At 44.9% G+C, this 72,089-nt stretch overlaps 2 protein-coding genes and 1 long non-coding RNA gene across 3 annotated transcripts; 1 reads left to right on the forward strand and 2 right to left on the reverse strand.

Moving 5' to 3' along the window:
• Positions 1-3,672: 3,672 nt before the first annotated feature.
• LOC309392711 (uncharacterized protein F54H12.2-like) lies at positions 3,673-4,983 on the reverse strand (the record flags this gene model as incomplete). The annotated part of the gene is made up of 1 exon (XM_081954139.1): positions 3,673-4,983. The coding sequence occupies one exon, from the start codon at positions 4,981-4,983 to the stop codon at positions 3,673-3,675; it is 1,311 nt and encodes a 436-aa protein (XP_081810265.1).
• Positions 4,984-5,519: 536 nt separating this feature from the next.
• LOC309392712 (uncharacterized protein F54H12.2-like) lies at positions 5,520-6,830 on the forward strand (the record flags this gene model as incomplete). The annotated part of the gene is made up of 1 exon (XM_081954140.1): positions 5,520-6,830. The coding sequence occupies one exon, from the start codon at positions 5,520-5,522 to the stop codon at positions 6,828-6,830; it is 1,311 nt and encodes a 436-aa protein (XP_081810266.1).
• Positions 6,831-42,673: 35,843 nt separating this feature from the next.
• Positions 42,674-46,174, reverse strand: LOC309393681. The gene is made up of 3 exons (XR_014175633.1): positions 45,959-46,174; positions 44,428-44,629; positions 42,674-42,925 (listed from the first exon to the last, which is right to left on the reverse strand). It is a non-coding gene; the product is annotated as an uncharacterized lncRNA (long non-coding RNA).
• Positions 46,175-72,089: the final 25,915 nt, after the last annotated feature.

Below are 72,089 nucleotides of genomic sequence, written 5' to 3' on the forward strand. Positions count from 1 at the left end.
ACAAACCAAAACCTGGTGAACAAATCTTATACTACGATTTCACCAGTTTGTACCCTTTTGTGAATAAGACCAAGGAGTATCCAGTTGGGCACCCTCAAATCATCTATCAAAACTTTGGGGACATAAAGCAATATTTTGGGCTAGTCAAAGTCAAAGTGTACCCGCCAAGGAATCTCTATTTCCCAGTCCTATCTCACAAATCAGGGGGCAAATTAATGTTTAGTTTGTGTGCAACCTGCACAGAAAAGCTGCAAACATCCCCCTGTAAACACAGTGATGAGGAAAGAGCTCTGACGGGGACATGGTGTACTGTTGAATTGAATGTAGCCTTAGAAAAAGGTTACAGAATTGTTGAAATTTATGAGGTCTGGCATTTTGAAAGAACTTCAAATGAGCTATTTTCAGGATATATGAACATGCATCTTAGACAGAAACAGGAGGCCAGTGGTTACCCTGAATGGTGCAAAACAGATCAGGATAAAGAGCAATATATTCAGGATTACGAAAAGATGGAAGGTGTCCATTTACGACGTGACCACATTGAAGTAAATCCTGCTAAAAGACAGATTGCCAAACTCTTTTTAAATTCGCTGTGGGGCAAGTTTGGCCAGAGCACCAACCACCTGACCACATCAGTGGTGACAAACCCTGAGGAATTATTCAAATATCTTTTTGTACCCTATTATGATGTTTCCTCATGTGAGTTTGTGGATACAGAGACAGCCGTCGTGACGTGGAAAACAGCCAAGAACCACCCCACCAAATCCTCATGCACTAATGTATTCATTGCCAGCTTTACGACCGCCTATGCACGGCTGGAATTATACAGACTACTGGAGGGGCTGGGTGATAGGTGTCTCTACCATGACACCGACTCAGTCATCTTTGTAAGTAGAGAGGGGGCGTGGACACCCCATTTGGGTGATTATTTAGGACAACTGACAAGCGAAATTCCACCAAACACTACGATAACAGAGTTTGTTGCGGCCGGCCCCAAAACATATGCTTATGCTTTGTCCAACGGTGAAGCGGTGGTAAAGGTGAAGGGAATCACACTAAATTGTGGTAATAGCAGTAAAGTTAACTTTGACAGTTTGAAAGATTTGGTAGACGCTTATTGTCTGTCTGATGCAGAGAGAAAAAAAGAGATCAGGGTAGAACAGTTGGGGATTGTCAGGATTAAGAAACAGTGGACCCTAGAAACAAGGGTCCTCCGAAAAACTCTAAAAGTAGTGTATAATAAAAGGTTATTAAAGAGTGAGGATTACTGTACACTGCCTTACGGTTATTAAGGATTATGGAAAACATTGCACAATTTGTACACCCTTTTTCCTGTATTATAAGTGGACCGTCCAATTCTGGCAAATCTTTTTTTATCAAACAAATGTTAGAACATGGCGATGCGGTATTGTCTCAAAGTCCTCAAAATATTGTATGGTTTTATAGCTGTTGGCAACCTCTGTACAAAGATCTGCTTAATAAATTCCCTTATATTAAGTTTATGGAAGGTCTACCGTCTTCTTTTGAAGATGATGTCTTGTTTCCGCCAAATCAAATAACTCTAGCTGTGATAGATGATCTCATGGCATCTGCCGGTGACAGTGACCAAATAGAGAAGGCTTTTACACAGTACGTTCATCACAGAAACCTGAGCATTATTCTCATACTACAAAACCTGTTTTTTCAAGGTAAGAAAATGAGGACAATAGCTCTGAATTCCAAATATTTGGTATTATTCAAAAGCCCCCGTGATCAGATGCAAATTGTCACACTGGCCAGGCAGATGTACCCCACTAACACAAAGTATTTTTTAGAAGTATTCCAAGATGCCACTCACAAACCACATGGGTACCTATTAGTAGATTTGTCAGCCACCACTCCAGAATCCTATAGGCTAAGAACAGGTCTCTTTCCCCCTGATTGGCCTACTGTTTACACAATGAAAAAGAAGAGTAAAAAGTTGTAGCTCGGTTACCTTAGTGCTAGTTCATTTAAGATGTCAGAGAGGTTACGTAGAAATTGGGGGCTTTTAAAAGTCTTAGTAAAGGCCGTACCAAGACAGAGAAAAGCCATCTTATGCAATGCTAATAATGACCTGGTGGGGTCAATAGCAGAAATAGCACTGAATACCCTAAAAGGAAATCTTCCTCTGAAACCTTCACAATTCCGGTCTCTAAAGAGTAAGAAGGGTGTCATTAAAAAGTTGAGTGATAGAAAGGTTTCACTCAAAAAGAAGAAGCAGATCATACTTCAGTCGGGTGGTTTTATAGGGCCCTTACTAGGGGCGGCTATTCCTCTGTTGACTAGCCTGTTAGCAGGCTAAACCATGGACCATGCCGAGAAAATGTATCTGGTGTCGCGTCATCAGATGGAGCAGCTACAGGGCAGGACGCCTACTATGGGGACTACAGCCACTAACCGGTTGGATGATGAGATGCGCAACATCCTTCAGAGGCCTGATTTGAGTGAGGATGACAAGATTAAGCTCTACAATTCTGTACTGCAGAGGTATCTAAGACTGACCAGGCAAAATGAGTCTGAAAAGGACAAACTGAATCTCATTTATCCACCGGGACACCCTCAGCCACTTCCAACATTACCAGAACAGCCGCCACATCCAACTCCACAGGGCACAGCTATGGATGATATCCTAAGTGGTGTGAGCGCTCGTTATAGGAAAAATGCAGAACTTCTGCTGAACAAAATGAAGCAACACCAGGACGTCTCAACCTGGGATGATCGCGGTACCTTTTTATACAAAGGTGTACCTGTTCCCGGTACTAATATTTTAGACTTGGTGAAAGGCGCCTCGCAACGCCGAGCCCCTACTGAGAAGAGGAAACCTAAAGGATGGGATGATTTTATGAATGCTATGGCTGAGGTGAATGTTCCAACTTCTGTGTTGGGGTCTACTGCTGTTAAAGAGCAAATAGAAAAGTTGAAAGATACTCTGGTTGTTAAGGATGAAACTGCTGCTAGCCCCGACTCTGTTATGACAGCACCTTTTGGGGCTCAGAAGCCTATGTTTACAGGCACCCCCACTAGCCCTTGGACAATAAAACCTAGAAGTCAGCTCAAGTTTGGTGACTGGCTCAATTTTTAAAATGAATAAAAACACTGATACACGTAAAAACGTTTAAGTCTTTTTCTTTATTTTACAGTAAGGCATGCATGCCTGCATGCACTGATGACGGTTACAGATTCCAAGCCCCCTCCCAACCTTTATAGTTTTTACAAACAGCTTTACCATTTGATCATTTTTAATATCAGCATTGGAGTACATCTTTAAAATATTTTCATAGGTCACTCCTTTAATACGGTTCAGTAGAAAAAACGCACAGTGTTGTCCGCAGGTCACAGCACTGGGGTGTTGCAATTGCCGTTGGTGAAATGTGTACTTCTCAGCTTGCTGCTCTAAAAACATCACTATGGAGCCAGGAAAGTCATGGCTATCCGGAGGTCTTCCATAAGAATCAAAAAATTCACCATATCCGGGAGATGGGAAGTAGAGGGCCAGCCAGTGTTCGCCAGGAAATGTGTGAGGATGGGTGTTTACGATTAATCCAAAAGGTCTTTTGGAGATTTGTCTCTGGGGTAACAGGTCACAAGGGTAGACCCCTAGAAAGGTAGTATTTCCAGAGAACAAGTGGAGGAGCTGCTGTGTATCCATACTCACATATAATCAAAAAGTACATTCCTTGTGTGACTTATTTCAATAAGATTTTCAAAGATTGCATAGAGTATCATGTTAACGGTGTTGGGGAGGGGCTGTGCAAATCTAATTTCGGCTCTGAGGTTACCGTTCCTGATCAATGAATAGTGCTCAGAGCATCCCTGATCAGGACTCAGGTCAAAACAATACAAAGTATACCCTCGGTTAAACTCTTCCCGGCTGATTAACATCGGTCTGTCTTTCATGCCTTTGCCTGTTGCTTGAACCATCTGCATGTACTCTCTCACAAAAAGACCATGCTCATAATCGGGCTGAAGAGGCTTTGCGGGGATCTGTTCGCCATCACAATGCAGGGCGCAAAAACTGACATTGCAGTGTTGAAAATTGAATGGATTTCTTTCATAATCCCCACTAAAAGCTGCATTGTCCACAAACCCAATCACTAATTGTTTAGGTAGTTGGCCCAGAAATAGATTTTCCTGATTACACACAAGACTACCTGCGGGAATGCTGTAAACCTTCATCCCCACTCGATCAATGGGGTATTTGGCATTGGAGGTGAGCAAAGCTTCTGCATGGCCAAGACGCACTCCCGGGGCTACTTTTACACGTTTTACAAAGAGAGAAGCAGCCAGGAGTTGCACTTTGTAATTCTCATTGCCATCCTTCATCACACAAAATTCATTTCTGCTTCTTGTGAGTTTGACTTTCACATCTACGCCATTAATTAGCAGTCTGTCTTGAAAAAACAGATCACTATGCAGAGGCCCAAGCAGGTCCCATTTACGACTACCGGCCGTGTGTCTGGCTCTCGCTTTGAAACCAGAGTTCCCAGCCGCTGTCAGTAGAGTACTCTCCATGAGGTCCGAATCATCTTTGTAAAAACCCCCAGAAGTAAATTGGGTGCCCAACGCATCACCACCAAAGTTGAGAATCAGTTCAATTATGGCCCTATACGAATAGCAATGATGGCTCTGTGTAATGAGCCGATCTCCCAATGTAACATCCAGCTGGTTAAACAGCGATGCTATGGGGTAGTTGGCCAGGGCCACCCTTGCCCCATCATCAATATCCGACCCGTCAGCTTTTACAATCTTGCAACTCACATACAGTAGGGTGTTGTTTAAATCGGTGTAATGCTCACCATGCCCTGTGATGAAAAATTCCAGGGGGGCGTTGGGCGTTAGCGCTGATAAAGGAGGGATCTCGATATAGGTACTGTTTTCAATACTGGTCTGTGTAGGCGCCAGTTGAAAAAGATCCAGTTCAGATTTAACACATTCCTCTGAAGCAGAATGAATAAATGCCATAATGTATTAGAATATGTCTTCCTTGTCACAGGGTTTCCTCTTCTGTGCACGTTTCCTCTTGGTATGACGGGGCTTTTTCACAAGTCTTCTCTTTTTAAACGGAATAGGCGGGCCCAATGCGTAATTCTTCCTGGCTATGACCAGCCCTGATCCATCCTGCCCGTTCTCAACAACACGGGATACAAGATGGCCCGCAACATCTCTAGCGATGTTTTTGGCAGCAGATTTCACATGCGGCTTTATGATTTCTAATCCCCGCCTCAAAAAAGGCATTGAGGCGGGGATTAGAAATCATAAAGCCGCATGTGAAATCTGCTGCCAAAAACATCGCTAGAGATGTTGCGGGCCATCTTGTATCCCGTGTTGTTGAGAACGGGCAGGATGGATCAGGGCTGGTCATAGCCAGGAAGAATTACGCATTGGGCCCGCCTATTCCGTTTAAAAAGAGAAGACTTGTGAAAAAGCCCCGTCATACCAAGAGGAAACGTGCACAGAAGAGGAAACCCTGTGACAAGGAAGACATATTCTAATACATTATGGCATTTATTCATTCTGCTTCAGAGGAATGTGTTAAATCTGAACTGGATCTTTTTCAACTGGCGCCTACACAGACCAGTATTGAAAACAGTACCTATATCGAGATCCCTCCTTTATCAGCGCTAACGCCCAACGCCCCCCTGGAATTTTTCATCACAGGGCATGGTGAGCATTACACCGATTTAAACAACACCCTACTGTATGTGAGTTGCAAGATTGTAAAAGCTGACGGGTCGGATATTGATGATGGGGCAAGGGTGGCCCTGGCCAACTACCCCATAGCATCGCTGTTTAACCAGCTGGATGTTACATTGGGAGATCGGCTCATTACACAGAGCCATCATTGCTATTCGTATAGGGCCATAATTGAACTGATTCTCAACTTTGGTGGTGATGCGTTGGGCACCCAATTTACTTCTGGGGGTTTTTACAAAGATGATTCGGACCTCATGGAGAGTACTCTACTGACAGCGGCTGGGAACTCTGGTTTCAAAGCGAGAGCCAGACACACGGCCGGTAGTCGTAAATGGGACCTGCTTGGGCCTCTGCATAGTGATCTGTTTTTTCAAGACAGACTGCTAATTAATGGCGTAGATGTGAAAGTCAAACTCACAAGAAGCAGAAATGAATTTTGTGTGATGAAGGATGGCAATGAGAATTACAAAGTGCAACTCCTGGCTGCTTCTCTCTTTGTAAAACGTGTAAAAGTAGCCCCGGGAGTGCGTCTTGGCCATGCAGAAGCTTTGCTCACCTCCAATGCCAAATACCCCATTGATCGAGTGGGGATGAAGGTTTACAGCATTCCCGCAGGTAGTCTTGTGTGTAATCAGGAAAATCTATTTCTGGGCCAACTACCTAAACAATTAGTGATTGGGTTTGTGGACAATGCAGCTTTTAGTGGGGATTATGAAAGAAATCCATTCAATTTTCAACACTGCAATGTCAGTTTTTGCGCCCTGCATTGTGATGGCGAACAGATCCCCGCAAAGCCTCTTCAGCCCGATTATGAGCATGGTCTTTTTGTGAGAGAGTACATGCAGATGGTTCAAGCAACAGGCAAAGGCATGAAAGACAGACCGATGTTAATCAGCCGGGAAGAGTTTAACCGAGGGTATACTTTGTATTGTTTTGACCTGAGTCCTGATCAGGGATGCTCTGAGCACTATTCATTGATCAGGAACGGTAACCTCAGAGCCGAAATTAGATTTGCACAGCCCCTCCCCAACACCGTTAACATGATACTCTATGCAATCTTTGAAAATCTTATTGAAATAAGTCACACAAGGAATGTACTTTTTGATTATATGTGAGTATGGATACACAGCAGCTCCTCCACTTGTTCTCTGGAAATACTACCTTTCTAGGGGTCTACCCTTGTGACCTGTTACCCCAGAGACAAATCTCCAAAAGACCTTTTGGATTAATCGTAAACACCCATCCTCACACATTTCCTGGCGAACACTGGCTGGCCCTCTACTTCCCATCTCCCGGATATGGTGAATTTTTTGATTCTTATGGAAGACCTCCGGATAGCCATGACTTTCCTGGCTCCATAGTGATGTTTTTAGAGCAGCAAGCTGAGAAGTACACATTTCACCAACGGCAATTGCAACACCCCAGTGCTGTGACCTGCGGACAACACTGTGCGTTTTTTCTACTGAACCGTATTAAAGGAGTGACCTATGAAAATATTTTAAAGATGTACTCCAATGCTGATATTAAAAATGATCAAATGGTAAAGCTGTTTGTAAAAACTATAAAGGTTGGGAGGGGGCTTGGAATCTGTAACCGTCATCAGTGCATGCAGGCATGCATGCCTTACTGTAAAATAAAGAAAAAGACTTAAACGTTTTTACGTGTATCAGTGTTTTTATTCATTTTAAAAATTGAGCCAGTCACCAAACTTGAGCTGACTTCTAGGTTTTATTGTCCAAGGGCTAGTGGGAGTGCCTGTAAACATAGGCTTCTGAGCCCCAAAAGGTGCTGTCATAACAGAGTCGGGGCTAGCAGCAGTTTCATCCTTAACAACCAGAGTATCTTTCAACTTTTCTATTTGCTCTTTAACAGCAGTAGACCCCAACACAGAAGTTGGAACATTCACCTCAGCCATAGCATTCATAAAATCATCCCATCCTTTAGGTTTCCGCTTCTCAGTAGGGGCTCGGCGTTGCGAGGCGCCTTTCACCAAGTCTAAAATATTAGTACCGGGAACAGGTACACCTTTGTATAAAAAGGTACCGCGATCATCCCAGGTTGAGACGTTCTGGTGTTGCTTCATTTTGTTCAGCAGCAGTTCTGCATTTTTCCTATAACGAGCGCTCACACCGCTTAGGATATCATCCATAGCTGTGCCCTGTGGAGTTGGATGTGGCGGCTGTTCTGGTAATGTTGGAAGTGGCTGAGGGTGTCCCGGTGGATAAATGAGATTCAGTTTGTCCTTTTCAGACTCATTTTGCCTGGTCAGTCTTAGATACCTCTGCAGTACAGAATTGTAGAGCTTAATCTTGTCATCCTCACTCAAATCAGGCCTCTGAAGGATGTTGCGCATCTCATCATCCAACCGGTTAGTGGCTGTAGTCCCCATAGTAGGCGTCCTGCCCTGTAGCTGCTCCATCTGATGACGCGACACCAGATACATTTTCTCGGCATGGTCCATGGTTTAGCCTGCTAACAGGCTAGTCAACAGAGGAATAGCCGCCCCTAGTAAGGGCCCTATAAAACCACCCGACTGAAGTATGATCTGCTTCTTCTTTTTGAGTGAAACCTTTCTATCACTCAACTTTTTAATGACACCCTTCTTACTCTTTAGAGACCGGAATTGTGAAGGTTTCAGAGGAAGATTTCCTTTTAGGGTATTCAGTGCTATTTCTGCTATTGACCCCACCAGGTCATTATTAGCATTGCATAAGATGGCTTTTCTCTGTCTTGGTCCGGCCTTTACTAAGATTTTTAAAAGCCCCCAATTTCTACGTAACCTCTCTGACATCTTAAATGAACTAGCACTAAGGTAACCGAGCTACAACTTTTTACTCTTCTTTTTCATTGTGTAAACAGTAGGCCAATCAGGGGGAAAGAGACCTGTTCTTAGCCTATAGGATTCTGGAGTGGTGGCTGACAAATCTACTAATAGGTACCCATGTGGTTTGTGAGTGGCATCTTGGAATACTTCTAAAAAATACTTTGTGTTAGTGGGGTACATCTGCCTGGCCAGTGTGACAATTTGCATCTGATCACGGGGGCTTTTGAATAATACCAAATATTTGGAATTCAGAGCTATTGTCCTCATTTTCTTACCTTGAAAAAACAGGTTTTGTAGTATGAGAATAATGCTCAGGTTTCTGTGATGAACGTACTGTGTAAAAGCCTTCTCTATTTGGTCACTGTCACCGGCAGATGCCATGAGATCATCTATCACAGCTAGAGTTATTTGATTTGGCGGAAACAAGACATCATCTTCAAAAGAAGACGGTAGACCTTCCATAAACTTAATATAAGGGAATTTATTAAGCAGATCTTTGTACAGAGGTTGCCAACAGCTATAAAACCATACAATATTTTGAGGACTTTGAGACAATACCGCATCGCCATGTTCTAACATTTGTTTGATAAAAAAAGATTTGCCAGAATTGGACGGTCCACTTATAATACAGGAAAAAGGGTGTACAAATTGTACAATGTTTTCCATAATCCTTAATAACCGTAAGGCAGTGTACAGTAATCCTCACTCTTTAATAACCTTTTATTATACACTACTTTTAGAGTTTTTCGGAGGACCCTTGTTTCTAGGGTCCACTGTTTCTTAATCCTGACAATCCCCAACTGTTCTACCCTGATCTCTTTTTTTCTCTCTGCATCAGACAGACAATAAGCGTCTACCAAATCTTTCAAACTGTCAAAGTTAACTTTACTGCTATTTCCACAATTTAGTGTGATTCCCTTCACCTTTACCACCGCTTCACCGTTGGACAAAGCATAAGCATATGTTTTGGGGCCGGCCGCAACAAACTCTGTTATCGTAGTGTTTGGTGGAATTTCGCTTGTCAGTTGTCCTAAATAATCACCCAAAGGGGGTGTCCACGCCCCCTCTCTACTTACAAAGATGACTGAATCGGTGTCATGGTACAGACACCTATCACCCAGCCCCTCCAGTAGTCTGTATAATTCCAGCCGTGCATAGGCGGTCGTAAAGCTGGCAATGAATACATTAGTGCATGAGGATTTGGTGGGGTGGTTCTTGGCTGTTTTCCACGTCACGACGGCTGTCTCTGTATCCACAAACTCACATGAGGAAACATCATAATAGGGTACAAAAAGATATTTGAATAATTCCTCAGGGTTTGTCACCACTGATGTGGTCAGGTGGTTGGTGCTCTGGCCAAACTTGCCCCACAGCGAATTTAAAAAGAGTTTGGCAATCTGTCTTTTAGCAGGATTTACTTCAATGTGGTCACGTCGTAAACGGACACCTTCCATCTTTTCGTAATCCTGAATATATTGCTCTTTATCCTGATCTGTTTTGCACCATTCAGGGTAACCACTGGCCTCCTGTTTCTGTCTAAGATGCATGTTCATATATCCTGAAAATAGCTCATTTGAAGTTCTTTCAAAATGCCAGACCTCATAAATTTCAACAATTCTGTAACCTTTTTCTAGAGCTTTCATTAAACTGTATCTCTGTGTTTAACATCTGACAAGATTAAACAGTAGGGTCAGCAAAAGAAAAAAAAACGTAATGCACCTTTCATGTGTTTTGTAAAGCACATTTTATTATAAATTTCATAGCTTTAACAGTTTCTTGTAATTAATTTCTGTTACATTCTGGCATATGATCCTCTTCAGAGCCAATGGCAATTCAGCTTCAATCTTTGACATTAATGACAGCGGGTTATGACTCTTCTCGATACACTGTATGAATGTCTTGAGATCACCAAGTGTATCCCGGGTGAAATATAATTTATTCACTTTGTCAGTAATACTGATGATGATCCAGAGAACATGCGGCATAGAAAGCCGAATACATAATTTATTAATAAGTTCTGTTTCACTGTTTCCATCCACAGCATCTTCTGATTTTAAACATCCCATTAAACAATGATGTATTATTTTAATAACACATGCTTTCAGAACTTGTGGCATGCTGACATTTTGAGGCTCCACTGTTTCTAAAACAGGAAATAAGATAGAATTAGATTGGGTTGTTTCAACTAAGCAAAATAGTGTTTTCTTAATTTTTATATTGCCTTACCATTTGATATTTTGCAGAACCTGCAATAACAAGGCTTTATAAGTTCATTCTCTTCAATGAATCCAGGTCTTTTTCTTATTCTACGCCCACGCTTGGGAGGTTTGGGGTTCAAATTTATATCAAACAAATCTCCATCTGAGGTTGCCATCTTCAAGAGACTGCTGAAATTAAGGCAAACTACCCAGATCTTGTAATGACAAGCGAGCCTTGCGCATGCCTGGAATCATGGGAGCTATGACATGCCCAGGCATGTCCCTGCATGGCTCTTGCGCATGCCCAGAATCACAGGGGAGTGGGCTGGGTGGGTGGGTGGGTAAGGCATGCCCGGACATGTCCCACACATGTCTCTTGCGCATGCCCAGAATCACAGGGGGTCAGGTTGGCGGGTGGGTGTGACATGCCAGGGCATTTCCCAGGCATGCCTGAACAAGACTTATCCCCTGCATGCAACCTGGTGAGTTTCCTCTTGTGAACATTTTAATTCCTGTTAATATTCCTTGTCTTTTCCTGTAGGTGGGCTTCAAAACGGTTACATGAGTATTTGAGTGTGCAATTGGCAAAATATGTGTCTTTAGATTTTACAAAGGTAAAAACCAGCTGCAGGGTTTAAAAAGGGCTGTGTTTTTTCCCCCAGGCTTCAAGGAAATGTTTTTAAACCCACCTAGAAATAAATACCTTTTAGAAAAAAAAGTGGGTTAAATGCAGACCCCTGTCTCCACAAAAATTAAAACCAACATTGCCTAGAAATAAATACCTTCTAGGGAAAAAATGTGGCTTTAAATGCAGCCCTTAGGAGAATGATTACAAATAAAAAACATTTTTTTATTTCACAACCCCCCCTCCCCCTTGAATGTCCATAGAATTAATCTAGGGTTAAACTAATCATGTACACAGAATCTTGCCATCTTTCCTGATGGGGTAAGTTTCAACACGTCTTATCTGAAAAAATAGGGCTAGGATATTGCACAATGCCTTATCTGTTAGGGCTACTCATCATGATGGGCTTAGGCCAATATACAAATAGCCGGCTAGGGCTATGACCTTTGTGAACCCTGTACCACGGGGGGTCAATTATACACATCCCAGCCGGGGAGGAGGGCTATGCACGCCACATCCGGAGGGTGGGGGCTGTGCACGTCACTTCCGCTTAGGGGCATGATCTGGTGACGTAATCAGCACGTGGGTTTGTTTACTTTGATGACGTCACTGATCAAAAGTACTGATAATTTTCATTAAAAAAAGGTATGAACTATATCTACTGAGGGGAAAGTCTGGATCCTCACAAGTTTTAAAGCATATCAAATAAACAAGCGCAGACTTCTCAAATACATCCATAGTATTTGGAGCTTTGGTTATCTGATAAAAGAAAGGCCAAGGGATGATGCCTTTAAACCCTATTTCTTTGTGGAAGTAAAGTTTCAAGATCATTATTTTCATTGTTCTCTTTCAAATAATGTCTTTTCTATCAAAGGTCGCAGAAGATGCACCCAGAAAGCCCCACTGGAGACCCAGTGGAAAAGGGACAGAGGAAGGATCCAAAATCACTACCAACATTACAGTCTCATGAAGACTCTGGCCCAGGCCTTGAATCCTGCTTATTCTTCCAGATCGAGGAGGGGAAGGAAGGAGGATGAAAAGATCTTGGGGTCTCCAAGGCTGCAGCCATGGCAGGTATGGGGGTCCCGATATGGATCCATTAATCTTAGATCCTTTGGAGAAGGAATCCAGAGGAGAAGGAGGGGAACCATCTCAACAGATCTGGCCAATTTAATTACTCAGGGAATTAATGGTTCCAAAGAGTAGATACCATGGCATTTGTATATTTAGCACTGCTAATTGGAAAATGCTGTATTCTTTTTAAAATAAATTCCTGTATTTGTGGGTTTGTGATTAGCCTGGTGGAATTCCACCTTCCTTCCGTCCCCATTGCAGGTGGGTCTGTGTGCAGCTGGACAGGCAGCTAAGCCCCCCTATTCTCCTCCAATGAAAGGGAGCCTGGCGTGGATCTGGATGTTTATTGGGAGAAGAGGGCAGGTGAAACTGAGGAGATGCAAAGAGTGGAAATCAAATAGAAAGACGAGATAGGCAGCATTAACTAACAGCCAGCAAAGGAGCAGCTGGAACCTCTCCACCGATGCTCCGTGTGAGGGAGGGAGGCCGTCTCTGGATGACCAGGGATCTCGGTCATAACGGCTGCTTCCGTCTTCTCCAAAGGGTGACAGAAAATGGAGTCTGGCTTCAGACCTTATAGTGAGGCTTATCTGCCCCCCGCCACTAGGTGGGGCTAGAGCAACAATAGCACAACAGTTACCGTATTTTTCAGGATATAAGACGTACCTTTTTCCCTCAAAAAAGAGGCTGAAAATCTGGGTGTGTCTTATACATCACATTTTTTGCCTCCCGAAGCCCCGCCCCCTTCACCAAAATGGCCATGCATATCCTTATGGAGGCTTTCAGAGAGCTCCTGGGGGCTGGGGAGAGCAGTAATGAGCAAAAAATGGACCATTCCCCCCCCCACAACCCCCAGTAGCACTCTATAAGCCTCCTTAAGGCTATGCATGCAATTTTTTTTGACAAACAACGGACTTGTTTTTGAGAAAAAACGGCCATTTTTTGATCATTCCCCCCACCCCCAGGAGCACTCTGCAAGCCCCCCCAAGGCTATTCATGACTTTTTAAAGGGGGGGGGGCGTTTTCACAAAAACGGGCTGTTTTGGGGAGGTTTGCAGAGTGTAAAAACTTTTTTTTTCCCACTCGGAAAGCTCTTTAACTGGTTGATGAGAATTACATTGATCAAGTGCTTTGCCAGCAAAAACAAAGTCTTAGGTGCTGCTGATTGTCAGTGATTTCCTTCTCCATCACAAGGATAAATACACCTGGAAACATCTACCTACCTACCTACTCTTTCTCTCTTTCTCCATCCCTCCCTACTGTAGTTCTCTATCTCTTTTTATTTCTCTCTCTCTATCCCTCTACCTACTTACCCTCTCTCTCTATCCCTACCTACCTACTGTATTTCTCTATCTCTTTTTATTTCTCTCTCTCTATCCCTACCTACCTGCTGTATTCCTCTATCTCTATATCTCTCTCTATTTCTCTCTCTCTATCCCTACCTACCTACTGTATTCCTCTATCTCTATATCTCTCTTTTTCTCTCTCTCTCTATCCCTTTATCTACCTCCCTACCTCCCTACTCTCTCTCTCTCCCCCCCTACCTTCCTACTGTATTTCTCTCTCTTTCTCTCCCTCTACCTACCTACCTACTTTTTTTAAAAAAAATGCCAATTCAAAACCTTGATGTGTCTTATACTCTGGTGCATTTTATACTCCAAAAAATATGGTACATTTTGTGGCATGACAACCTTTATAAATTAGGAGGAGACCCTGAGACCATCTAGCCCAACCCCCTCCTCTCTGCAGGAATCCCAGTTCAAGCTTTTCTGACTTATGGCTGCTCAGTCTTTGCTCTCAGACGATCCATGAAGAGGAGACTGAACTTATCTGCTTTATTAGCTCAGCTCTAAAACAGCTCATCCTTTTATCATATTTTTTTTCTCTCATTCAGTTAAAATCTCCCCTCTTGTAACTGAATTCACTTTTTCCATGTCTGACACTCTGGAATAAGAGTGAGTGGATCTTACACTCGTGTGTAACAGGAGTCAGTTATTGGAAGAGGGTTGTATCCAGTGGTGGATTCAAATCTTTTTACTACTGGTTCTGTGGGCATGGCTTGGTGGTCTTGTGACTGGGTGGGTGTGGCTTGGTGGTCATGTAACTGGGTGGGCGTGGCTTGGTGGTCATGTGATTGGGTGGGTGTGGCCAACTTGACATCACTCACGTCAAGGGGTACCTTGCCTGGCCTCTCCTTGCGTCAGCAAGATACAATTTCCCTGTCTATTTATTTACTACTAATGAACATCCAAAATACACAATTTACTCCTATGTATATATGCCATATGTGTACATACATATTACAAGGTATAGTCTGTGTATAGGCACACAAAAAGATACATTATCTACTTTATACAGTATGTGTATGTACACACACACACACACACACACAGAGGTCTTCTAAAACTATACACATTCAACCTCACTTATTGCGTTTGGAAAAACACACCCAGAGTCCACCTTCTGGCACACATTTAATTCTCACTTCTGCACATTTGAACATTACACAGGCCTTCAGATGTTCTTCCCTAGTCTGCACATGACTGTTAGAGCCAGGAGATGTCATGGATTGAGTAAAATGTGGCAAAGCTCACTTAACAACGTTCTTGCTTAGCAACCAAAATGTTGTGCTCAATTGTCATATGTCAGGGACTGTCTCTGCCTTCCTCTGCCTGGCAGCCTTATCCTAGTAAACTCCTTCCCTTTTCTGGCAATTTTCCTCTCTGTTTGAGGCACAAAAATAATCCAGAGAATATAAGGTCTCCAGTTGGAGCAGGGGGTTGGACTAGATGGCTTCCATGGTTACTTCTGACCCTGCTACAGGAGGGGTTGCACTAGAAAATGACCTCTAAGATCCTGTTAGATAGGGTAATGAAGGCACAAAAGGCAAGTAATGACAACAGCTCTTTATTAGGTCAAGTACAGGCATCGACTGACTAGGGTCTGGCAGCTCTCCTTTTTAAGGGGAAGCTGCCCAGCTCTTCAGCCAATCAGGGTCTCTCTGTTCTGCCTGAAAGGAGAGGACCTGAGTGGAGACTGCGATTGTCCTTGTCAACAACTAGAAAGGGGGAGTATCTAACACCCCTCCCCCCTAGGATGGGACATCCTAGTGAGTGACGTAGTCGCGCAGGTAGGCGGGCCTCTGGGTCGACCTGCTGGACCTGCGCAGTTCAGATGGTTGTGTGTCCTCACGCTGGATGGTCGGACCCGCTCCTTCTCCGGACTCGTCGGACGGGGACTCCTGGAACCTTTCGGAGGTCTCGGCTGGTACCGTTGTTCGAGGACTTGCCTGTGCCCCATCGGCGTCGGCTAAGTCCCCGAGTCCTTCTGCCGCAGTCTGTGGGGGGTGCGGCTCGACCTGCGTTGGTGCCGGTGACGTTGGCCGGCTCTGGGAGTTTCCTACCCGTCCCCGGAGTTGGTCGATGTGCCGCCTCCAGTGTAGTCCGTCCTCGAGCCTGACGGAGTAGGATCTTGGCCCCGATATCCCGATGACGGTCGCGGGCATCCACAGGGTTCCCCCTGTGTAATTGTGGGCATAGACTGGGTCTATGGTGGATGGTGAATGCCCGGATCTTTCCCGTTGAGTCAGGCGGTGTGTCGGAGGAGTAGTTGGGGTGCAGCCGGTCTAAATAGGATCTGAATCGGCGCCCCATGAGTAGCTCCGCTGGACTTCTGCCGGTGGTGGCGCTCGGCGTGATGTGTTGGACCAGGAGGTAGTGGTCTATACGGGTTCTCCAGTCGCCCGGGCCCATTCTGCTTAGGGCCTCCTTGGTAGATCTTACCATCCGTTCTGCCTGGCTGTTGGACGCCGGGTGGAATTGGGCGACAAGGGCATGCCGGATTCCCTGCGTTGCTAAGAATTCTTCGAAAGACTTGGCCGTGAACTGTGGCCCGTTATCTGACACCAGCACGTCCGGGAATCCGTGGGTCGCGAATAGTCCCCGGAGCGTCCTGATAACCGAGTCTGTGGTGGTGGATGTCATCAGGACTACCTCCAGCCACTTCGAGAATGCATCCACAACGATGAGGAAGGTTTGCCCATGCATTGGCCCTGTGAAGTCTATGTGGACCCTGGACCATGGTGCTTGGGGTCGCTCCCATTCTTTTGGGAGTGCTTCTGGGGGAGCCGGTCTGGACTCTTGGCATGGTGTGCATGTGGCCACCCACTCTTGAATGTTCCTGTCCATGTTGGGCCACCACACATAGCTCCGGGCCAACTCCTTCATCCTTACTATCCCGGGTGACCCTTGTGGAGGGCCTCTAGCACGGCCACTCGTAGCTGTTTCGGAATGACCACTCGGTCCCCCCACAACAAACACCCCCGGATGGCGGATAGTTCGTCTCGTTTTGTGGCGAATGGGTTGAGCTCTGCCCCAAACGGCCCCTTGGGCCACCCCCTCCACACCCAGTTCAAAATTTGTTTGATGGTTGGGTCTTTCTCGGAGTGGTGTGCGACGTCCCTGGAGGAGATGGGACCCGAGTCTAGGCAGTCGATTAGGAGTACGACGGTCTCGGGTGTTGGATCGGCGAGCAGCTCCGGTAGGGGGGCATCGGCTCAGTGCGTCTGCGTGCCCCAGTGTGACGCCCGGATGGTGGATGAGTTGGTAGGATTACGCGGCCAGGAAGATCGACCATCGGGTCATGCGGGGGGAGAGAGACACCGGTGTTGGGCAGTCTCCAGCTAGCAGTCCCAGCAGCGGTTTGTGGTCTGTTACCAAGTCGAAATCCCTGCCGTACAGATATTCGTGGAATCGCTTGACCCCCACCACGGCAGCCAGGGCTTCCTGGTCCAGCTGGCTGTAGTTCCGTTCGGCGGCGGACAGCGTCCTCGAATAGAATGCGATTGGGGATTCCGTGCCATTCGGCATCCAGTGGCTCAGGACAGCGCCAACTCCAAACGGGGAGGCGTCGCAGGTCAGTACCAACGGCAGGGTTTGACTGTACTGGACCAGGAAAGAGTCTGCTGATAAAAGTCCCTTCACGGTGGCGAACGCCTTGGCTTCAGCTTTCCCCCATGACCACTCCGCGTTCTTCGATAGCAGGCGGTGCAGCGGTTCAGCAACCGTCACTTTCTGCTTGAGGAACACGCTGTAAAAGTTAAGGAGCCCAAGGAACGCCTGGAGTTCAGCCTGATTCCGGGGAGTGGGGGCTTCCCTAATGGCCCTGATTTTCTGGTTGGTCGGGTGAATCCCGGAGCCGTCAATCATGTATCCTAGAAATTCCACCCTGGGTACATTTATTTTGCACTTCTCTTTTTTGAGCCGGAGGCCCTTTTTCCGGATTCTGTCTAACACAGCGCGAACTCTTTCTATGAGTTGCACTTCGTTTGCGGCGGAGACCAGGACGTCATCGAAATAGGGACGACTCCCGGTATTCCTTGCAAAAGGCGTTCCATAATACTTTGGAATAACCCAGGGGCAATACTAACGCCGAATTGCAGGTGGTTGCACTTGAACGCCCCCCTGTGTGTTACTATGGTCTGGGCTTCTGCAGTAGCGCTATCTACTGGCAGCTGCTGGTACGCCTACGCCAAATCCAATTTTGCGAAAACCTTCCCTGGGCCGAGCAAATGCAGTAAGTGTTGGACTACGGGTACGGGGTACGCACTTTGTTGCAACCTCTTGTTGATTGTGCATTTGTAATCGGCGCAAAATCTGATTGACCCGTCAGGCTTGACCGGAGTCACTATTGGCGTTTCCCACCGGGCGTGATCGACGGGTTCGAGAATCCCCTGGCTCACCAGTTTGTCTATTTCTTTATCGATTTTAGGTCGGAGCGCAAAGGGCACTCTCCTGGGTTTGAGCCAAATTGGGGCCACGTTCGGGTCTAGGCTAAACGATATGGGGTCCCCCTTGTACTCACCCAGGCCGGAGGCAAAAACGTCTTGGAACTCCTTAAATATAGTTTCCGCGGCGCTCCCCGTGGCAGCAGTGGTTGCTTGATCTGCTTCTTCTAGGGCGTTGACTTCGGCCACGACCATTCCTAGAGCCTGGAACCAGTCCAGTCCGAAAAGGCTCTGGAGGTTGTCCCGCACCACGATTGCCTGAAGTTTCTTCGTGATCCGTTTGTAGCGTACCATGAACGTGCCTTGTCCCACGAGGGGAACCAGGTTTCCTTGAAAGTCACGGAGACGGACGTCGGGGCTCCTGAGTTCCCCTTTTGCATCGTGGGGACCGTCCGTTTCAGCACTGCCCATGAAATGATGGTGAGAGCTGACCCGGTGTCGATCTCCATCTCGCAGGGGGCGCCCTTCGATGAAAACGGTGACCTTGAGCTTCCTTGGGCGGCTGATCCGCATGTGCCGAACAGGGACCGTGACGCTTGGAATCGAGTGATGCCCCTGGTGTTTCTGGTCGGATGCGGTGAGGTTGGCCACGTTGTCGTCAACCTCTGCCCTGCGGAGCTGCCTCTGGCTGGGTCGCTGCCTCCGATTCGGCCCTCTCTCTGTTCTCTCGGCCCAACCGCTGGCTGCAGGGAGTTCGCTGCGGCATACTCTGGCTATATGCCCCTTCCGTTCGCATCGCTGGCATGTCGCGTCCCGGAACCGGCAGGTTGCTCTTGCGTGATCGCCTCCACAGCTGGCACAGGGCAGGCCAGGCGATTTGAGTTTTTGCGCCGGCACTGCGCGGCTACTGCGCATGTGGTGGCTGACCTCCTCGTCGCTCTCTTGTTCTACGGTTTCGCGGTGGACGCGTGTGCTCCTGGGGGCCTCGGAGGGTGCGGAGAGGCGTTGGAGAGTCTCAATGGACTTCTGCGCGGACTTGGTCACCCGTGCCTTGTCGAGGGCGATCTGGAGGGAGAGGCTGCTCCTCGCCAGAAGTCTTGCCTGCAGACCCCGGTCTCGGACCCCCATTATGATCCAGTCCAAAAGCGCATCGTCCAGATCTTGGAACTCGCAATGAGTTGCGGCTTTCCGGAGTTCGGTGATGTACTCGTTTATGGACTCGCCCTCCAACTGGTTCCTCTGGTGAAAATGATAGCGCCGTACGTACTTGGACGGTTTCGGGGCGTAGTGAGTCTTCAATGCCTGCTATAAGGCGGACCAGGAGACGGCTGGTAGCGGCGTCGGTTCCGAGAGGTTCTTGGCGGTATCGAGAACTGCGGGGCCGCAGTATCCCAGGAACAGATTCTTCTTCCGGAGATCCAAGGCGCCGCCGAGATCGTTCGCCTCCAAGAAAATGTCGAACCACAGCATATAGGCGTCCCAGTCATCTGTGGCTGGGTTGAACGGAGGTGGTTGGGCATAGGTGGCCATTCTGACTCTCTTTGCTTTATAATAAAATTTTATTGGTTTTTCAAAATTTATAGGGAAAAGGGTAAATGGACAGGTATACAAATTTTGGCAGTTGCAAAGTGTGTGAGGCCCCCCTCCCTCCATACCCATAGCGTACATTTATATATAATGCATTAGTATATAATTGATTATAATCAGCATATTAGTTCTATTATTAAATTCAATCAAATTAAACATTACAATATAAAATCCAAATATAATTCCATTTTCACTTTCGGTCAGTTTATAATAATATGATTTTCATATTTATTTCTGTGATCTGAGTCTTCTTGCTATTGCCCCATCTCCCTCCACTGGCAGAGCTCTGGCCCCTCCCGTGTCCTGCGTGTCCGTTGTAGTGTCTGGTGGTTTCTCTAGAAGTGTTTTATTTTTTTCCATAAAGGCCTGCGCCTCTATGGGTGAATTAATTCTGATTCTTGTCTCCTCCCAGAATATCAGCATACCTTCAGGCATCAACCATCTAAACCACACCCCTTTCTGGTATAATTTATTCGCTAATTGCGAATAATTTTTTCTTTTTTCTCTAATCTTCTTAGGGATCTGCTTCAGAATGGTTATCTCCATATCATGATATGTCAATGCTTGCCCCCTTTGTACACCCAGAATTTCATCTCTTGTGGTTTTTCTAAGAAATTTAATGTGAACCTCCCTGGGTACATTGTGTGTTCTAGCATAAGCTGAGTTCACTCTATAAACCAGATCTATATCCCACCCCATCTGTTGTTTTTCTTTGTGTGTATAGTCAGCCAGAATGTTTGTCATAATGTCCCTTATATTTTCCCCATTCTGACTCTCTCTCTGGGTTCACAAATGGCTAGTATGCCTCCCTGTGCTCCAGGCGGAATCCCTGTCTTGTGACCAAGCTCTTTGTAGTGAGTTTCGCTCTTTTGTCAGCCTAATTGCCTTCCATCCCACCTTCGTCGCCAGTGTTAGATAGGGTAATGAAGGCACAAAAGGCAAGTGATGACAACAGCTCTTTATTAGGTCAAGTACAGGCATCGACTGACTAGGGTCTGGCAGCTCTCCTTTTTAAGGGGAAGCTGCGCAGCTCTTCAGCCAATCAGGGTCTCTCTGTTCTGCCTGAAAGGAGAGGACCTGAGTGGAGACTGCGATTGTCCTTGTCAACAACTAGAAAGGGGGTGTATCTAACACCTCCCTTCCAGCCCTTTCAAACATTGTTGTGCTGTTTGAAAGAGTCTTCTGAAGCCATGGTTTGTGTCCTTCCTCCCTCTCATTTTCTCTTTCCCTCCCTCCCTCCCTCCCTCCCTCCATGTATCCCTCCCTCCCTCCATGTATCTCTCCCCGTTTCCTCTGGATCTCCCTCCCTCTTCCTCAAGTTTTTCTTTCCTCCCATCCATTCTCTCCCCCTCTCCTCATAGCGAGGCGGCACTGCTTTGCCTCAGAGTTTTCTGGGCTCTGGAAGGGGTAGCGGAGGGGGCGGGTTGGGTTCCCCAGAACTTCTTTGGGAGAAGCGTCATTCTGAACTCCACGCTGGGGGGCCTGTGTGTGGGGTGTCCACTGAGGGGCTTTTAGCCAGAGGCACCTCTGGCCAGGGGGGAAATTGGAGTGGCTCGGGTGAGCCAGGGGGGACGATTGAAATCTGTTGGCTGAGTTGGTCAATCCCCCCCCCTGGTTGGACCTGGCCAAACTTTCCTCCCTCCCTCCGGTCACCGCGGAGCTGCTGCAGCCTCTCCCCCAACACGCTGCCCAGTTATGGCCCCAGCCTGATCTTCCCTGCAGTATTCAGGTGGGGGGGGGGTCCTCTGTTTGGGGGTAGAATTTGGTTCCAGAAACGCAAAGGGGTGGGCAGCCTTGGAGGGCCTGTTCACACTTCCCCTTTTCCTCTCAGCCCTGCAAAACCAGAAATCTCCCCCCTCCAAGCAGCAACTGAGACTGTGCAGGGGGGAGGGGGGGCAGGAGAAGAAGATCTGAAAGTTCCCAATTCTGCAGCAAGAGGAGTTTCTGCAATGGGGAGGGGGAGGGGGAGGTTGTAGCCCCATCTTCCAAAAGCCTTTAGCCATAATTGCCATCAGAGCAGATGTTAGGGAGGGGATCAAGGAGGAAAGAGGTCCCCTAACTCTCCCTCAGACCCCAAGGAAGGAAGGAAGGAAGAAAGGAAGGAAGGAAGGAAGGAAGGAAGGAAGGAAGGAAGGGGAAGGGAAGGGAAGGGGAGGGGAAGGGGGAGGGAAAGGAAAGGAAAGGAAATGGGAAAGAAGGAAAGGAGGAAAAACGCAGGGAATGGGAAGGAAAGGAAAAAGGAAAAGAGAAAGGAAAGGAAAGAGGGAAAACGTGAAGAATGGCTGCTGGTGGAGTGGTCGGGATCAGCCGGAGGTGGACATTCGGGAGCAGGCCAAGATGAGCAGGAGGCCACAGCAAAGACAGGCAAACAGGCTGGGCTGCGTGGCCACGTGGTCGAGGCAAAGGAGCCAAACAGAAGCTGCAGCTATGACTCTAAGGCACCAGCCAAGGCCTGCGAGGCAAGTAGTGGTGGGGAGAGACGTGGCCAGGCAGAATTTTTACTATCGGTTCACTCGAACCGGGCCTGACCGTCTGAATCCCACCACTGGCTGTATCCCCCCTTCCCCAACCAAGAGATTGTTTCAGTTGGGAAGGGGGCTCCCAGACTCCTCTTGATCTTCAGCTCTTCTCCTTGTTGTCTTTCCTCAAGGCTAAGAGCAGCTCCTTTCAACTCTTCCTTGGCTTCATTGTCCTTCCCTGAAGTTCACGTAGATTTTGTGCAAATTCTCTTCCACATGTGATCCCTGAAAGGGGACCTGGTCCTTGAGTTGGGGTCTCCCCAAACCAGAACTGAGAGTGAATGTGTGGCTGGCTGCCACACGGCGACCTCGTCTGCTTTGAGTGTGGACCCTTGCAAAGGTGAGCCGGAGCTAGGCATCGAAACCCCTGCAGAGGTGAGCCTGACTGAGCTCGGCTATGGGACCCCAGCTGTGGTGCGCCTAGGTTAGGCGGGTCTGATACTGCCAAGGAAGAACGGACTCCATGATGTGTTGCAACGCATCAACCAGCTCAGCGAGATCAAAAGACCCCGGCTGGCCGATTGAGACGGTATTTATTAAAATCATACAAAAGGTTTCTGTCTTACAGCGTGTTATTACATGATTGGTTAAAACATTTGTTACTGGGCAGGCTTTGTTCACTTGTCACGTATACGTGTTACCGGGCAAGCTTGTTCACATGTTACAAAAAGATGTTACAGAAGACTGTTGCATAGAAATGTTGCAAAGCGAAGAATGTTGCATAGAAATGTTGCGAAACAAAACCTTGAGCAAGCTTAGCAGAAATGTGATGCAGCTAGCAACTTTTAAACATGATCGCTACATCTCCTCTGTTTTAACTTTTTTAAAGCTGAAAACATGGAGCTTTTACGTCCATGGAGGTGAGTGCTATTTCAGGTTGCGTGTTGCCCTCCGACCCCAGGCTTCCTGTGTCCGCACCTACCATTCTTTCAGCGTCATCTTCTGAATCATTATCCGGGGAGAAATGTAGCAAGGGTTGCTTACTTTCATCTGTTGGTATCAACATATACGCATTATTCTCAAGCATCATATTAATTTGTGCAGTAGTTTTTGCTTCAGCAATGGCATTCAAACTACGCTTAATCATGAATACAAAAATAGGCAATAAGCAAGGTAATAATATACATCCCATAGCAATCATTGCAACAAATATAAAAACGGCTTTTAAACCTGGGAATTTGGGTAAAATACCATCGAACATACCTCCAAAATCAAATCCATTCCATGTTTGCACAGGAACATGGGCAATTTTCATCATTTTGTCAGTAATTTCCTTAATTACTTTACCACTTTCATCAATTTCAATACAACAATTAGTTAAATTGAATTTTCCACATACTCCTCCTTCTTTGGCAAGCAGGTAGTCTAGTGCAAGTCTATTTTGCATTATGTATGTTCTAGATTTTACACTTTCTTTGGCTAATTGTGTCAGGCCTTTGACAGTCTCATTTGTTATTATTTCTACTACAGCCTGTAAACGAATAAGTCGGTTTAATAAGTAGATGGGTGTGCGATATCCATACATACCATCTTCGGCCCATGTGGCAGGGCCGTATACTTGTATGATACGTTCAGCTGGCCATTCATCATTTCCCCATGTGCCTTGGTTCCCTCCCACGACAACTTTACCTATTGAGGAAACAACGTCCTCGCGCTTTCTGCGGTGGTTCCCTATTTCGTCGTAAACGGGGACCCCTAAGACTTGTCGTGTGTTTAGTGGGAGGAGAAAAAACCCAGGTCTAATAATGCCCAAGACACATGTTCCGCACCAATTAGCTGGGAGGTGTCCATAGGCCATTTTTCCACATATCCAATACAGCCCATCGGGTGCTAACCATGTGAGTGATTGATTGTTTGGGTTTGTCAAAAACTTTTTCATGTTTGTGACTTTAAACAAAGCAGTTTCGTCTTGTCCAGCTGAGCTATTTTTTCCTGACCACCATATCCCATTTTCCCATTTCCCAGTACAAATTAAGTTCCCTACTTTTGTACATTTGGAACCAACAGGTCTGGAGAAGCAAACATTTCCCACAAGATTTGTTGTAAGAGTCCAGTCCCCATCTTTCCCTTTTGTGTATGACAAATTACCTAGCTTGTCCATCTCCAATATTTTAGAATAATTCAGTTCTTGGGCTTCCCAGGGCCATTTTTCCCCCATGTTGGTTCCCCCACATACAAAACAATTAGTAACATTCAATGTGTTAGCAATGTCCTCTGCTAGTTGGACAAAAGTGTTAGTAACATGTTGTGGTATTTCGGGGATATTCAATTTCTCAATTTCCTGATAAAATGACCAAAAAAGTCCTTTAGTTGTTCGCAATTGCTTAGTTTGCTTGGTTACTGTCCAGCGTAACGCAATGTGTGGGTCTCTACCACTTGCTTCTATGGCCAAGCCATATTCTACTTCCCATGTTTTGGTAGGTGTGCAGGTTATGGTAATTGGGTTGCACGAATTTCTTGGACATTTGCTGTTGGCTATGCCCGTTTCCAACTTGCATTTATGGTTTCCACCAGGTGGATCCCCAGACCACATGCTGACACAGGACCAATATGGGCAAAAGCTGTAAGTGTCCCGTTCGGAGCAAGTCCCTTTGTTATTGTAGCACATGTATTTTCGTTCGAGCATGAGACTCCTTTCCCATTGTAATGTCCCACAAGTTGATTTCCAACAGTTGCGATTGATTGCTAAACAAGCGTCAAAACTGAGGCGAACTTGCGTGTTGAGGGATTTAAACTCAGTTTTGTTGAGTAATTCTTGTCTACCGCATTCAATGGTGTAAATGGACATCACATATGTAGTAACGGTTTTTGCTTCTTTTGGGTTGTAACATTGAATCTTGTTGTTAAGGGTACACATGTGATAAACAGTATTATTAACTCTACAAGTTGATGGATTAGTAATTTGACAATGTTCAGGTTTGATGGTATGATATATCAATGTCTTAGAGACCTTGCCATTGTGTATTGTGGTGGTGATGCAATCACTACAACTGTGATTGTTAGACGTAAGTGGTGCAGCACGCCGAATTCGTGAGGAATGAGTGGATTGTTTCTGGAACAACAATAAAGTCAATCTGGCAGAAGTGGCAAGTCCTTTAACTATCTTGGTAATTTCACACTGATATAGTCCCAAATCTACTGCCTTAGGGTTTTTGACAGTCAATTGAGTAGTACGGAAATGAAATGTTTGTAAATAATGTTCTGAATCTTCAGGAAGCCATGTGTTGTTAAAAAACCATCGCCAATACAGTGGCACTTGTATTCCTGGATGCACAGAAGGCATTCGATAATTTAAATTGGCAATACATGAAACAACAAATTAAAAATATGAATCTAGGAAATAAATTTGAAAAATTAATAGAAACAATGTACTCCACCCAAAAGGCAAGCATACTATTGAATGGGGAGAATACAGAGTCTTTTGAAATAACGAAAGGAGTGAGACAAGGCTGCCCACTATCACCTCTGCTTTTTATTCTGACACTAGAAAGCCTTCTGACACGAATTAGAAAAAACCAGGAAATAAGAGGAACCAAAACTAAAAAGGAAGAATACAAAATACAGGCCTTTGCAGATGACTTAGTATTTATCATAGAAGATCCATTAGAAACAGGGAACAGGTTAATGCAAGAACTAGAAAAATATGGAGATGTGGCAGGACTAAAAATTAATAGAGAAAAGACTAAAATAATAACCAAAAATCTGAAAGAAAAACAGAACAAAGAATTAGAAAAAACAATAGGACTCCAGGTAGTAAAGAAAGTCAAATATTTAGGAATATGGCTAACTGCAAAGTGCTCAACCATAAAAGAAAATAATTACACAAAATTAGTGCAACAAATAAAAAAAGACCTAGAATTATGGGGGAAATTACAACTATCGCTATTAGGGAAAATAGCAACTATAAAAATGAACATACTACCAAGAGTCCTATATCTATTTCAAACGATCCCCATAAAACTAGAGAAAACTTTTTTTACTGAATTGAATAAAATAATACTAAAATTTATCTGGCAAGGGAAAAAAGCTAGGATAAAACTGAAAGCATTACAGGACGATAGAAGCAGAGGTGGTATGGGACTACCTGACTGGGAACTCTACTACAATGCAGCAGCACTAATTTGGATTAAAGATTGGATAAATCTAAAAAACAAAAGAATATTAGCAATAGAAGGCCACGACCTACAAACAGGATGGCACTTTTTCTTATGGGAAGAGAATAAAAAGAAGCAAAAATATTTCCATAGACATTACATTAGAGAAGCATTAATTCAAGTCTGGAATAAAATTAAAGCAAAACACTATATGAAAATACCGGCATGGCTTTCCACCATGGAAGCCATGATACACCCCAACACGCTAGATTTATCAAAAATGGTTAGATATAGTGAAATATTAGATAACCAGGGGAATTTGAAAACGAACCAAGAATTAAAAGAGAATAATATCAATATAGATTGGTGGCCATACCTCCAATTACAATCAAGATATAAAAAAGATATAAAAGAATATGGAATATATACGGAATTGCAACAAATAGACAAAATCTTAACTGGCCCAGAAAACAAATTTATAACGAAAATGTATAAATATTTGTTAGAAATAAACTTAGAAGAAGAAATAGTTAAAGGATGTATGATAGCATGGGCCAAAAATTTTGGTTATAACATAGATCTAGCGGATTGGGAAAAAATTTGGAATATAAATTAAAAATTAACGAGATCAGCGACACTGAAAGATAATATATATAAAATGTTTTATCGTTGGCACCTACCACCAACAAGATTAGCAAAAATGTACCCAACACTGAAATCGATATGCTGGAAATGTAAAAAAGAAGAAGGGACCTACTACCACATGTGGTGGACATGCCCGGAATCGCAAAAATACTGGAAAAGAATCTGGAAGTGGGCACAAGAAATTACGGGGGAACAAGTAAAGTATAAACCCGAAACCCTTTTATTAGGAATAATTAAAGGGAACTATACAAAAAAAATTAAATATTTGCTAACACATATATTAACTATAGCTAGAATTGCCTTCGCCCAATGCTGGAAGCAAAACAATACACCGCCAGACGAATTAGTGATAAAAAAAACTTTGGAGTGCGCAGAGATGGACAAACTAACTCAAAAATTACAGGACAAAGAAGAATCGGAATACTACGAAATTTGGAATAAGTGGTATGAATGGTTGGATAATAAGAAAAACATTTAAGCCGAAAACAATATACATAAATAAACATAGAACTGTATATAAAAATAGGTAAATATGTTAAATATCATAAAAATGTATAGATAAAATGACATAAGGATTGTAATATATGGTAAAGAGAGGAAAACATACATAGATACGACGATGTAACATTGTACAAACTGTTGATATAAAGATTGTAATATGTGATAAAAAGACAAAAACAATAAAAAATTATTCACAAAAAAAAAAAAACCATCGCCAAAAAGTACCTTTTTTCTTGATAGGAGATCGTTGTCGACACGACATGGTGGGAGCATATGGCACTCCTTGTATGAAGGTGTAGCGTACCTGGTGTGTTCGTATGAGGAAATTATATTTTGGAAAGTCCGATGCGTTTCGGCGAATCCTTGCTCCTGGGAGAGGCTCGCTTACTCCTGGTGCATAGTCTGGAATTTCTTTGGCTTTCCATGAACAAGTATTCACATCGCATGGCTTTGGAAAACAGCATGAAAAATGGCGAAGCAAAGTTCTTGAAGAGGGGTGTGGAGAGGTGTGGACAAGAGTCATCCAAGAAAGAAAAATTGAGGATAATGGAGGATAAACCACAGAGGGTGTTGAGTAGAGATAAACAGTTTGGTTAAAATAGGTGTCATTGGACAAAAATCCGATGCACGAGTAGGAGCCAATAGTTTGAGGAGTTACGTGTAAGGAAAGACGAACTTGACAAGAGTCATGATATAAGTATTGAATTAATATCAAAGGTTTTAAAGAAGGGAAAAGAAATTGGCCCTGATGCTGCAAGGCATAGGGGCAAGTAGTGAGAAGAGTGTCTTTGAACACAAAAGTCACATGAGTGTCAAGAGGTGCAAAAATCACCTGAGGGTGAGCAACAAATCGAGCAGAGGCATAAGATAACAATGAGAGAAAGAGTTTAAAGAAAAAGGAGTGAGATGTCAGGGGGAGAAGAAAAGGCAGGGTCATCTTGATCTTCTTCTGGTGTGCGGTGATACGGACGAACACAACGAGCAGGAACCCAGAGAGTCTTGTCATCAATTTGTACTGCTACGTAGCCTTTCCCCCAAGTAATCAATTGTGCCGGACCTTTCCAGTGTGGATCCGGCAATTGCCTGTAGTAAACAAGAGGTCGGGAGTCAGGGAGAGGAGGTTTAGAAAAGTGACGAGAGGCTGCAGAGGAAGCAGGTGTACCAGTAAGGTTAAGAAAGTTGATAGTATAAAGGCAAGTATTTAGAATGTTTTGCAACATCGGGAGATTGGGGGGGTGTAACCCTTTTGACCCCATATGCCGATCAAGAGCTATTTTCAATGTTTTATTTGCTCGTTCTACAATTGCTTGTCCTTTTGAATTAAAAGGAATTCCAAATTTGTAAATAATGGACCACCTATAACAAAATTCAGCAAAAGCAGAGGAGGTATAAGCAGGACCATTATCAGTTTTTTAAATTTTTGGACACCCCAATGTTGCGAAAGATCGAATGCAGTGATTAATTGTTTGCTTGGTATTCTCACCCCTTTGCGGGGTTACCATAATAAAACCCGAAAAAGTGTCCACAGAAACGTGAAGGTATTTCCATGGGGCAAAGGGAGAATATTGAGTGACATCCATTTGCCAAGTTTCACAAGCCTCAGTACCCCTTGGATTTACTCCTTGCGGGATACTATTAGCTTGGAGACTACACGTGGGGCATTGTTGAATAATGGCAGTTGCTTCTGCCATTGATATGCCAAATTGCTTCATCAAGGCTTTTTTGTTTTGATGAAAAAAGGTGTGACTTTCACCTGCTGTTAATGGGGCAGGCTGAGGTGAAACAATAGTTAGAGGCATCATTTTGCAGGCCTCGTCTGCCATGTGATTTCCTTCAGATAGGAACCTAGGCAGATGCTGATGACTACGAATGTGTGCTACAAACAAAGGTTTAGTCCTTGCGTGTAGTGCTGTTTGCAATTGTGTAAACAATGTCAAAAGAGAAGGTGTTAAAGAGGGTGAGATAGAGGCATCAAAAATGTGTAAAGTTAATTGAGCAACATACAGACTGTCTGTGATGATATTTAGAGGTTCGGAAGAAAATAATTCCAAAGCTAGAATAAAAGCTGCCAGCTCAGCCTGTTGTGCAGATGTTTGTGTATCAGTCAATTTCTTATGCCATATCTGTTGTGTATTCCAAGGACATGCACCATGATTTTTGGACCCATCTGTGAATACGGTTAACGCATCTTTAATGGGTTGTGATGTTATTGGTGTATAAAATTGTATCGGAATGGTCTTAATAACTTGTAGCCTTGGATCAGCTGGCAGATGACATGAAATTTGACCAGGCCATTCCGTGAGTGCATCTTGGAGAAGGATAGAATTTTGAAAAAGAGGTTCCCATTGAGATAACTTGAAAGGGAGGTAAAGCGTAACAAAATCCATTCCCATTAAGGCACGGGTTCTTCTTCGTGCTTTTTCAATGAGTAAAGCTATTTGGGCTGCTCTGGGTGTGAGTCAGTTGCGAGGTGTATGTGCTAGATGTAACCATTCTAAAATATAAAGTTTAGGTTTTGGGATTAAACATGTAAAAAGAAAAGTCTCCATATATGCCCCCAAGTAATTAAAGGAATCGGTGTTTTGTCTGGTAAAAATATACCAGAGGGAGAGGCAAACTTTTTTGTTGAAAATGCCTCTGATAAGTGGTCAAATTAGAAAGTGAAAAAATTCAAGTGATTGAAAGTAAAAAAAAAACAAGGATTGAGTTTGTTTTACATGGCTGGGTCATACCCCTTTGTGGGGTGCCATAATAAATCCTGAATAAATATCCATGGAAATATTTCCATGGGGCAAAAAAAAGGTATTGAATCATCCATATGCCAGAGTTCACAAGTCCTCACATACACAAGTCCTCACATATTCATATCTGTGACTTTCTGAAAAAACATATCTGTGACTTTCTGAAAAAACATATCTCTAACTTTCTTTCACTTACTGAAATCCTTTCTTGCAATGACCAGTTGCTGTCAACTGTCCTTATCAACTTGCCTATTTCCTCTCTTTTGTTTCTGCAACATCTCCAGTCCATTCAACAAAGCACATCTTTTTCAGATGCCTTTTACAACATTCTCTTCCCATCTATATACAAAATAACTTTTTTTCTGGCTCCAATATCTGATCTAAATGTCCGTGTGAAACTGATCTGGATTCTAGCAAAAATGTTACTCATTCTTTCTGACTGCATTTTGTATTTTTTTAGGTTATCTCTGTTAAAATTCTAAAAGGGACAGCGATCAGCGCTGCCGACAAACAAACAAACAAAAAAACAAACAACAGACCAACAAACAATTAAACAAACAGACGTGACTTCTGTTAAGCATACAAAGTGTGCGCAAACATAAAAACATAAAAGAGAAAAAACACAGCTTCAAAAATAAAACAAACAATTAAGATATCACCCTTAACCCCGCCTTTCTGATGCTGGCAGGGAGAGGAGAGGAAAAAAAATGGTGAAAAGAACACAGCCCCCCCCTCCTCCTGCCTTCTCACCAGAGGCAAAGAGGGGGGGTGAGAGGAAAGGAAAAAATGTTTTGTTAAAACGACAGGCTCTTTTAACACAACACGCTCTGCTTTTTCAGCCAACAAACCTTACATTTCAAGCATCCAATACTGACTACATACACACCCATTCACACCTATAGTTACATTTCTTTTGCAATAATTCAGTCATTAAATTTATTTCAATGAACTAGCTTACCCCCAAAGCAGTGAAAACTCAGGCAGTAGTTTTAATCCTTTAACGACCGTCCGAGTTGGCCTGCCTCAAGGCAAAAGCACATTCATTTTGCTGGCTAGCAATTAATTAATTAAATCACATTAATTTTACACACTATCATTATAGATGCAAAGAACGGTAAGTTAAAGGAAATTAAATGCACAGCGGGGGAGGATTGCAAAAGCAGAAGTCAGGAAAGGGAAAGCGAGAGTTGTATCTTATTTCCAAGGCAATTTACAATCCATACTAGGGTTTTGATCCCTGATGAAAGAGAGGGCGAGATGTTACAGACATGCCCCTCCTTGGATTTTTACACTCCCTTTTAAAATAACACTTTCCTTTAGGTTTGCTGCCTTGTAATAAAGCTAACCATGGAGGAGCTGAAAAATTAACATCTCCATGAGGAGTTGAAAGGCCAATTGAAAATAATTTTGAAGAGAGAATTTTTACTTGATAGATAACACTTTTGCAGGGGCTCTTTGTGTCTTGTGGAAATAAATCCCAATATTCCACATAGACATTTTTATGGAGCCTTTTCCAAATAAGCCGGACATTGTTTTTCTAAGTACTAGAAAAATTTACATAAAGAAACTTTAGAAAGAGGATAGATAGCATTGCCATTAATTTTTTGCAAATTATAGGCCTTCTTGATTAAAAGTGAAAGCTCATTTCTATGCCCAGAATGAGACTTTGAATGTGAGGAGCCCATAACTTACGATGCGCTTGCCCGTCAGGTGCGTAAGATGAGAATCAAGGCGCCGAACACGTAGACACGGGACTCGGCATGAGACGTCCGAAAGGCAATTCGGCACGTCGGGGTCACCAGTTGAGAGTGAATGTGTGGCTGGCTGCCACACGGCGACCTCGTCTGCTTTGAGTGTGGACCCTTGCAAAGGTGAGCCGGAGCTAGGCATCGAAACCCCTGCAGAGGTGAGCCTGACTGAGCTCGGCTATGGGACCCCAGCTGGGGTGCGCCTAGGTTAGGCGGGCCTGATACTGCCAAGGAAGAACGGACTCCATGATGTGTTGCAATGCATCAACCAGCTCAGCGAGATCAAAAGACCCCGGCTGGCCGATTGAGACGGTATTTATTAAAATCATACAAAAGGTTTCTGTCTTACAGCATGTTATTACATGATTGGTTAAAACATTTGTTACTGGGCAGGCTTTGTTCACTTGTCATGTATACGTGTTACCGGGCAAGCTTGTTCACATGTTACAAAAAGATGTTACAGAAGACTGTTGCATAGAAATGTTGCAAAGCGAAGAATGTTGCATAGAAATGTTGCGAAACAAAACCTTGAGCAAGCTTTGTGCCGGCTTAGCAGAAATGTGATGCAGCTAGCAACTTTTAAACATGATCGCTACACAGAACGTTCACTTCCTCAGATTCTTTTGGCTGCATTTGCCTTCTTTCCATGGACATCACCCTGCTGACTCAGATTCTATTTCCAGTTAACTACGATTTTGAGATCATTTTCACAAACATACATATCAAATTTGGTATCCTTCATGTTTCTTCCAGTCCATCATTCATGTTCTTATATGAGACTCTATTGTTAGTCAAGTCCTAATAGATAAAAATCAGATACTTTTCTACTGCTTTTTATTTATGAACCCTTCTCTGTGTGCTAATCATAAATATTGTTTCTGGAACCTTGATTTTCCTCTTATAAAATTTTGTTTTATTCAAAAATGTAAAATACAAGTTTTGGAAAATAAAACTATTACAAAGACAAAACAAAACTAGATAAAACATTAAAAACAGACAAAGACATGCATATTGTCTCCCCAATTGAATACAATGCAGCAATAATAGTTTCTCCCACTTGCAAAATAGGCCCACAATTATAAACTATATATCTACTGGACTTGTCATCTATCTGCTGTATATAAAAAACATAGTTAATGGGCAATCCAACAGTAAAGTTAAATTTCAAAACTTCAAAATTGTCTGTTATCTGCTATTGTATTTAACTCACAGAAAATTTCTACCACAGACCAACACAATCATTACCTCTGATCCATCCATAATCTGTCCAGGGTTAAACATCTTTGTTTGATTCTTATAATAAAAACACATTTCCTTAAAATTTTAATTAGAATCTTTCCCAACAACTGCTTTCCATTCCCCAGAGTTATAGGATGTCCTGTAAATGCAAACACAACTCTTAAGACTTGTTTTTCAGTTAAATATGGCCAGTCCATTCCCCAATCTCCCTCAATCTTCTTGAAAGAATCCACTCATCAGTCATCCGTTCGGTCCACTTTGAGTGTTCAGGGTCCATGGCCTCTCCAGCCATCTCCAAGCAGCCTGCCTTCAAACCAGATTCCTCCTTCAGGGGTGCCAGCAGCAAGTTAAGTTCCAGTCCATCCATCCAATCCATCCGATTCAACAATTGTTGCTTGCTTCTGATTATCACCTTTAAATTGATTTAAAGCCATTGTTATTTTATCAAACTTTTAAAATGAAGTTTCAAATAAGGCAAGTTGAAAGACTTTATATTCTTTAAATCACATCAAATAGCTTACTCTAAGATCCTATTAATGACAACATAGAATAATTGATGACCAATGGCAAATTTGTATCCATCACTTTTAGGTTTCATAAGAAAGATTTAAAAGGGTTAAAAATTATTTGAGTATCATTTTGAAGACAGTTTTTATCCACTTAGTTATCATACAATCCACCCCTCAGGTTTCTAATCCTATCGCAAAATTATTTCTGAGTCCTTTACTGAAATCCAGTTCTATCACCAGAGTTCCCATAATCTATTTAGGAAGTGTAATGATGTGTGAGAATGATTTTTGGGATGAGGGGAAGAGATGCTGCCTAGGGAAGGATCAGATAAGAGGGGAGAATCCTGCAGCTGCGTAATGGGAGAGAAAGAAACTCAGGATCCTCACTAACTTTTCAGACTGAGAAAAGAGCTTGTGGGAGATTTCTTCTTTCAGATCTGCAAAAAAATATTAATATTGTATTAAAATCAAGTAGAATTAGCACATTTAGAGATGTTTTCCAACAGGATGACCAGGGAGAAGATTAGCCTGACAACTTTCTTCTTGATCAACCCATGCTTTCTGGGAAACCTGTTGTTTTCAAAGAGTTTATGGATCATCTTTTTTTCCTCTGTTCATTTTATTTGCTATTTGCTCTAGAATGTTCCCTATAATTGACCAATTGTGTTGATTATATTTTCTTTATAATTTGTCACTAAAGATTGACAATTTTTTCTCAAACTTTTTCATTCATTATGAAGATAGTGGCAGTATTTGTATCCTATTTAACCATATTTGGAGATTAGACAATTGTAGAAGAAAGATTCAATGTGGGATAAGAAACAGAGTTTTCTGCTTTTCAAATTCCTGGATGTTCCCATTCTAGTTTCATCCCTTTCTGAAGAAGAATGAATTTTGGAATATTTCTGACATTAATCTGTACTTGGACCAAAATGGAGAGATAACAGCAGATCTGACCATTGGCAGCTTCTTGGTTCTCCCCAAGGAGGATCCCAGGAGAGAGATTCTGGCGTATTTTCAAAAAGAGAGACTTTCTATCAAACAAGATGCTTTTTCAGGGCTAAAGTTGCTCAATAAGGTGAGATAATTTTTGGTGTCTTTTCTCTGTTTTCCAAAGCCTGAGCTCCCATTTCAAGTGGGCAAAGCCTAGAGTCTCCAGGGTGGTTGGCATCCCATGCCAGTTGGTGTTATCTGATTGTAGTTCTTCAACAGACGGAACCTACAGTAAGTGGAGGGGCTTTACTATGTTTTATGGAAATCTTTCAAGATCTTACTGATCAGAGGTTTATTTATATATATATATAATTTTTTTAAATTAACAAACATATAAAATACACACACACAAAACTTAGACGTACAACACATTTACACGATACAATACAAACAGGAGTTTCCTGTTCTTTCTAATAGCAGTTATCAATCGATAGCGCTCACCTTATATTATTTCCCATTCAATTGTATTTCATTTGAGTTTCACCATTCTTAACTATCTTATTTTACTCATAACTATTATTTTTGAGTTTTGTTACATTCCTTCATTGATTCTTGTTTCTTTCCTCCATCCACCTATACCATTTATCCCATATTTGGTAAAATTCTGATTCTTCTTTTCCCTGAATTTCTTTAGTTAGTTTGTCCATTTCAGCACAGTCCATAACCTTTCTTATTATTTCATCTTCACTTGGAGTTAGTTTGTTTTTCCATTTCTGGGCAAAAGCAATCCTTGCCGCCGTAATTATATGTAGTATTAAATACTGGATTTCTTTTTTGTATTTCGCAGACATTATTCTTAATTTAAAAAATTCAGGTTTCCATTCTATTTTAACCCCCGTTATTGCCTCCAGCCAATTTTTGATCTTTTTCCAAAAAATTTTAGCCTCCTCACAGGTCCACCATAAATGGTAAAACGTTCCTTCTATCGATTCGCATTTCCAACATTTGGGGGAGGTATTTGTTGATATTGGTCAGAGGTTTCTTTCTTCATCACAGTTGTATTCTTTATTGAAAAATCTAATGGAATAGAAATTTCCTAAATCTTTTACAATTAATTTTATTCTCAGTTTTAATATGAATATATCATCATATGTAAATCTTTTTCAGTTCCATCTCTGCTGACTTTAGAAAAGTAATTTATTGTAATGTTAAATGCCAAAAGGAAAAGGGAGAAACTAAATGAAGAATCTGCCAGTAGTTAGTCATACCTCCTGCATCTTCTTAGTAGTAGTCAGGTATTTCATATTTACTTACATGAAGACCAGAGGCTATTTGGCTAATGTCAATGTCTATCTCTCTTTTCCATGAATGTTGACTACTAACACATTTTCGTTGGCATTCTTCATTTTTCTGCTCAGTCCCTGCCTCAGTCCAACTGTGTGGAAAATTGTCATCCTGGTTTTGTCAAGAGGGCTCGAGAAGGAGAGCCAGTTTGCTGCTATGACTGCATTCCTTGTCCGGAGGGGACCTTCTCCACTCAGGAAGGTGGGTCACACTGAGGAAAATGGGAGGCTTTGTGGAACTGGATCCATCCAGAACATTTTCATGAAAGTGCAAGTTAAAAGACACAAGCTCACCTTTTTTATTTTTTAACATGCACAATTTCTTATCTAAAAGGAAGTAAATCAAAAGTCTTTGAAGGAGGGGCTGGGAGGAGGGGGTGGCAGACTGGGCAAGCTTTACTAATAGCAGAGGAAACATCTCTCCTGCTTTCTAGTCTGGATATGTGCTGCTATGTTCACCTTTCTAGGAAGATCTGAGTTCTTTGAAACTTGATGAATTGTTTTAGGTCCACCTTCTCAAAGACCTTGCAATTCACTGTATATTGGATCCTCCCCTTGAGGATCACTGAGAAGGTGTCACTGGTCCATAATGTGGTGCTGTGGATAGTTATGGGGGCAACTCATTTCACAAATATTCTGCCAGTCATGTAGATCTATCAATCAATCAATCAATCAATCAGAGTAGAGCTGGAAAGGACCTTGGAGGTCTTCTAGTGCTACCCCCTGCTCAAGCAGGAGACCTGATACCATTTCAGACAAGTGACTGTCCAGTCTCTTCTTAAAAACATCCAATGTTGAAGCACCCACAACTTCTGGAGTCCAGCTGTTCCACCGGTTAATTGTTGTCACTGTTAGGAAATTTCTCCTGAATTCCAGGTTGCTTCCAGATGTTACAAGATACTGTAGGTATCCTCTAAGTCCAGTATATTAATTGCCATGTGGCAGGACTCTAAATATTTGTATAAAAAGATTATATGATTCATTATTAAACTGTAATAATGTAGCTTCCTATGAATTACATTACACGTTACACCAGAAATAATTAACACCCTAGGACTTTCCTCAACTTCATATACCTAACTATTTTTTAAAAAATTACATCCTTCTTATGCTATTTTTAATGAAAAATAAAAGGAACAAAATATTTTTAAAAAATTGATTTTTGGTTTCTCAGATGCAGAAAAATCTCAAAAAAAGACAGCCACCTGCCTTCTCCGACAAACGGTTTTCAGCATCATCTTCTCAGTTGCCATTTCTTCTCTCTTGGCCAAAACCATCACGGGGGTTCTGGCTTTCCTGGCCACAAAACCAGGAAACCAAGTGAAGAGATGGTTGGGGAAGAGCTTGGCCAACTCCATCATCCTGTCTTCTTCTGCAGTCCAAATTATCATCTGCTCCATCTGGCTGGGAGTTTCTCCCCCCTTCCCTGACTCTGACCTCCACTCCCAGCCTGGAGAGATCATCCTGCAATGCAACGAAGGGGCCGTTGTCATGTTCTATGTCACCCTCAGCTACATGGGCTTCCTGGCTGCCATCTGCTTCACGGTGGCTTTCCTGGCCAGGAATCTGCCTGGGGCCTTCAACGAAGCCAAGCTGATCACCTTCAGCATGCTAGTCTTCTGCAGTGTCTGGGTGACTTTTGTGCCCACCTACCTGAGCACCAAAGGGAAATACATGGTGGCTGTTCAGGTCTTCTCCATCCTGGCCTCCAGTGCTGGTCTGCTGGTCTGCATCTTCATCCCCAAGTGCTACATTATCCTTCTGAGGCCAGACCTGATCACAAAGGAGCATCTCACAGCCAGAACAAATATAAAAACATGAGAAAAAACACCATGATATTGAAAGAATTGTAAAATTTCCTTTTCTTTGAAAGAACACATTAATTATTTCCACTTAAATAGTATGCAGGAGTCAAAGAAAATCATATCAACATGTTTGGAAATGGGAAATGGTTGAATGAATGTAATTCTTGTAACTCCCTTGCCTTCCAGCTCAATAAAACTTGAAAGTCATTCAGAGGCATCTTCCTTCCCCACTGACTTCGCTTGTCAAAAGGTCAGAAAAGGTGATCACATGACCCAGGGACTCTGCACATGCCAGTTGCCAAGCATCAAGACTTTTGATCATGTGACCATGGTGATGCTGCAATGGTCATAAGAGAGAAAAATGGTCATAAATCAATTTTCTCAGTGCCATTATAACTTCCAGTGGTCGAGAAACGCTTGTAAGTTAAAGACACCTTTTACCATTGCTTGGAGTTGGTCCTGGATGATTTGGGCCCAGGGCTGCTTTGGGGGCCATAAACTCCTGAGCTGCCTCTGACCCCCCCACCTGGGGATGGTTGTCTGGAGCCTCCCAGCATCATAAGCCCAGGGGACTCCACTGCCCGCCCAGCCCCAGAGCCCCTGATGGATGGGAGAGTGCAGGATCCTCCAGATGGAGCTTCTCCCAGGCTGGAATGGGGGCTCAAAGGGGGCAGAGAAGGAGCTGCCCTGGGCCAGCCTCCCCAGAGTTTCTGCTGAAGGGAAGCCGGGGGTCACTTGAGGACACGTTGGGTCCTCCTCCTCCAGGGTCACCCAGCACCCAGATCTGATACTGGATCCAGCAAGAGGCAGCTGGGTCTTCTGAGGAGACCCTCTGGGGGCTTCTGGGGCTCCCTCCCTGCCCCCAATGGGCTTCGGTTCTGTTGCCCACCCCCAAAATCAGAGGGGTCCTCTATTGAGAAACAGCTTCTAGCATGTATTTAGGGAAAACATTCCTTTTCTTCTGGATGTTGTGAATGCCAGGCCCTTTTGACACAACCTGGTGGACTAAATCCAGCAAGCTTGTTTGCTTTAAAATATCTGGAGGGATTGATCCTATTGTATTGATTATCTGCCTCTGCCATTCCCCTGCGGCATGAGATGGAAAAAAGGATTATAATTTCATAGTTTACTTTTTTCCCCTTGAATCCAGTCTTTCCTGACCTCTCTCCTTTTCTTAGCCTAATGGAAGCGGGACCCATATTGAGATTATATAACAGATGCAACAAGCAATGAGCTATGAAGAGAAGTCTGCACAAATATTATTAAGGGAATAATCAGAAGATTAATTCCACAAATGGCAAAAGACATAAGATTGCATTATTACTGGAAAGATACAGGTTGATATATGAAAGCTTATCATAAAAAATTAGTTAAACTTAGTTAAATTTAGAGCATTATGTAAAAAATGAAGTGATAATGGATGTGCTTAAATAAATAATTGACAATGATAATAATGTATACATATGTAGTAGTTTGATAAGAATTAATTGGATATGAATGGTAAATGGTGACTATGAAAGGAAGATTAGAAATTTTGTTATGACATAAAAGCTAATAATAAAAAATTGAATTGAGTCTAGTTAAACTTTGAATATTAGGTCAAAAAATGTTATGATAATGGACATAGAAATAAATGTATGATAATGATAATAACATGTATGTATGTATGTATGTATGTATGTATGTATGTATGTATGTATGTATGTATTGGCTTAATAAAAGGAAATTGGATATAAATTGTAAACAGTGATTTGGAAAGGAGGACTAGAAACTTGGTTACTAAATATTATTGATTTTTATTTAGAATAAAAGGATTTAATGTTATTGGATGATATTGGAAATATCTAACGAAATGCCATTATGTGGTTATGCTTTAAACGTTGGAATATTTTATACAAAAGGACATTAAAACAATTGTGGTCAAATGAAAATTGAGGTATGATGATAGTAATATCTATAAATATATTTGATTTAAAATATATGATTTGATATGTATTATAGGTGATGACTGTGGAAGAGAAAGCTTTTTGTAACCAAATGACACACTTTCTATAGTATGTAAAGAAAGAGGATTCTTTGTGTTGTATTTGTGTTTATTAAAAAAAAGAATTAAAAAAGCCCACCTTCTCCACCTTTTCTACACACACCAACGCCAGCCCAAGGCCCCTGGGAAACTACCAACAGATCACCAAAGCTGCCTATTTCTCATCTTTTGGCTCTTTTGTTGTAGACTGCCTCTTCATATGGAAGCTCCACTAAGCTAGATGACTGAGCAAGACTCACTGATGCAGCTCTTGGTCAGCTTCCAGTTTGATTCCCTTTGTGTTGAGATGCTGGGGTTTGTTTGCTTTTTGTTGCTGTTTTGTTGCAACATCCCTCTGTCAGCTCCCTGTGTTTTTGCTGCTTAGGTTCTGACATCTTTTTCTGCATGCCAAAGTCTTGTCTGATGGTTTTTAAGAGAAGAGAAAGGAGAGAAATTCTCTGCCTGGGTTTTTATATGCAGACATCATTTCTAATAGCCTAATGAAGTTGAGCCCCAAATCACAGGACCCTCTTTTAGAGAGGTTCCAGTGGGGGGATTCAGTTGTATTCAGAAAGCCAAAAGATCACATTTTGCCTTTCTACCCAAGAGGCCTAGATCTTCCAAGGTAGACTGCCCCTTAGTACTGAAGCTCTATGAAGCCACACACTCCAGTGAGACTTACTATGACAGTTTTCTGCCAGTTGTTTTCTTGGCAGAGAGAGGGAGGGAGAGAGTGGGGGGGAGGGGGGAGAGAGGGAAGGAGGGAGGGAGGAGGCAGAAAGAGGGGGAAGGGAGAGAGACAGAGAAGGAGGGAGGGAAAAGGGAGGGAGGGAGAGAAAGTGTGTGAGTGAGAGGGGGAGAAAGAGGGGAGGGAGGGAGGGAGAGTGGGGAAAGGACAGAAGGAGGGGAAGGCAGAGAGAGATAGAGGGAGGGAGAGAGAATGAATATCCCTCCCCAACCAGCCCCCTCCCCAGGACAGGGAGCCTTGTCTCATGATGAGCAACCAATTTCCACGTCTTCATTTCCAGTCCAACACCAGGTGAATTCTCCAACATGCAAAGCTGGAAATCCAGATGGGGAAGAAATGTCCAGATGAGTCATGAATTCATGGGATCCCTGCTTAGTTTATTCTCACCTCGGCTGAGCATTTTTAAAGGGAAAGTTTACTCAATTCGCACCCCTTTTAAATGCCTTCATTTCTCTCTAGCAAGGAGGATCCAGAGTTGGAGAAGCTCTGCTTGAGAGATTTTTTCTCAGGTTTAACACAGTTAGTTTTTCCAAAGAATCAGTGAGGTCTGTCTGCTTTAGGAGGGTTGTTACAAAAAAAGATTATTGGGTGGATGAATTGTTGTAAAAGCCCCTTTGTCTGTCTGATTTATTTTATTTAAGAAAAATGGTTTCCGTTGAGGTTTGGCGGCATTGAGAAGTCTGAGTTCAAGAGTTCTTTGAGTCTTCCTCTTGACTTTGGACTGACTCATAACTGCCAGGGAAGGGGGTTAATTGTGGGGGGGGGGAGTAGACTGGGATTGCTTCCTCTGGTGGGATTCAGGCGGTTCTCCCTGGTTCTCTACAACCATTTGTTAATTTTATGCGCAGTTCTGAGAACCGCCTGAATTGCCTCGGCCAGGGCCCTCCCCACCTGAGGGTTCCCCCCTCCCTCTGAGAAGACAGCCTGTCTGAAGATCCCGTGGACCACTTTAGCTCAGGCAGTGGAATTTTCCGCTGGTTCCCTCTGCTCTGTCCGCCAAGCAAAGGAATCGCAGAAACTCTGCAGAACCCAGAATGGGACTTCCCCGAATTTAGGAAAAAGGAAAAGAGGACGACCAATGGGAATTCTCCCTTCTGTAGCATCATCGGTTTCCGGGCAGAGTCTCTCTTGAGTTCACCCAGTGCAGGAGAGCGTTCTAAGCCCCAAAGGACTCTGCCCGGAGACCGATGACGCTCAAAAAGGGAGAATTCTCATTTGTGCTAACCCTCATTCTGACTCCACGGCCGCCAAAAGGATTATTTAATGCTGGAACAAGACTGATATCTTTGTAAAGCCTTTGTAAAATCTGGAATCCTGCATCCAGTTTTGGTCACCACACTATAAAAAAGATGTTGAGACTTGGGACAAAGTGCAGAGAAGAGCAGCTAAGAGAATTAAAGGCCTGGAGACTAAAACATATGAAGAACGGTTGCAGAAATTGGATACAGCCGCTCTAGAGAAAAGAAGACGAGGGGAGACATGATAGCAGTGTTCCAATATTCGAGGGGCTGCCATAGAGAGGAAGCGCTCATCCTCTTCTCCAAAGCACCTGAGGGCAGGACCAGAAGCAACTGGTGGAAACTAATCAAGGAGAGAAGCAACTTAGAACTAAGGAAAAAATTTCCTGACAGTGAGAACAATTAATCAGTGGAACAGCTTGCCACCAGGGTCTTCCATTACTGGAGGCTTTTAAGAAGCTTGAGCAGGAGGATGGACTAGAAGACCTCCAAGGTCTTAATCTTGTAAATTGTGGTCACATGACTACAGGAATACGGTTCAAGTGCCGAACACCCAAAATGTGGTCATGTCAGAACTTTGGAACAGAGTTGTAAGTAGTGGATGATCTGTCGTAAATTTGAATGGTCACTTACCGGTTGTAAGTTGAGGGCTACCTGTATATCTACAAAAGAATTTCATTTCCCTACTTTAGAGAGAGGTGAGGAGTTTTGTGGCCTTCAAGGGTTTTGTGATAATGCTTCACATCGCCAGAGGCTTCTCTTAATGAACGACGCTTAAACAAATTTCTCATACGAGGCAAGAAGACTTTTATTAATCCAGAACTGGTTTTGGGGTAAAGTATTTACGTTTTATTCTTCAATGATTATAGGCTTTGGGTCACTCAGGGCTACTTTGGTTCTAAGCCCATTATGCCCACGAAACGCCATCTCTCCGACACCTTAATGACCTTGTGGTTTTCCTTGTTGCTGCTTGTTAGGCAGGTCCACCAGTTGGAGAAGGAGATCATCCAGCCAGGTCAAATTCCTTTCCAGAGACGTCCGTCCTCTCTCGCCATTCTACTCTATGCAGGAAGGATTGTGGAAGCAAACGTCTGTAAAGGGATGGGAAGGAGAAGAACCCATTGAGTCAGTCCCAGACAGGTAGGGAAGACGGCCAAGGCTTTTCCTAGCTCTTGTTGGTGGGATTTTAGCAGCAACTCACTCTGGTGGGGTTAGGAGGGTCCACAACCCATGGAGTTGCCATGAAGGGGAGGGGGCAAATCTATTTTCCAAGCACCAGGGGGCAGGACAAGAAACAATGGATGGAAACAAATTAAGGAGAGAAGCAACCAGGAATTAAGGAGAAATGCCCTAACAGTGAGGACAATTAACCAGTGGAACAGTTTGCCACTAGAAATTGTGGCTGCTCCATCACTGGAGGTTTTAAAGAAGAGATTGGACAACCATTTGTCTGGAATGATATAAGGTCTCCTGCTTGAGCAGGGGGTTGGACTAGAAGACCTCCAAGGTCCCTTCCAGCTCTATTCTGATTGATTGGAAAATATTCCCCTCTGGATTTCTGCAAATTAAAGGTTTAGGAATCGGTCAGTGTTCCTCAGCCTTGACCACTTTAAGATGTGTGGACTTCAATTCCCAGAATTCCCAAGCCACAAATCTTTAAGTGGTCAAGGCTGAGGAAGACTGAAGTTGGTAATGCTGTTTTTAATTCCTGGCCAAAGAAAACACCTCCCGTTTCTATCACAGGAAGTTTTTTTTTAATGGACTTTTATATGATTATGGAGAGCTGAGAAATCTGATCATGCAGTAGAAAAAATGCTGATACAGGTAGTCCTCATTTAGTGACTGCCGTTGGTTGCAACAACCCAGTGATTAAACAAAATATATTTAATGTATACAGAGAGAGAGGTGGGGGAGGGAGAAGGAGAGACCGAAAGAGAAGGAGGCTGCAAAGATCACTGCATGTTGCCACCTCATTTAGATAATTTTCTCTGGTACAGCCCCGTATGTCCAACTGTTTCTTTTTCCTCCCTCACAAGACAGAAAGATGCTTAAACAAGCTCTTTTTTTCTGAGCTGCTCTCCTCCCTGGATTATGCATCTTTAAAAAGTTCTTACTGCAAGTCAACAAGCTCAGTTTTGTCACCTTAGTTGATTAGAAGCCTCCCACCAGCTGGCAGCTGCTGCCTGAAACTGACTGGATCTTAATCAGAGTCACTCTGAAGACTTTTGTCATTCTAAAGGCCTGCCTTGCTTGGGAAATGAATTTTTAATCACCTCATCTTTGTGAACAGTCACCATCTGAGACCATTGATAAACAAGGGCTACCTTTATAGAAGAGGATGGTTTTTAAGTTGCTGAAATCTTTTCAGATGCCTCAAACTTTAACTCCCAGGGCTATCAGGAATTCTGGGAGTTGAAGTCCAACACATCTGGAGGGCATCTGGTTAGAGAACAGAATGCTTTAGGGCTTCAGCACTGCTCAACATTACATTTGGCTGAGGATGAGTGCAATGAGATTTTTTACATTGTGTCTGATATTTCTTTTTCTCTTCATTTCCCCTTCCCCGCCTCTGATTCCCCCCTCCTATAAATACCCCAATTGCAGCAAATGCCAGGGCTTCCGCATCGCCCATTCCCACTGCAGGGCGTTCTACTACCCTCGCAGGGAGAAGGGTTATCGTTCTCCTCCGGGCAATGCTGATTCATCCAAGTCCCAGTAAAACAGCCCATTCCTTTTACACAACAAATGTTGGGCCCGAAGCAGGTCCCTCTGTTCTCAGGGCCGCAGGCCATACACTAAAAGAGAAATGAAAACAAGACAGTTAACATATGGAGGTATCTCCGAAAAAGCACTTCTTCTCTCCCCTGGTTTAGCTGACAAAGCGAGGAGAGCCTGTGGCTTAGAGGTTAATACATCTATGCAATATGTAAGTAGTGCAGGTTCGAATATGGCTAGCTGACGAGAGTTAAATAGCTTGAAATGGATCAATCCTAGTTTCCCTTTAATTCTTTGTTGGTAAATATAAATTCAACCCAAAAATAGTTTCTCGTGAAAGCGACTGCCTGTGAAGGCTCCTGGGGCTGGAAGGCAAAAGCAGAAGCAGGATGCTCCCTCCCATCTTTGCCCTGATAGACCGGCCTCACCTATCTGGAGGCATAGGGTCATGCTAAGCTGCCATAGCTCCTTCCAACTGCTAGATCCCAAAACATTAAGGTAGACTGCTGCTGGACTTGGAGGTTCCCTAAATGGGCCACCTCAGTAGACCCATCTCCTGTGCAATTTTTCAAGACTCTTTCGAAAGCCGGGTGACCGTCAAATGCTAGGCACACTTACACCCAGGAGTAAGTCTGCTATCGAGGCACACTGCAGAGTAAGTAAAGGTAGTAAAATGAAACATTGCAGGCGATTGGGAGAACAATGCACCCTTTGAAGGTTTGGTCTAGTAGGGGTTAAGGCACCAGGCTGGAAAGCAAGAGACGGTGAGTTCAAATCCTGCCTCAGCTATGAAACCCACTGGGTGACTTTGGACCAATCATCGGGACCGGTGGTCTCCTACCTTTCAATCTTTTTTGAATCGAACTCAGTTCCCAGGGATTATCTCTTGTTGTCTTGGCAACAATGGGGAAACCATGCCGTTTCCTTCTAGGATTTTAAAAAAAAAAACTTTTCCCATGCTACGTGATGGCCCTGGGATTTCCTTGTGGCCTCTCAGTCTTAACCAGGTTCAATCTTAGTCAACCCTAACCCTAACCCTTCCAGCCCTATGAGACTCTCTGCCTCCTGCTTGTCCCTCCCAACTCTGTTATTCTCAACCAAGAAGCTTCTTCAGCTCAGCTCTTTCTCCAAGAAAGTCAGTTGCAGAACTGAAGCAGCCGCTTCCTGGATGGGTTGGACTAGAAGACCTCTGAGGTCCCTTTCGACTCTATTATTCCTCTATCACCTTTGCATGGGGGGGGTTGCCTTTCAGGCCAGAGGGGTGGCTCATGGACAGAGCTACCACCCTGCTGGGAGTTAAATATTTGGTGATATACAGAGATGGAGAAGAAAGAGAAGGCTGTGGAATTCTTCCTTAAGGAAGAATACTGGAGGGCCAAATGCAAATAACCTGGGATTCTCTGACTTACCAGTCGGATTTCTGCCTGGCGCCCAGACCTCTTTCCTCGTGGGAAGCATTTGTAGTAGTAGCAGCCTGCAGAGAAGGTGAGAAAGCAGGAGAGAAACACCAAAAGGATCCTGGAAGGCATCGTAGGGAGGCTGGCAAGCGGTTGTTCGTTCCTGCTGCTGCCTTCCCTTCCCGCTGTTTGCATCGGATTCCTGGCTGCATCCCCTGTGTATTTATATTCTCCGCATCAACTGTTTGGAGCCCTGTAACGCTGTGTCTCTCACATTGTTACAGGTGGGGGGGCTCTGCCCCCTCCCTCTACAGACCTCCCACCCGAAAGCCAGCCTCCCACCGACACCCGTCATTGAGCCATTCGGTGCCATGAGCAGAGCTAATGGGGGGACAGAGAAGGCAAGGGACCAACCAGAGAAACCGAGCGGAGCTAATGGGGGTCAGGGAAGAGAGGAGACCAGTAGCAAAGCTAATGGGGCAATGAAGGCAAGGGACCAGCTGGAGAAAACAAATGGAGCTAATGGGAGTCGGGGAAGAGAAGGGGATCGTAGCAAAGCTAATGGGGATCAGGGAAGGCAAGGGACTAACTAGCGAGGATAAATTGTTGGCCAAATCTGGGTCTCGGCTTGTGCTCCGGCAAGCACGATTAAGCAATCTGGGACAAGCAGATCATTTCATGAGGATTTATTGGGAACGTTCCGGTTCAAAAAGATTCTGTCCTACAAAGTTGGTCCCTTGCCTTCACTGCCCCATTAGCTTTGCTACTAGTCTCCTCTCTTCCCTGACCCCCATTAGCTCCGCTCGGTTTCTCTGGCTGGTCCCTTGCGTTCTCTGTCCCCACATTAGCTCTGCTCATGGCACCGAATGGCTCAATGACGGGTGTTGGTGGGAGGCTGGCTTTCGGGTGGGAGGTCTGTAGAGGGAGGGGGCAGAGCCCCCCACCTGTAACAATGTGGGAGACACAGCGTTACAGGGCTCCAAACAGTTGATGCGGAGAATATAAATACACAGGGGATGCAGCCAGGAATCCGATGCAAAACGCGGGAAGGGAAGGCAGCAGCAGGAACGAACAACCGCTTGCCAGCCTCCCTACGATGCCTTCCAGGATCCTTTTGGTGTTTCTCTCCTGCCTTCTCACCTTCTCTGCAGGCTGCTACTACTACAGATGCTTCACACGAGGAAAGAGGACCAAGCAGAGAAACCGAGCGGAGCTAATGGGGGTCAGGGAAGAGAGGAGACTAGTAGCAAAGCTAATGGGGCAATGAAGGCAAGGGACCAGCCAGAGAAACCGAATGGAGCTAATAGGAATCGGGGAAAAGAGGAGACTAGTATCAAAGCTAATGGGGATCAGGGAAGGCAAGGGACTTACTAGTGAGGATAAATTGTTGGCCCCAATTTGGGTCTCGGCTTGTGCTCCGGCAAGCACGATTAAGCTATGTGGGACAAGCAGATCATTTCATGAGGATTTATTGGGAACGTTCCGGTTCAAAAAGATTCTGTCCTACAAAGAGGGAACCTGGAAGTCAAAAGTTACAATCTTTTCTAGTTTAACTCGTCAAAGAAAAGTACAAAGGTCACAACCTCCTAAACCAACCACCCACAAAAAAACCTAGCCCAGGTTGAAACTAACCACGTTTGGTTGCTGTGTGAATGCAACTGCTTGTTCTTTGACTTAATTAGGCCTGGTTGGGTGCACAGCTTCCCTCCAGTTAAAACCCTGAGGATTGATTGTGGAATGCCACAAGAGTTAAGTGGAAAATTGGATACGAAACAGCTCCCATTAAACGTATTGCAAGATGTGTCATATTATATATACTTTCTAGTTAATGTGTCTTCCTAGTTGGTAGAAAGTGGGGAACAATATATTGGCTTACAAGGCCGCATCTAAAACGGAGCTCCTAGTGGCATAGAGATGCTTGGAGTGAATTTTGACTTTGAGTGACTTGTAGTCAAAAGAAGGACTGGAGGTGACATGACAGCCGTCTTCCAATATCTGAGGGTCTGCCACGAACAAAAGGAGGGGTCCACCTATTATCCATAACACCTAAAGGCAGGACAAGAAGCAACAGATGGAAAGTAAACAAGGAGGAAAACAACCTAGAACTAAGGAGAAATTTCCCAACAGGAAGAACAATTACTCAGTGGAACTACCTGCCACCAGAGATTGTGCGGGCTCCATTACTGGAAGTTTTTAAGAAGAGATTGGACAACTATATGTCTGAAATGGTAGATGATTTCCTGCCTGAGCAGGAGGTTGGACTAGAAGACCTCCAAGGTCCCTTCCAACTCTGTTATTCTGTTCTTTGGGGTCCCTTCGTTTGTGTCAGAAGAAACCAAGGGGAGCTAATGGGATCAGGGAAGGCAGGGGACCAGCTAGGAGAAACTGAGCGGAGCTAATGGGGGGGGGACATAGAAGCAAGGGTGGGATTCAGCCAGTTCAGACAGGTTCAGTGGAACCTGATGTTAATTTTAATCTCCTTCATGGAACCAGTAGTTGCAAGGACTGGCTGACCCCGCCCACCCCTCCCCTCCCAGGAGTCTCCACGCGGCCTGTTTTGGATGCAAAATAAGTATGGGGCACGGAGGCTCTGGGAGGGTGAAAAGTGGGCCTACCGGAAGTCCAGAAATAGGCCCATTTCTGGCCTCCGGAGCTTAGGGAGGGTGAAAACACTCCACCCCCTGGCTGTGGTGCAGGAGACCGAGTAGGCCACGCCCATCCAGCAACTGGGCAGCCAATTGGATGCTGAAATTTTTCAATCCCACCCCTGCATAGAAGGGACCAGCCAGAGAAGCCGAGAGGAGCTAATGGGGGTCAGGGAAGAGAAGGGGATTGTAGCAAAGCTAATGGGGATCAGGGAAGGCAAGAGACTAACTAGGGAGGAGAAATTGTTGGCCCAATCTGGGTCTCATCTCATGCCCCGACAAGCACGATTAAGCAATCTGGGACAAGCAGATCATTCCATGAGGATTTACTGGGAACATTCCGGTTGAAAAGGATTCTGTCCTACAAAGAGGGAACCTGGAAGTCAAAAGTTACAATCTTTTCTAGTTTAACTCATCAAAGGAAAGTAGAAAGGAAAGTTTACCTGGATAGAACATCCTGCCCTCTTTACACAGAAAGTCAGTTATATAAACTGAACAGAATAACCGAATAGCAGAACAATAGCCTTGAAGGGACCTTGGAGATCGTCTAGTCCAACCCCCTGCTCAAGCAGAGAACCCTCCACCATTTCAGAATAGTGGCTCTCCAATCTCTTCTTAAAGACCTCCAGTGTTGGGGCATCCACAACCTCTGGTGTCATTTCACTGATTAATTCTTCTAACTGTCAGGAAATTCTTCCTTAGTTCTAGGTTGCTTCTCTCTTTCATTAGTTTCCACCCATTGCTTCTTTTTCCTGCCTTCTGGTGCTTTGGAGAATAGGTGGACCCCCTCTTCTTTGGGGCAGCCCCTCAAATATTGGAAGACTGTTTATCAAATCACCCTTAGTCCTTCTTTTCACTAGACTAGAGAGACCCAATTCCTGCAACTGTTCTTAGTATGTCTCCATCCCCCTAATCCTCTTTGTTGCTCTTCTCTGCCCTCTTTCTAGAGTCTCAACATCTTTTTTTCATTGTGGCGACCAAAACTGGATGCAGGATTCCAAGTGGGTTCCTACCAAGGCCTCATAGAGCGGTATTAACACCTCTTGTGACCTTGAGTTAGGACTGTGTGGGCTTTTTTGGCAGTTGCAGCACACGGCTGGCCCATGTTTGATTTGTTGATTCAGGATTTAGGACGTGAATGAAAAAAAAGAAGTCATAAGGTTACTTAAGAGTCCACAAAGAGAGAGACCACATGCTAATTAAGACGGAAGGAATTCTTGGCATAGAAGAGAAGAAACTATGGGCATCCCATTATCTAAGCATAGTCCTCCTTGGCAAGGAAAAATAGCTTATCTTACAGGTAGGGAATCTTATAATGTATCAATAGTACAGGTGGTCCCCGACTTACGACACTTCATTTAGTGACCAATCAAAGTTACAATGGCACTGAGAAAAAGTGACTAATGACATGATCGAAATTTGGACACTTGGCAACTGATTCATATTTATGACGGTCACAGCGTCCCGGGCTAAGATGATCGATCCCCTTTTGCGACCTTCTGGCAAGGAAAGTCAATGTGGAAGCCAGATTCTCTTAACAACCATAGTATTCACTTAACAACTGCAATGATTCACTTAACAACTGCGGCAAGAAAGGTCGTAAATGGGGCAGAACCCGCTTAACAAACGTCTCGGTTAGTTGCATAAATTTTGGCCTCAATTGTGGTCGTAAGTCCACAATTATTTACCTGAACACAACGTTGATCCTAAGGATATTTAGCCTGAAATGTGTGCAATTAAATTTTGTATATCTCGTCCGATCTTTCTTTGGCTCTTCGTCTCCCCATTCCCACTCCTGGTTCTCCCTCCCCAAATACCATGATTGCATCATTGCAGTGTCACCTAGCAACAGAAATTTTGGGCTCAATTGCGATCGTTAGTGGAGGACTATAGGTTTTTCCTTTTTTTTTTAAATCCCTTGTGGGTTTTGTAATCAAAATGTGATTAGCCAAACAATAATCTAATAATCCCATTTCTGAGAGGAAAAGCTTTCTCGGTCCCAGCCTCAAAGTTATTGCCATCCTTTCAACATTGCCTTGGCAAGAGAGAAAAATAAGGCCAAAGAAACCCTGGGCTACTTAGCAAGAGCAACAGTATCAGGACCCCCATGTGGTGGGAGCTACAAAGTCCCCCGAATCCAAGAGAGCTGAGGGAGGGGGCAGGAGGCCAGCCGAGGGGAATCTCCCACCCCTTGCTAGAGGCTCAGCTCCCCTGCAGCCATCCAGCAACCGCTCAGTTAGGGCATCCAAAGGGTGGGAGGTCTGTGTGGGGAGGAGGGCAGCCCCCCTGCCACACCTCTAGCAAGGACGGAGGGGAGGGTCACAGGGCTCTGCACCATTGACCCAAACAACACAAATAGGCAGGAATCAGGTGGGAAGAAGCGAGGAGGCAGGTTGGCCGGAGCACCTGTTTGGCCAGACTTCCTAAGATGCCTGCCGAGATCCCTGCGGTGTCTCCCTTTTGTCTCCTCGCCTTGTCTTCATCTGCTCCATCCAGAACAGCCCCAAAGGAGGGAAAGGGGCCCTGCCAGAGCCACCTGTCAGAGGGGTAAGGCAGAGCATCCCAGGTGTTTCTATTTACCCTTCCAGTCTTCTTCCTTAAGGGAGAATCCCATAGCCTTCCCTTCCCTCTCCTTGGCCTTTCCTTGTCTCTGTGCTACCAAACCTTTCCTTCCCAGCAGGGTGGTAGCTCTGTCCATGAGGCACACCTGTGGCCTGAAAGGTAATCTTCCTCCCCCCCCAATGCAGAGGTGGAAGAGCAGCAAGAGAGTTGGAAGGGACCTCAGAGGTCTTCTAGTCCAACCCCCTTGCTCAAACAGGAGACCCTGCACCATTTCAGACAGGTGGCTGTCCAATCTCTCCTTGAAAACCTCCAGTGATGGAGCACCCGTATCCTCTGGTGGCAAGCTGTTCCACTGGTTAATTGTCCTCACTGTCAGCAATTTTCTCCTTAATTCTAGGTTCCTTCTCTCCTTGATTAGTTTCCGCCCATTGCTTCTAGTCCTGTCTACTTTGGAACCCCCCCCCCCCTTTCTTTGTGACAGCCCCTCAAATACTGGAAGACCTCCATCATGTCGTGCCAGGGCCTTCTCTAGACAAGCCATACCCAATCCCTGCAACCGTTCTTCACATGTTTCAGGCACATGTCATTTAGCCATTTGGCCATGTCATGCGTGCAAATTCATTGGAAAAGTCAGTGATGCTAGGAATGGTTAGTGGAAGAAGCTGAAGGGGGAGCAAAGAACAGGTTGGCTTGATAACATCAATCTGACCCAACAGTCGGGGCTTCTCAGGGCACCATGGAAAGCAATGGCCTACAGGTGTTGGACACGACTGAACAGAAGTTCTCTGAACAAGAACTCAAAATAATCTCTCGTCCTGCAGATGTGATCAAAGATGACACAGTGGGAGCACAGAATCCTTTAGCCACAATTTCCACAGGTGTAATTTCCTGGATGGAAGCTTTCCTAGCTGTCAGACGGCTTCAAGGTGGGATTCAAAGGTTTCCAAAATAAACGAGACTAGAATAGAATAGAATAGAGCTGGAGGGGACCTTTGAGGTCTTCTAGTCCAACCCCCTGCTCAAGCAGGAGAACCTATACCATCTCAAGACAAGTGACTGTCCAGTCTCTTCTCAAAAACCTCCAGTGATGGACCAGCCCCAACTTCTGGTGGCCAGCTGTTCCACTGGTTAATTGTCCTCACTGTCAGGAAGTTTCCCTTTAATTCTAGGTTGTTTTTCCTCTTTGTTTAGTTTCCATCCATTGTTTCTTGTCCTGCCCTCCGGTGCTTTGGAGATTAATTTGACCCCCCTTTTCTTTTGTGGCAGCCCCTCAAATACTGGAATACGGCTATCATGTCACCCGTATCCCTCCTTTCTTTAGACTAGCCAGGCCCGGAAAAGAGTCTTTTTTTTAAAAAAAGCACGGGAGATTGATCCTCTGAGGTGGCCGGGCCTCCAGGTTGAGCAGCAGTCTACCTTGAATGCTTTGGGATTTAGCAGTGGGAAGGAGCCAGGGCTCCTTAGCAGGAACTGATGCCTCCAGGTGTTCATCCTCCCCGTTTCATTTCTCCTTATCCTTTTTAGGGACCCCTTGTGGCCATGGCAACAGAGGGAATTGCTTGCGGCGGCAGCAAGGGCTCGGTCCCTGGAGCTTCCAACACAGCAGGCATCTGTCACTCACCACAGTCCCTTGATGGTACTGTTGTTTGTGGTGGCGGAGTCCCTTCTGGTTGGCAGCAGACTGAGGTTCCAAGGTAGCCATGCATTTGGTCAATGTGGTGGCACCACAACCTGCCATCTTTGAGCGCCACCCTGTAGAAATGCAGCCCAATAATGTCCACTACACAGGCAGGAATCTAGGAAGGGCCCCTGGCATAGTTGTGGGCATAGACAATGTCGCCCAATGAGAATGACTGCAGCTGGTTGGTCAAGTCTCCAACAATGTAGTTGGAGCTTGGCTCCCATAGAATCTATCTTACCACTTTTCCTATTCATTCTCTCACACATAGACTTTAAGTGCTGTCCATAGGAATCATTTTTTTAAAAAAACGTTTTTTAAAAGGTGTCAAATTCATTGGCAGTTGGTGAACAACAAATTCCTCTGAATGACTTTCACAGACTTCTCTTTAGCAAGATTTATTGAGGTGAAAAGGAAGGCAGTTATAAGAATTGAAATCCTTCAACAATTTCCGATTTGGAAACATGTAGATATGTCCTTTGATTTCTGCATACTATCTAAGTGGAAATAATTCAGGTATTATAAATGGACATTATACCATTCTTAAATATCATGGTGTTTTTTCTCATATTTTTACATTTGTTCTGGCTGTAAGCTGCTCCTTTGTGTTCAGGTCTGGCCTCAGAAGGATAATGTAGCACTTGGGGATGAAGATGCAGCCCAGCAGACCAGCACTGGAGGCCAGGATGGAGAAGACCTGAACAGCCACCATGTATTTCCCTTTGGTGCTCAGGTAGGTGGGCACAAAAGTCACCCAGACGCTGCAGAAGACCAGCATGCTGAAGGTGATCAGCTTGGCTTCGTTGAAGGCCCCAGGCAGATTCCTGGCCAGGAAAGCCACCGTGAAGCAGATGGCAGCCAGGAAGCCCATGTAGCTGAGGGTGACGTAGAACATGACAACAGCCCCTTCGTTGCATTGCAGGATGATCTCTCTAGGCTGGGAGTGGAGGTCAGAGTCAGGGAAGGGGGGAGAAACTCCCAGCCAGATGGAGCAGATGATAATTTGGAGAGCAGAAGAAGAAAGGATGATGGAGTTGGCCAAGCTCTTCCCCAGCCATTTCTTCACTCGGTTTCCTGGTTTTGTGGCCAGGAAAGCCAGCACCACCGTGATGGTTTTGGCCAAGAGAGAAGAAACGGCAACTGAGAAGATGATGCTGAAAACTGTTTGTCGGAGAAGGCAGGTGGCTTTCCTTGGCTGACCAATGAAGAGACAAGAGGACAAGAAGCAAAGCAGGAGGGAGATCAGGAGGATGTAGGAGAGGTCCCGGTTGTTGGCTTTGACAATGGGAGTTTCTCCATATTTAATGAAGATAATTAAAACAAGGACTGTAGTTAGGAACAAGAGCAGGGCAAAAGAGACCAGGATGATGCTCAGATGTTCTTCATAAGACAGGAAGCTTATAACTTTGGGGATACATTGGATTCTGTCCTCATTTGGATACTTGTCATCCGGACACTTGGTGCATTTTCCTGCATCTGAGAAAAAAAAAACATATTCCCTTACTATTCCCTCCTTTTACCTTTCAGGAAATACCTTATTTGGACAATAAGTGATACCAGGAGATATTGTCTAGGACACATTTATTAGTACCTCTAGTGAGAGATGGTAAGTATAAGACTTTTTAAAAAAATCATTTTTTGTTTAATTGTCTATGAAAGTGAGAGAAGAATTGGGACCCAAATACTTTCCTGTGTGATGTTCAGAACCAAACTTTATTATTTCATATATGTAATGAATCAGTTCCACTTCCTTTCCTGCAGTCTCACCCACCTTCCTGAGTGGAGAAGGTCCCCTCCGGACAAGGAACGCAGTCATAGCAGCAAACTGGCTCTCCTTCTCGAGCCCTCTTCACAAATCCAGGATGACAACTTTCCACACATCTGGACTGAGGCAGGGACTGAGGAGAAAAACAAGGAATGCCAAAGAAAAGATGTTAGGACTCTCCGTCCATGGAAAATGGAGGGGGAAATGAATGGAAACAAGTAGACTCTGGTCTTCACTGAGGTAAATATGAAACCTCTGACTACTTCTAAACAGATGCCGGAGGTATAACAACTGGCATATTCTTCATTTAGTTCCTCCCTTTTGCTTTTGAAATTTAACATTGCAATAAGGTACTTTTCTACTTAATAGTCTAGAGGGATGGAATTGAAAAAAAGATTTAAGTATGATGATATATTCATATTAAAACTGAGAATAAAGTTTACTAAAAAAAAATTTAGGAAACTTTTATTCCATTAGATTTTTTAAAGATAGAATAAAACTGTGATGAAGAAAGAAACCTCTGACCAGTACGATCTTGAAAGGTTTCCATAAAACATGGCAAAGCCCCTCCATGTAGGTCCCATATGTTAAAGAACTTCCACCCTGGAGACTGTAGGCTTTGCCCACTTGAAATGGGACCTCAGGCTTTGGGAAACAGAGAAAAGACACCAAAATTTATCCCACCTTATTGAGCAACTTTAGCCCTGAAAGAGCATCTTGTTTGATAGAAAGACTCTGTCTTTCAAAATACGCCAGAATCTCTTCCTTGACATCCTCTTTGGGGAGAACCAAGAAGCCCGAAATGAACAGATCTGCTGTTATCTCTCCATTTTGGTCCAAGTACAGTTTAAAGTCAGAAATATTCCAAAATTCATTCTTCTCCAGAAAGGAATGAAACTAGAATGGGAACATCCAGGAATATGAAAAACAGAAAACTTTGTTTCTTATCCCACATTGAATCTTTCTTCTACAATTGTCTCATCTCCAAATATGGTTAAATAGGATACAAATACTGCCGATATCTTCTTAAGTGAATGAAAAAGTTTGAGAAACATTTATCAAACTATAGAGAAAATATAATCGACACAGTTGGTCTATTATTGGGAACATTTAAGAGCAGATAACAAATAAAATGAACAGAGAAAAAAAAGGTTATTCATAAACTCTTTGAAAACAACAGATTGATTCCCAGAAATCATGGGTTGATTAAGAAGAAATCTGTCAGGCTAATCTTCTCCCTGGTAATCCTGATGGAAAACACCTCCAGATCAGAGGTGGGTTCCTACCTGTTTGGACCAGTTTGGCTGAAACGGTAGTAACCTGGTGGCCTGGGTTGCTGGAACCAGAGTCAACCCAGGCTGGCCACGTCCCTGAACCGGTTCTCTCGGCCATATTGTTTTTAGCCAGAACCCACCCCTGGCTCAATCCACTTAGGAACCTCAGTTTACTCGTGAGCCCCATTGGCCTTTCTCCCTGCCTCTCCTGGCCAATGTTGCTCAGGAGTAAACTGCAGCTAGGATCTCCCACATGTTGCACACCCAAAAACGGCATGGAGGCATGGGCGAAAGCTGGGAGGGGGGTGCAACACATGGGGTGGGACCTGGCCAGCCCTGTGTTTGCGTTGTGTGTGTGAGCCAGAGGGTAGGGGCTCTCTGAGCAAGTGCTGGACAAGAAGGCGGTGACCTCACTTTCTAGTCACAGGTGAGTGGCTGCATCCAGCCGGGGGATCAGAGGGGGCAGCTGAGTGAGCGCTGGGCAAGCAGGCAGGAGGGAGACCTCGGAGGCTCATTGTCAACCTAGTTTTGCGCTCAGTTGGCTCCAATTGCATAACCATCGGTTGGCTTAACGGTCGGGCATGGGGAGTTGGGGGAAGCCGCTTGGCAGGAGTGGTTTGGCTCAGTTGTTCACCGGGCGGCAAAGCGGACCGACTCAAAAAGGATGAAGGGGATATTCGGTGGAGCCGGTCGAGGGAGCAACCCCTGGCTTTTTGAGTCTTATTGAGCTGATGGGCCTTGCCTTGGGGTGAGGGGTGGGCCCAAATTGCATCCCACTGCAGGCGTTTCTCAGCCGTTGTGTGCAGGGAAAAACCTTGCACAGTAAAGAAAACCTTCTCGTGAGTGTGACGTAATTAACAATTTCTCGAACTCTTGGGGAGTTTTTCTTTACTGTGCAAGGTTTTCCCTGCACACAACGGCTGAGAGACGCTCACAATGAGGTGCAATTTGGGGGTGGCAGGTGGGGCATGGGATGGGATGGGCCAGGCCACGAGATGCACATCTTACTGGAGACTGGCAGCTATGGATCTTGTGGCTTTTGGGGGGTTTTCTTTAAAAAAATGCCTCTGCAGAGGAACTAAAAACCTCCAAGGTTGCTTTGGGAGAGGGAAGACGGACAGCATTCCCCCCCTCCTCCCTGGGTGCCTGCAGCCTTCGAGCAACTCTGGGCCCTTCCACACTAAAGAAAATCTTCTGGGAGTGACAAGTTGTTCATTGCCTTAGCTGTGCAAGGACCGGGAGTTGCTGCAGGCTCCAAGGCTGCAGGAGCCCAGGGAGGGGGGAATGCTGCCCATCTGCCTGCCCCCTCCAGAAGCAACCTGGTGTTTTTTGGGGGGGATCCCCAGAGCACCCTTGGAAAGGACTTTGGCGATCGGCCTGCCGCTAAAAGCAAACAATGAGGGGAGGCGCAGAGCTGGTTGGAAGAGGGAGGGAGGGAGGGAGGGAGGGAGGGAGGGAGGGAGGGAGGGAGAGAGAGAGAGAGAGAGAGAGAGAGAGAGAGTATGTAATGGCCGGTTTCATCCAAATGAGTTTTTATTTCAGGTGGGTCTCCTAGCTTTGGAAGGAGGAAAGGAAGGGATACAAAGAGAAAGAAAGAAAGAAGGTGAAAGGGAGAGAAAGAAAGAGAAGGGAGAAACAAGAAAGAAAAGAAAAAAGAAATAAAAGGTGAAGAAAGAAAGAAAGAGAGAGAGAGGGGGGGGGGAAGGAGGGAGGGAGGGAGGGAGGGAGGGAGGGAGGGAAAAGAAAGTGAATAAGATATAGATGGGTGGATGGATGTATATATACTGTACATACATGGAGGGAGGAAGAGAAAAAAGAAGATAGGAAGGAAGGCCGCAGAAGACTCTTTGAAACAGCACAGCAATCTAGGATTGGAAGGGATCTCAGAGATAATCTAGTCCAACCCCCTGCTCCAGCAGGAGACGTTATATCCTCTGGATTATTTTGGTGCCTCTAAGAGAGAGGAAAATTGCCAGAAAAGGGAAGGAGTTTACTAGGACAAGGCTGCCATGCAGAGGAAGGCAGAGACAGTCCTTGAGTTATGACAATTGAGCCCAACATTTTGGTTGCTAAGCAAGAGCGTTAAGTGAGTTTTGCAACATTTTACTCAATCCATGACATCTTCTGGCTCTAACAGTCATGTGCAGGCTAGGGAAGAACATCTGAAGGCCTATGTAATGTTCTTTTTTTTTTAAAACAAAGTTTTATTGGGTTTTTAATATTTTACAAAGGGAAAAGCTATGGGAAAGGTTACAAATTTTGGCAGCCGTGAAATGCAGTAGGTGTACCCCCCCCCCTCCAAACTCATAGTGTACATTTGCATAGAATTCAAATATTACATAATAGCATATAGTCAGTGTGGTAAATTCAATTGGTAATTTCGGTCAGTTTATATCACATGGATTTTCTTACTTATTTGTGTGATCTGAGCTTTCTTGATGTCGCCCCATCTCCCCCAGCTGGCGGTGCTCCGGCCCCTCCTGTGTCTTGTACATCTACTGAAGTGTCTTCTGGTTTTTCTAGGAGTAGTTTATTTTTTTCCATAAAGGCCTGCGCCTCTATGGGTGTATTAATTCTAACTCTTGTCTCCTCCCAGAATATTAGCATACCTTCAGGCAGTAACCATCGAAACCACACCCCCTTCTGGTATAGTTTATTCACCAATTGCGAATAAAATTTTCTTTTCTCCCTCACTTTCTTGGGGATCTGTTTCAGAATGGTTATCTCCTTATCTTTGTATGTCAAGGCTTGCCCCCTTTGTGCATTCAGGATTTCATCTCTTGTGCTTTTCCTAAGAAATTTAATGTGTACCTCCCTGGGGACATTGTGTGTTCTAGCATACGCTGAGTTCACTCTATAGGCCAGGTCTATTTCCCACCCCATCTGTTGTTTTTCCTTCTGAATATACTCAGCCAAAATGGTTGTCATGATGTCCCTTATGTTTTCATCATCTGTCTCCATCACGTTCTGAAATCTAAGATAAAAAGACATTCTCTCAAACTCTATTTTCATTTGTTGGGTGTCAAGTTCTTTGTTTCCCCTCTGCACACCCTCTATCCCCCCCTTCATCTCAGCTGCCCCATCTTCCAAAAGATCCAGTCTCTGTGAGTTCTTATTAATTTTATCCTGGTTCTCTTTAATTTCTTCTTTCATCTCCTTCAATTGTCTCTTTATTTCCTCTTGTCCCTGTAGAAGTTCTTGAAGCATTTGATAAAGCTCCAGGTCTGTAGATTTAGTTTGCTTGAAGGCTGTTAACGTTGATTGTGTGCTAGGACTGGAGGTTGCAGATGTTGGGGCAGAGGCAGCAAAGCCTGACTTTCCAGGAGGTGGTCTTTTAGATGCCATTGTTTATGAAATAAAGAGTCCAGTCAGTGTAAAGAAGAATCAATCAGAGAGATACAACAACCAAGAGAGTCCAGGAGACAGAGTCCAGGCACAGGGGAGTTTTCTAATCACCCTGGCAAAAGAGCAGTCGTTTTTCACTCCAGGGGGTTCAGAAACAAACAATCCACAAGAGAATTATCCAGGTAGCACGGAGACAAAGACCGGAAGCCTGAAGCTAAAAGGTGGAGTCAAGTTTCACATTTCATGAAGACAACGGAAGTGTGCCATCTTGCCCTGCCAGCTTCGGGTATTGAGGCAACAAATAAAGTTTTCAAAATTCAAAGTTCCCAAGGCTTCCAGATCTCATTGTCTTAAATCTTAAATGTTTAAATCTGAAAATCCATTTAATAGGGGTGTGACATCTTTGGTTTAGCTCTCCCCCTCCTCCTTCCCTTGGGGCTTAGAGCTCACTTGTTTCCAGCCGCTTGTCCAAGGGGGGGGGAAATCCCCCTCCCCTCCAGCCACACCTCTACAACTCAAGCCAAAAGTTCAAGTTTGCACAGCTGACAAATTTTAAAGTTGGTAATAGGAATGAAGGGAGTCTGCACCTCACCGCTCCGCCGCTGCATCCTTCAGCTTTCTTTTTTCACTCCGAACAGCCTGTCAGCGAAGACGTGCCCACGCGCCCTCCGATCTGCTCCCCGGTGCCTTGAGCGCGCAGGGGACCTCCCGCCGGCCGCCGCTGATGCAGGGATCCCCCGCGATGCCGCCCCTCCAGCAGGACGCCTCTACGGGGCATCCTGTGCCCCCCAAGAAGTGGGGAAGCCCACCGGGGAGCCGGAGCAGCAACGAGTTGCCTGTCGCCGTCTGCCGCCGGAACCGGAAGTCGCCTGTGTAATGTTCTAATGTGCAGAAGTGATAGTTAAATGTGTGGCAAAACGTGAACTCTGGGTGTGTTTTTCCAAACGCAATAAGTGAGGTTGAATGTGTATCGTTTTAGAAGAGCTGTGTGTGTGTGTGTGTGTGTGTGTGTGTGTGTGTGTGTGTGTGTATGTGTACATACAGTATATATAGTAGATAATGTAGCTTTTTGTGTGCCTATACACACACTAAACTATGTAATATGTATGTACACATATGGCATATATACATAGGATTAAATTATGCATTTTGGATGTTCAGTAGTAGTAAATAAATAGACAGGGAAATTGTATCTGGTTGACGCAAGGAGAGGCCAGGCAAGGTACCCCTTGTCATGAGTGATGTCAAGTTGGCCACACTCACCCAATCACATGACCATCAAGCCACACTCACCCAATCACATGATCACCAAGCCACACTCACCCAATCACATGATCACCAAGCCATGCCCACCCAGTCACATGACCACCAAGCCACACCCACCCAGTCACAAGACCACCAAGCCACACTCACCCAATCACATGACCACCAAGCCACACTCACCCAATCACATGATCACCAAGCCATGCCCACCCAGTCACATGACCACCAAGCCACACTCACCCAATCACATGACCATCAAGCCACACTCACCCAATCACATGACCACCAAGCCACACTCACCCAATCACATGATCACCAAGCCATGCCCACCCAGTCACATGACCACCAAGCCACACCCACCCAGTCACAAGACCACCAAGCCACACCCACAGAACCAGTAGTAAAAAGATTTGAATGCCACCACTGGATACAACCCTCTTCCAATAACTGACTCCTGTTACACATGAGTGTAAGATCTGCTCACTCTTATTCCAGAGTGTCAGACATGGAAAAAGTGAATTCAGTAACAAGAGAGGAGATTTTAACTGAATGAGAGAAAAAAATATGATAAAAGGACGAGCTGTTTTATAGCTGAGCCAGTAAAGCAGAGAAGTTCAGTCTCCTCTTCATGGATCGTCTGAAAGCAAAGACTGAGCAGTCATCAGTCAGAGAAGCTTAAACTGGGATTCCTGCAGAGAGGAGGGGTTGGGCTAGATGGTCTCAGGGTCTCCTCCTAATTTATAAAGTTTGTCATGCCACAACATGTACCATATTTTTTGGAGTATAAGATGCACCGGAGTATAAGACACACCAAGGTTTTGAAGAGGCAATTTTTTTAAAGTAGGTAGGTAGATAGAGGGAAAGAAAGAGGGAGAAATACAATAGGTAGGTAGGGGGAGAGAGAGAGTAGTTAGGTAGGGAGGTAGATAAAGGGATAAAGAGAGAGAAATGGAGGGAGATATAGAGATAGAGAAATACATTAGGTAGGTAGGTAGGTAAAGGGAGAGAAAGAGAGAGAAATACAGTAGGTAGGTAGGGAGAGAGAGAGTAGTTAGGTAGGGGGGTAGATAAAGGGATAGAGAGAGAGAAATAAAAAGAGATAGAGAGAGAAATACAGGAGGGAGGGAGGGAGAGAGAGAGAGTAGGTAGGTAGGTAGATGTTTCCAGGTATATTTATCCATATGCTGGAGAAGGAAATCGCTGACAATCTGCAGCATCTAAGACTTTGTTTCTGCTGGCAAAGCACTTGATCAATGTAATTCTCATCAACCCGTTAAAGAGCTTCCCAAGAGGAGAAAAAGAAGTTTTTACACTCTGCAAACCTCCCCAAAACAGCCTGTTTTTATGACCCCCCCCCCTTTAAAAAAAGTCATGAATAGCCTTGGGGGGGGTCTTGCAGAGTGCTGGGGGGGGGCAAAAATGAGCAAAAAATGGCCTGTTTTTCGAAAAAACAAGCCCGTTTTTTGTTTTAAAAAATTGCATGCCTAGCCTTATGGAGGCTTATAGAGTGCTGCTGGGGGTTGGGGGGGGCAAAAATGGTCCATTTCTTGCTCCTTACTGCCCTCCCCAGCCCCCAGGAGCTCTCTGAAAGCCTCAATAAGGGTATGCACGGCCATTTTGGTGAAGGGGGCAGGGCTTCAGGCGGCAAAAAATGCTGTATTCGAGGTATAAGACGCACCCAGATTTTCAGCCGCATTTTTGAGGGAAAAAGGTGCGTCTTATATTCTGAAAAATACGGTAACCGTTGTGCTGTTGTTGCTAGTGGCCGGGGGCAGATAAGCCTCACTATAAGGTCTGAAGCCAGACTCCATTTACTGTCAGCCTTTGGAGAAGACGGAAGCCGCCGTTGTGACCGAGACCCTTGGTCATCCGGAGACGGCTTCCCTCCCTCACACGGAGCATTGCTGGGGAGGTTTCAGCTGCTTCTTTGCTGGCTGTTAGTTAATGCTGCCTATCTCGTCTTTCTATTTGATTTCCACTCTTTGCATCTCCTCAGTTTCACCTGCCCTCTTCTCCCAATAAAGCAGGGGTGGCGAACAAATTCGACAAAAAGAGCCAAAATTTTAAACTGTGAGAGTCAGAGAGCCACACCACGCAGTGACCTGCCAAAACAGACCCGGAAGCAATGTTCCCTCTAATTTTTTTTCGATGTGAGCAGAAAAGTATAGTGTTTGAGCGGCACATTTTCATGCCTGAGCACCCGGATTTTTTTCACAGATGTCACCTAAGACAACAACGAAATCAGTATTATTTGAAAGTCAAAGTTATGTTTCTTCAAGGTACCCGCTTAATTCAAAGTGTTATATAATATCAGTATCACTTAACAACGCTCCTGCTTAGCAACCAAAATGTTGGCTCAGAAACTCTGGCATTTGAAGCACACAACTCTTAAAGCTGTCAAGTTACAAGACCATTGCACCCCTAACCCTTTAGGAAAAAAAACCCCCAGGGGTTTTCAAACCTGACAGCTTTAACACTTGTGGACTTCAACTCCCAGAATTCCTCCTCCAGTCATGTTGCAGCGACGTCATCTGCGTGGATGTGCTCCATCTTTGCTTTCTTCATTGTGGGCAGGGCTTCTGCTGAAGATGCCGACGAGTACGAGTTGCCACCAGAATAACTGCTGCTACCTCCTCCTCCTCCTCCTCCTCCTCCTCCAACAGAATCACCAGATTTGCTCCTGAGCTCAGCGCTGGGTTACCTCTGCCCCTCCCCCTCCTCCGTGCTTTTGACGAGCCATGAGGCTTTTTTTCCCCTGCTCCCCCCCCCCCACCTTCCTACTGGCTCCTCAAAAGCACGGCGGAGGAGGAGGAGGGGGCAGGGGTAACCCAGCGCTGACTGAGCTCAGCTGCTCCGAGCGGAGGGGAGGTGCCGCTGCCATGTGCGGAGATGCCGGCTGGAGCTTTGGCGGCTTCATCTCAGCCGCGCCGGGCGGCAAATCCGGCAGTGCTGCCTGCTAGAGGAGGATGAGGAGGAGGTGGCAGAAGTTCTTCCGGTGGCGGGTGGGGGCTTTGGGGCTTCACAACTAGCCTCAGTCGCCCCGTGCTCCCCAAAGCAAGTCTGGGGAAGTCCTTTGCAGGCGGCCCGTTCTAGCTGCCTGCAAAGGACCTCCCCAGCTTCCGAAAGGGAGCGCGCGATCCGAGCCACAGTATACTAAATAATGACAAGAGGCAAAGAGCCTCATTTATTTTGGCCGGGAGCCGCATGCGGCTCGCGAGCCGCGTGTTCGCCACCCCTGCAATAAAGCATCCAGATCCACGCCAGGCTCCCTTTCATTGGAGGAGAATAGGGGGGCTTAGCTGCCTGTCCAGCTACACACAGACCCACCTGCAATGGGGACGGAAGGAAGATGGGATTCCACCAGGCTAATCACAAACCCACAAATACAGGAATTTATTTTAAAAAGAACGCAGAATTTTCCAATTATCAGTGCTAAATATAAAAATGCCATGGTGTCTACTCTTTGGAACCATTAATTCCCTGAGTAATTAAATTGGCCAAATCTGTTGAGATGGTTCCCCTCCTTCTCCTCTGGATTCCTCCTCCAAAGAATCTAAGATTAATGGATCCATATCGGGACCCCCATACCTGCCATGGCTGCAGCCTTGGAGACCCCAACGTCTTTTCCCCCTCCTTCCTTCCCCTCCTCAATCTGGAGGAATATGCAGCATTCAGGGCCTGGGCCAGAGTCTTTGTGAGACTGTACTTGTAGTAACCATTTTGGCACATTTTTCTGTCCCATTTCCATTGGGTCTCCAGTGAGGCTTTCTGGGTGCATCTTCTGCGGCCTTTGACAGACAAGACATTCTTTGAAAGAGAACAATAAAAATAATGATCTTGAAACTGTACTTCCACAAAGAAAAAGGGTTCAAATGCAGAATCTTTTGGCCTTTCTTTTACCTGATAACCAAAGCCCCAAATACTATGGATGTATTTGAGAAGTCTGCGCTTGTCCATTTCATACACTGCAAAATTTGTGCGGATCCAGACTTTCCCCTCAATGGGTCCTGGCAGACGCATAAGTGTTAAATGGAAAGGAAGAATTCTGTCCCAAATGTTTTCAAATTCTATGAAGTGAATAAAGACGTTGACTTGTCTCCACTTAGAGAGGGAATCCCTGAGGGCTGCTGTATGTCCAGTTGTTGAGAACAGTTGTGATATAACCACACAAATTCCATTCCTGACAAGCACAGAAGGGAAAATCCTCATGAAATTCTCTCCCTTTTCTGTGTCTGAAGCAAAGAGGCCAATCAGGGTCCATCTGAAGTGGAGGAGCAGCTGGACAATTGCTGGGTAATGGAATCCTTCTTTGGGGAACATGTGGTGGAAAAAGGGGAATCGACTTTTATCACTCAGAGCCTCTGAAGCTATTTGATGATTGATCTGGAAAAGGAATTGAAAGGATTAGAGCCGTGATGGGGAACCTGTGGCATGCAGAGCATCCTCTCCTGGCTCGCCAGCTGCCCCAGCCCAGCTCCACTAGCAACTACATGCAGGCGCACCTCCTGCCGGCCAGCTGGTTTTCGGGCCTTTGTGGAGGGCCAGGGTGGGGGTACGTGTGAGTATGCAGTGGGGGGGGGCTCACATTGTGCAGGAAACTCCGGCTGGCCGGATGTCAGTGTGAATGGCCTCCCCCCTTCATCTCCCCCCAGTGCTTCCTGGCTCAGTTGGAGGCTTCCTTCAGCCTTCGAACAGCCTTCAAACAGCCTTCAAACAATCCCCCAGTTGTTGGGGGATTTTTTTGCTTCCAGGTTGTGCACGAGGCTTTCCAGGGCCAAAACGGGACGTTGGAAGTGCAGGGTTTTTACCCCTGTTATTTCTGAATTGTGAGCTCTTAGGAAAGTATCCCCTCCTTGTGGGTTGCTAACAGTGGTGGGTTTTAAAATTGCCAAGGGCCAGGGCGAGGGATGCATGAGTATGCAGTGTGTGTGTGTGTGTGTGTGTGTGTGTGTGTGTGCGTGCTCACATTGTGCAGGAAACTCCGCTGGGCTGGAAGTGAATGGTCTGGGCCTCCAGTGCTTTCTCGCTCAGTTGGAGGCTTCCTTCAGCCTTCAAACAGTTGCAGGGGTTTTATTTTTTATTTTTTGCTTCCAGGTTGGTGCAGGAGGCTTTCCAGGGCCAAAATGGGGTGCAGAAAGCACAGCTGGTTTTTTTCCCCCATTTTGGCTCTGGAAAGCCTCCTGCACCAACCTGGAAGCAAAAAACCCCAAACAAGCCCTGTTTGAAGGCTGAAGGAAGCCTCCAACTGAGCCAGGAAGCCCTGGAGAGCCAGGCCATTCACACTAACTTCCAGCCCACCAGAATTTTCTGCCCCAGGGCAGAAATGAAAATCTGTCCTGTGGAGCCCACTGCCACTTGGGCAGAGGAGGACGACGACACGAAGAAGAAGAGGAGGAGGAGAATGGCGAGGCTTTGCAGGAGCCGGCAGGGAGCAGGTCAGGTGGGGCTGGCTGGCTGGCTGGGGAGGGGGCAATCACGGTGCTTAGGTGGCAGCAGCCTACATGCCCCAACTGTGCTGGGGGGGAAATAAGAGGCCCTGCTTGAATGGGGATGAAAGTACACAAACTCACCCTGCCTCGCTGCTAAGGTGTCAGCCACACCAGTTTGGGTGCCCTGGCTGAAACACGCTTTCTCTCCCCCCCCCTCTCTCTCACACACACACACTTACACACACACACTTAGATTACTCTCTTACCTTCCCTGTCTCTGTCTGGCCCCATTTGCATGCTCAGCTGTCGCCCACACCATTGGCAGCAGTCTGGGTGCCCTGGCTGAAGTATGCTTTCTCTGCCAAACACACTTGGATTGCCTGTCTCTGTCTGGCCCCATTTGCTGCTCCTTGAGACAAAGAAGCCTCATTAAATAACTAAGTGGAAAGCAGTTGGGGGGAGGAGAGGAGCAGGAGACCTGCAGGTAACCACTTTCCCCACCCACCCCCAGTTTCTGCATCCCTGACTCTGCAAAAGAAGATGGGTGCCTGAATCTGCACAATATTATAGCACCCAGGAACATCCATTCTCGGCACAAAAAGCATTTCCCAGCCAACTCTCCTCTCCCTTCTTCAAAGGCAAAGAAGCCGAGAAACAAGAGAGGAGACAGAGGTTTGGAAAGTAAGTGAGTCCTTGTTGCAGAAAGGGAGGGAGAAGCAGGAGGTATCTTAGTGGGTTGGGGAGGCCTTGAGGGTCTCTTCTATCATTAGGACCCCTGTTGTGGCCCATCAGGAGCCGTTGCAGCTGCCACCAGACTCCGAGAGTGAGGGTCCCTATGAGTCGGCTCTGGAGAATGAGGAGGATCTTGGGCAGGGTTCTGACTCTGAGCAGGGATCGGAGAGTCTGGTTGGCCAACAGGAGGCACCTGAGGCATGGAGCAGTGGTGAGAGCCAAAGGAAGGGGGCTCCTGATGCCATGCCTTGGAGCAGTGGGGAGGAGTCACGGGACAGTGAATCAGAGATCAGCAGGGAGTTCTTGGACGCTCGTTATCGCCACGCCCACAGACGCAGGGAGCAAGGGCGCAGTTATCAGCGGTAAAGGCTCTCAGCAGCTGATAAGTTGACTCCCCTTCAGGCTATAAAAGGGTTGACTGAGCATACGCCCTTTGCAGCAGTCAACAAAGAAATCCTGCAAGAAGTTTGGACTTGGAAACGTAGCAGGCTGGATAGCTGCTATCGTGTCTTGTGTTTGTGAGCCTTGTCGTGGTGGTTTACTGCCAAGGATCTGTCTGTCTGTCTGTGTAATAAACCCTGTTAAAATAGTATTGTTCCGGAGTGTGTTGTGTGTGGGCAAAGGAAGAAGGGGGGTCAGAACCATGGCCTTCCCCACCCTGAGATACAATACAATAGCAGAGTTGGAAGGGACCTTGGAGGTCTTCTAGTCCAACCCCTTGCCCAAGCAGGAAACCATATACTGTTTCAGACAAATGGCTATCCAACATCTTCTTAAAGACTTCCAGTGTTGGGGCATTCACAACTTCTGGAGGCAAGCTGTTCCGCTGATTAATTGTTCTAACGGTCAGGAACTTTCTCTCCATTCTAAGTTGCTTCTCCTTGATTAGTTTCCACCCATTGCTTCTTGTTCTACTCTCAAGTGCCTTGAAAAATAGTTTGACTCCCTCTTCTTTGCGGCAACCCCTGAGATATTGGAACACTGCTATCATGTCTCCCCTAGTCCTTCTTTCTATAAAACTAGACATGCCCAGTTCCTGCAACGGTTCTTCATATGGTTTATGAACTGCACTCTTTCTAGAGTCTCCACATCTTTTTTACATCGTGGCGACCAAAACTGAATGCAGTATTCCAAGTGTGGCCTTACCAAGGCATTATAAAGTGGTATTAACACTTCATGTGATCTTGATTCTATCCCTCTGTTGATGCAGCCTAGAACTGTGTTAGCTTTTTTGGCAGCTGCTGCACACTGCTGGCTTATATTTAAATGGTTGTCCACTGGGACTCCAAGATCCCTTTCACAGTTACTATTGTTGAGCAAGGTACCACCTATACTGTACCTGTGCATTTCGTTTTTGTTGCCTAAATGTAGAACCTTACACTTTTCACCATTGAATTTCATTTTATTAGATAGTGCCCAATGTTCAAGTTTGTCAAGATCCTTCTGTATCTTTAGCCTATCTTCTGGCTATTTCTGCCAGCTTGGTGTCATCTGCAAATTTGATGAGTTCCCCATTTATTCCCTCATCCAAATCATTGATAAGTTGTTGAAGAGTACTGGGCCCAAAACAGAGCCTTGGGGTACTCCACTGCATTCCTCCCTCCATGTAGATGCAGTTCCATTGAGGACTACACATTGAGTGTGTTTGGTCAGCCAGTTACGAATCCATCTGGTGGTGGTCATGGGCACATTGGTATCCTTGAATTCTGAGCTCTCAGGAAAGTATCCCCGACTTGTGGGTTGCAAACAGCTGTCTCCAGTGCGGGAAAAGGACAAAGCAATTGGGGAAATAGTTTCCTTTGCTATATTTCCAGTCTGAATTAGACCATGGCAAGGTCCCTACGGAAGAGATCTTTCAAGGATCATTATGTATTCATAGAAAAGCAACTAACTTAGCTCTGCTCTTAAATGCTAAAGCTGTTGCACATAAAAAACAGAGGAGCTCTGATCAACTACCAGAGCCATCATTTTGACAGTTTTGCTGTCCTGTAGTCTGTCCCCATGAAATGCAAGCATGGAATAAACTGAGCCTGGTTTGTTCTCAGTCTTTTCAGTGGCCACAAACTACTAGCAAAAGTGGCATTTGATCACAAGGCAAGGAATGTTTCCCCTTTTGCATTGGAGCATCCAAGAAGGGACAGGAAAGAAAAAGAAAAAGACGGAAAGAAGAGAAGAGAGCAAGGAGGCAAAAAGAAGGAAAGAGGGGAAGAAAGAATGAAAAGGGATGGAAAAAGAAGGGAAGGAAGGAGATTATAATGAGAGAGTGTGAGGGTGTGAGGTAAATCCTGCCTTAGCACGATCACCAACAGCCCTTTTGCCTTTTACCATCTCCTTGTCCCCTCTTCCTGACCTCTCCTGGTAGTCTCCCATCCTATCATTGAGGATGCTTTGGTTACAAAGCTAGGTCTCGTAAGGAGAGGGAGTGGGCCTCCCTCTGACCCACATACTTTGACCTCCTGCACACACCATGGGCAACCAAGGAGAGTGAGCACAGCAGCAGTGGGAGCTGGCCGTGCCCACCATGGCCTCCGAAGTCAACCACAATGGGGCCCTCGTTGAAATTGAGTTTGACACCCCTGGACTAACAGATGACCTGAGTGCTGCATGTGTTGCTCTCAAACTTACAAAGTATGAATCAAGGTTAGAAAAATTATCAGCGTGCATACAATAGCAAAAGTCTCATTAATCAAAACATGCCAAATGCAAATGTTTACCTTTCAGTAAATAGATGTTTGTATCATTGAAAGCTCTGTAATTGTCAGGTTCTTTTCAGACAAAAGACGTCAATCATGTATGAGTTGTTTTTCTAAACTAAAACCTTGTGATTCAGGTTAAATTGCCGTGTTGGCACTCCGAGATAAATAAGTGGGTTTGGGTTGCAGTTTGGGCATTTGGTCTCTAAAAGGTTTGCCATCACTGCATTAGAGCATACACAAAGTGCAACCTAATTCAGCTTTTGTTAAATTGCTAAATTGCTATTGAGAGAAGCTCCATTGTAACCTAAGGTGCCAACTACATAGATAAAACTTCTAGGCAAATTGCCAAGCTTAGCCTAGCAAAGTAACTTCTTGTGAAAAGTAAAATGTGGATTCTGCCAAGTAGCCTTGCTAGTACCTTAAAATGTGTGTTCAGCATTCCCTAACAAAGCTATGAGTTATACTCCAAAAAATGGATTTCTTTTCCCTTCTACAGTCTATGGTTTTCAGAGCGCTGACAAAAATCATGACATTTGCATGATATCAAATTATGTTTCTATAACAATGACGTTCTGTGCAAGCTATAAGATGTTTGGAAAAGTTTTTGGCGTGTGCCTGTTTTTCTCTCTCTGCCTGCTCTATTAAGGTGGGAGACAAAAAGGTCATCCAGTCTTTTGCTTTCTGCAGAAATAAAAGATGATAATCCATAGCTTCATCTTCAGAGTTTCACTGGACTTATCAGATTCTGAGCTGCATTCAAAAACCTTGCACAATGAAGAATGCTGTGTTATATTTGGGGTCAAATCAAGTCCAAACTATTATATTTTAATAAATCCAATCTTGTTCTCATGAAGGCATTAGAATAATTTGTTAATTAGATACTGTTTAAAATATTAAACAGAATATTAGCAAGATTGTATTATAAATGTGGAAAATAATAAATAAATTAAAAAAACTATAAACAATGTAAATCATATTACAGTATCTCACCCCTACAATTTATTGCAATTAGATTAACGTGTGCAAATGCCAACTGAAGTATTCTATTCCAATAAAGGGCCTACTATAATTTCTGAGGATTGCTGCATATTTTAATGCTTCTAAGGCCCAGATTCTTTGTGGAGGAATCTTTTTAGCTTCTTCTCCAGTTGTACAAGAAACAGGGAGACCTCAGTTCCTCATACAATTTGTCAGTAGTAGAATCCAAGATTGGTCTTTAATTGAAGTTTTGTCTGTTCTAACAGCCACAATTTTCAGAGTCTGTTAGTTTCCATAGATTAAATTTTATGCCAATACCCATATTTTCTGATTTTAGACAAAGTAGAAATTGTGTAAATTCCAAAATTAGCTCTGAGGGGCAGCAGCTGGAGTCCTTTTGTCCACCCCAAGATACTCCTCGGAGGCTGTGATTGGGTTGGTTTTGCTGGTGGTTTTTCTCTGAAGCCCCAAACATCAGATTGATGTAAGAACATGGGGGAAACCTTGGTTTGGTTTGGTTTGGTTTATTTGGATTTATATGCCACCCTTCTCCAAAAGGACTCAGGACGGCGTACAACATTTAAAAACACACATCCCAAAAGTTAAAAAAAATTAAATCCATGTCCAAAAAAAAAAAAAAGAAACCAAATTTTTAAAAAAACAATACATTTAAAGTAAGTTAAAATTAACAGGCCAGGTCGTCTTACTGGAAAAGCCAACTTTTTAGGGCGCATCGGAAGGACCGGAGGTGGTGGATTATCCGAAGCTCCAGGGGCAGCTCATTCCAGAGGGAAGGCGCTCCCACAAAGAAGGCTCTCCCCCTCGGGGTCACCAGCTGACACTGCCTGGCCGACGGCACTCTGAGGAGGCCATCTCTGTGGGATCGTACTGGACGGTGGGAGGCTACTGGTGGCAGTAGGTGGTCTCGCAGGTACCCTGGGCCTAAGCCATGGAGTGCTTTAAAGGTCATAATTAATACCTTGAATCGCACCCGGAAAACAACCGGCAAACAGTGCAGGCCGTCTAAAAGGGGTGTAACATGGGAGCACCTAGGTACCCCCATGACAACCCGCGCGGCCGCATTCTGGACCAGTTGAAGCCTCCGGGTGCTCTTCAAGAACAGCCCCATGTAGAGAGCATTGCAGTAGTGCAGGCGAGAAAGGACGAGGGCATGAGTGACTGTGCACAGAGCATCCCGATCCAGGAAGGGGCGCAACTGATGTACCAGGCGAACCTGGTAAAAGGCCCCCCTGGTCACGGCCGTCAGGTGTTCTTCTAAACTAAGCCCCGTATCCAGGAGGACTCCCAGATTGCGAGCCTTCTCTGAGGGGGCTAAAATTTCTCCCCCTATCGTCAAAGATGGAACAAGATGTACAATCAGGATGACGGAAACCACAGCCACTCAGTCTTGGAGGGATTGAGCTTGAGTCTGTTCCTCCCTATCCAGATCCGCACAGCCTCCAGGCATCGGGACATCACGCCGAGGGCATCGTTTGGGTGGTTTGGGGTAGAGATGAAAAGTTGGGTATCATCAGCATATTGATGATACCGTATCCCAAAACCAAGGATGATCTCGCCCAGCAGTTTCATGTATATGTTGAACAGGAGGGGTGAGAGAACCGACTCCTGGGGCACCCCACAAGTGACGCCTGGGGGTCGATCTCTGCCCTCCAGTCAACACAAACTGCAACCGATCCCACAGGTAGGAGGAGAACCACCGTAAAACGGTACCCCCCACTCCCAGCCCCCGAGTCGTCGCAGTAGGATACCATGGTC

The sequence above is a fragment of the Natrix helvetica genome, assembly GCF_964273705.1.
Source record: "Natrix helvetica genome assembly, chromosome: 5".
NCBI lineage: Eukaryota > Metazoa > Chordata > Lepidosauria > Squamata > Natricidae > Natrix > Natrix helvetica.